This window comes from Sarcophilus harrisii, chromosome 1 (assembly GCF_902635505.1).
Source record: "Sarcophilus harrisii chromosome 1, mSarHar1.11, whole genome shotgun sequence".
Lineage (NCBI taxonomy): Eukaryota > Metazoa > Chordata > Mammalia > Dasyuromorphia > Dasyuridae > Sarcophilus > Sarcophilus harrisii.
Genome location: NC_045426.1, coordinates 31,227,718 through 31,299,806, shown reverse-complemented (window position 1 = coordinate 31,299,806; position 72,089 = coordinate 31,227,718). Strand labels below are relative to the sequence as shown.

General features: G+C 37.9%; 2 protein-coding genes across 5 annotated transcripts in view; both read left to right on the top strand.

Annotated features, from left to right (window-relative positions):
• FRMD4B (FERM domain containing 4B) overlaps nt 1-19,964 on the top strand; it is a 341,019-nt gene extending 321,055 nt beyond the window's left edge. For 3 of the 4 annotated variants that reach the window (XM_031953872.1, XM_031953849.1, XM_031953864.1), the window contains 7 exons: nt 617-845; nt 3,379-3,456; nt 4,817-4,967; nt 6,423-6,542; nt 7,798-8,603; nt 14,959-15,085; nt 18,168-19,964. In XM_031953872.1, coding sequence (XP_031809732.1) covers nt 617-845; nt 3,379-3,456; nt 4,817-4,967; nt 6,423-6,542; nt 7,798-8,603; nt 14,959-15,085; nt 18,168-18,288 — 1,632 coding nt within the window. In that variant the 3' untranslated portion in view covers nt 18,289-19,964. The remainder of the gene's footprint in view (nt 1-616; nt 846-3,378; nt 3,457-4,816; nt 4,968-6,422; nt 6,543-7,797; nt 8,604-14,958; nt 15,086-18,167) is intronic. The other variant, XM_031953859.1, reaches the window with a different exon arrangement.
• Nucleotides 19,965-64,837: 44,873 nt separating this feature from the next.
• LMOD3 (leiomodin 3) lies at nt 64,838-70,914 on the top strand. The gene is made up of 2 exons (XM_003762362.1): nt 64,838-65,131; nt 69,493-70,914. Exons 1-2 carry the CDS (start codon nt 64,838-64,840, stop codon nt 70,912-70,914), a joined length of 1,716 nt encoding a protein of 571 aa, XP_003762410.1.
• Nucleotides 70,915-72,089: the final 1,175 nt, after the last annotated feature.

Below are 72,089 nucleotides of genomic sequence, written 5' to 3'. Positions count from 1 at the left end.
TGAGACTCTCAGAATCTCTTGTTTCCTCATCTGTGAAAAGAATTAGAAACATCCCAAGAAAGATAGAATTGTACTTCTCTTAATTTGGCAAATTACAAAAAACAATAGCAGTTTACACTGATATAGTCCCTTTAACTTTGCCAATTGTTTTCATGTACATCGTGTCATTTAATCCTCACAAAACATCACATGTGAGGTTGGCAGGCAGACACTCACCCATATTACAGATGAGGAAACTAACTTAAAGGAGCTTCATGACTTATTCACGTAGCTGGTAAATGGTAGACCTGAGAGTTGAACCAAGGATTTCCATCTCCCCAAATTTAGCACTCTGTCCCTTTTCTCTCACTCATGAGCATTCCAATAAGGCAAAACCCACAGGGACTCCTTGTACTCCAATCTAGAATACACAAGGAGTTAAATCCATGTTCCTCTGCAAAGAACACAAGCTTTTTGAGGAAAAGGGACCCTTTATGTCTCATGCTTAGCTTAGTGTTGGTTTTGTGGCAGGACAGTAGGAATGATTTTGAATGGAATGGAATTATTATTGTGCAGTTCTTGAGTCTGTATTTGTCCATCTGGATCTTCATTAAAATACTCTCTCATAATCATACAGGATCCTGCCTTACAAGAGCTGGAGAGTAATTTTGTCATACAACAAAAACTGGTGGAAGCTGCCAAGAAACTTGCCAATGAGCCGGACCTCTGCAAAAACGTGAAAAGAAAGCGGAAGCAGGAATACGCGGATGCTGTGAAGAAGCTACAGGAGATTGAGAATTCGATCAATGAATACCGAATTACATGTGGCAAGAAACCAAGTCAGAAAGCAACCCTCATTTTACCAGGTAAGCACCAAGCAAGCCATAATTTCTTCATTTTAAGTCTTCTTTAAGGGACTTTCCAATGGGACCGCACAACAAGCCTTCCCAAGTGACTTTTTCACATAGCTGAAGGGTGGACGGAAAAATCGAGGCTGGAGAGGAAACTTTGACAGGCCAAGAGACAACCAATTCAGAAGCCTCCCAAGAATGTGGACTGCTTAATTCAAATAAACCTGATTTTCCAGGGCCTTGCTATGCCATAATTTTGTCATCATTGGGTGGAATTGGTTTGACTTCTCCGGACAAGCCTAGTTTTGTAGATGGATTTTTGGTTTGTCAGATTATTCCTGTCAGCCAAAAGTTTTAATTCATAGAAGAGAAGATGATCTGCATTGGAGTGCTGCTATAACTTGGGGAATTAAGTTGCAGATGCACAAAAGTTTTTCATGCCTGCATTTCCTTAGGAAAAGCTGGCTCAGAGACTTAGGTAGGGTGGGGCTTTGAACAAATTCCTTCTTTCTGTCATGACCAATTAATCAACCTTGAAGACAGAGGTACAATACCTCCAAGATTTCAGGTATATCTGAGTCTACCTAAGCATATGGTTCCTAAAGCAGTTATTTATTGCTTTCTGATGACAGGAAACGTGAAAGAAAGGAAGCTTGCCAGCCATACTCAGCCACAGCAGGAGAGTCTAAGGTGGCTTGGCTTTTAAATTGTACATGAAGCAAAGGAACTTGGTAAATTGGTTCACAGAGGAGTCACAATCTGGGTTTTTATTCCAATCTTTTGTCCATTTTTACCTCTGTTGTTTGAGGTAGTACTAGAAATACTGGTGATATGATAAGAGAAGAGAGAGAGAGATTGAGGGAACATAATGAAAGAAGAAATGGCATAATCACTTTTTGTGTGAGCAGATAAGATACTTAGAGAATGAATGAAAACATTAATCAAAACATTCCAATCCTAAAAATATGACCATGAGTTTGTTTCATAGGGTTCTAGATGATACAGACCATACATGCACACCTGAGCCAGGGAAGGCTCTGCCATTGTTGCAGATTTCAGATGGGCATGCTGACATTTGGCGCACCAGATGGCATAAGCATCTGAGCATCTATTGACGGGAGGAGGGGGTTGATGTTATTTTTTTTTTTTTTTTTTTTTTTTTAAGAAAGGAAACTGATTGTCAGACAGCTGACCAGCTTGTCATTATGCCTTTAGGCTTTAATGCCTGCTAATTAAGGAAAAGAAAAAAAAGACTGCATGGAAATAATAACCAAGATGAATATTTAAGATTCACAAGGTTCCCTTCTTGTGACTTTTTAAGTTGGGGAGGTACTCTTTGTCTCCCTACTTGTCAGTCAAACCACTCCTCTCAGGAAAGGCTTACTACTTCTTCTGGATCTTTTTCATCAACTAGAAATTTCACTGAAGGACTATCTATGAACTAGTCCACTGATTTTTCAGGCTTGGCTCCTTCCTTTTGTCATTGTCCTAGTGCGTCCCTCCATTTCGTCACCAGCAGAGTTTAAAAGAGACCTTACCTTGAAGAGAGAACTTTTATATTAAATGTATAATAAACTTTTTCAGTAACTACTGCTGCTACTAATATTAATAATATCTATTATATATTTCATGGTGATTTAAGATTTTAAAGGCAGAGTCATTTACCTCTGCTAGCTGATTTGATCCTCATTACCCCTGGGGCTGATGTTATTTGTAGATAAGGAAACTGAGGCTAAAAGGTTAACTACTAAAGACACACACCGATCATATGACCATAATATTATACCCTTAGCGATGGAAGAATATTTTTGAGATCACCTAGTCCAACCCTTTCATTATACAGATGAGAAAGCTTGGCTCCAGAGAAGTGACTTGTCCAAAGTTGCACAAGTGATGAATGGAGTGACAAAGTCAAAATCTGAACCCTGGCACTGCCAGATCCAAATATAAAGCTTTTGTGACTGAATCATACTGATTCCCCATAGCTTATGAAATCACAAGCTATGATTATGTGAACAGCAAGGTATGATGGAATGAAGTCTGAGTTTGGACTCAGGACTTTTTTACTTGGCGGCCCTGTCATTTCCTAGTAGCTAGTTATTTTGGGCAAGTAATTTAACTTCCCTTCTCTTAGATGAGATAACCTTCTAGGTTCCTTCTAGTTCCAAGTCTGTGATCTCATGAGCTACATTCATTAAACTTAACAAGAGCAGGAAGAGAGCTTGGAAGGACAGTGCTAAAGTGAAGATGATGGGAATTATATTGCTTCATTTTGCAGTCTCGATGTTAAGCTTGATAATGGCTTTTATTGGACCGGAGGGTGTCAGCTTGTATAAAGGATGGCAGTAAGGAGCCAAGATAGAAAATTGAGGAAACATTCATATATATAATTTACATTGCTTATCACTCACCCCACTCCCCCAAAAAGAAGTCTTGGATAGAAAAATTAAATCGATAATTGTTCTCAATGTGTTCATCTGAAAAAAGAAAAAGAAATGTTTTATTATACTTTACTAAATACATTCTATATTTAAAAATTCTTTTTAAGAGATTAAATTTTCCTTCACAGAAGATATAATCCCATCTGAAAGCAGTTCTTTATCGGATACAACAACCTATGATGATGGTGAGTTTTTCCCCCCCTTTTTTTACATGACTTTTCTTTTTAAACTTAAAAAACCAAAGTGTTTCATCTTTTCTCACTTTTAAATTCCGTGTATTACTGAGAATTAGAAAGTTCTGCCTCTTATATTTTCCCCTCCAATAGAATATAAGCTACACATTTGAAGATAATGAATATTCTGGTTAATTGAACATATGATATAAGATTATGGTTTTTCAGGAAATCAGAATGGAGCAGAAAAAAATAGAGCTAATTTCAATACTAAAAGTGAATATATTAACTATTTCTTGGATTTCCAAAGAACGGCAGCAGATCATATGGTATAGTATTTCTTGTTTTATAAAACATATCCCTCTTGATATCCCAGAAAAGAGATAAATATCCAAGTATCATTATTCCCCTTTTCTACATAAGGAAGCTGAGGCAAATGAGTTACCCCAGCATTATATAATCAATAACCATCTTCAGGATTTGAACCCTGGTCTTCTTTACTCCAGATAGCTCTTTAAAGGTTGAGAATTGGTAAAACTCTCCCAGAGTCAATTAGTAAGTAAGCATTTCGTAAGTGCCTACTGTGTACCATACATGGTGCTCTGAACACTGGGAATGTAAAGACAAAAAAAAAAAAAAATTCTGCTCTCAAGGAGATGATATATAAACACTATATACAAGACAAGTAGGAAATAAACTAGGATTGTGAGGAATTGGGAAAAAGGCAACGAATCGTTTGTTTTAAAAGTAGTGAAATAATAGTCTCAAGGCCATGTTGTTTCTCCGGCTTGCTTTATAGATAGATTTGATTTGAGAAACCCCAGGATATGCTCTTGTCCAATATGTCAAATTTGGTAGGTGACTAAAGTTCCTCCTTGTCAGAGTTACTTTTTTCGTTCCTTTATCTTGGGACTCCTCTTTCTCAATGAAGATAGTCCTGAGAGAGATGATATGATAAATCACAGACCATAGAAGGAGAGAAGTAAAGGTAGTTTCTGGGATGGTGACAGAAGGATACAGATAAAGGGGTGAAGAAACAGAGGTAAAAGGTAAGAAGAGGGTAAAGTTAGCAGAACTGAATCTGTTTTCAGGGCTTGATTTGCTGGAATGTAATTATATTTCCTCTCTTACACATTTTCACTATTCACCCATTCCAATGGAGTGAGTTCTTTTCTAGGAATTGACCCATTTAGTGATGCAAGAATGGTTTCAGACCCTGGGGGGGGGGAATACTTTAGGTATCTTTTCCACTAACAATTTCCCCCCACTTTCTGAAGGAGGATGCCTTTACATGGAAAGAATGTTTTCTTTGCTAGATGGTCAGATACATTCCTTTTTAGGTTTTGCTAAGAAATCTTCTCATTTTTCACAGCCAACGACTCCTCCTTCGCCCTCCCTTCCCAACGGTCCAGTTCAGTTCCGCATTCTCCGAGAATTCCTCCGCCCAAGTCTCTTGGTCTGGAAAGAATTCACTTCAGGAAGTCTTCCATGAATGAGCAGCTCATGGAAGGAAGGCAGTCCAGGTAAGATGTTGGATGCTAGTTTGTTTCTGTTATCAATTCAGCAAATTTTTATTAGGGCTTACCATGTGGTCAGCACTGCCAGGACCAGCATCACTTTGGGATTCTTTTCTCAAGAAGTTCAAAGCTTTTCCATCTTTGACCTTGTTTATCCTACCCGTTTCACAGATTGAGAAGCTAAGGCCCAATCATAAAGCTTTTATTTGTTGACAGCAAATAGAAGTGTTCTAAGGCACTTTTTTTAATGAAATTTTATTTTTCCCCACTTTATCAAGCAGTTATTTTTTTTTTTCTCCCTCCTGTGCCTTACATACACAAGAGTGGGGAGAATTGAGATGAGGAGGTGAAAAGAAAGCCCTTATAACGAATATGCATTGATAAGCAAAACAAATTCTTATATTGGACACAAGCAAAAATAAAAAAGTGTTATCTCTACATAGTGGTCCATTGCTTCTCTAAAAGACAATGGGTAAAGATATTTTTAAGTGGCATTTAACTATTTGTGTCTTTGTTAAATTCTTTTTCATTGCTGTGAAAAGAATGAAGAATTAAAAGGATTAAATAAAACATGAACAAAAGAATTTTTAAAAGAATAAAAAAAGAATTAACGAATAATAAATATAGTCTGAAATTACTGCCTATTTGTTTTTTCCTTGAGGGCAAAGTCTTTTTCAATTTTACCTGTGCTCCCAGCACTTAATATCATGCCTGGCACATAATAGCTGCTTAATACTAGAAATTCAAGAAATTTCTTGTTACAAAGTCCATTTTAGAAAGCCAAATTAAGAAATCTGGGGGATGCCAGATGTGCCATGTGTAGCTTAATCTCCTCCTCATCTCTAAAATCCTGACTACAGCACCACTGGATATATTCAACAAGACCTGGATTCAAAGCCCATCTCAGTTATTAACTCGTTCGTTCGACAAATATCTTTAGTTCATTTTTTTATTATTATTATATCTTCTATGACTCAAAAGAAATATGTCCCAGAAGTATTAGCTGCTTCTCTCTATGCAAATGTGAAATCTTTGTAAAGCATTTTGTAACTCTTTATGTATCTGTAAGTCAGGATCTGAGATTTCTTTTTCTTTTCACCAGCTCAGCTCACAACCCCATCCCTAACTTGATTGGAACTCTTAGAGTTATCTGAGACTAATGAATGTTATTTTATCAGGGGCACCTAGCTAGAGTTGGGATTTGAACCCAATTTTTTGAGAAGTCTAGTGTGTTCTTGGGTCTTCCTGTCTTGTAAATATAAAGAATATAATACATGCAAGCAATTTTTGCTATTCTTTAATATTCATTTGGTGGCCCATGCATAAAAACAAATGGGATTCCCTCTTTTTAGCATCCACCCAGTTTCCTTTGGACTCTTGCTAGGTTGAATGTTAACTGCTAGTTGCTTTATCAAGGGTATTTTGAAACCAACAACTAACTGAATCTCTTCTTTTTCCTAGAGAAATATTGTCAACACATAGCAGTCCCTACAGGACCCTGGATAGGCGTTCCCAGGGAGGCAGAAGCATGCCAACCACCCCTGTTCTCACCCGAAATGCCTACAGCAGTAGCCATTTAGAGTAAGAGTTAGATATTAATTTGGGTTTTATTTGGGGGGTGGGGGAGGTAAAGGGTGTTGGCTGTATTTAAATCAGGAGAAACATGAATCTTATTTTTTAAAAAAAATAAGGATTGACATTTTTCTATATCAGCTTATATTCGTGGGTTTACTTTTTTTTCCCTGAGGCAATCGGGGTTAAGTGACTTGCCCAAGGTCACACAGCTAGGAAGTGTTAAGTGTCTGAGACTAGATTTGAACTTGGGTCTTCCTGACTTCAGGGCTGGTGCTCCATCTACTGTGCCACCTAGTTGGCTTTTTTTTATATTTTCTTATACTCCTTTTGCTAAGAGAACGCTGTAGAATTTTTTCCAGTGGCACATGTGATTTTTTACTACCAGATAAACAGCATAACATTTCCCAGAAGAAACAGAGAACCAGATTACAATCAGATTGGAAGGTTATAGCCTCACTCCTTAATCTTCGGCCTAGAAAAAGTGGTTGGATGAGTTTTGTTTTTTTCACACTCGTGGTAAGGTTGCATGTCACTCGCTGAGCTTCCCCATCCTCAGAGAAAGAATTTGGATCATACATTTTCCTAGGTTGGCTTTTCTCTGCAATCCTGTGAGCATGTGGGATAATAGTGTGTGTATGTGTACATATATATATATATATATATATATAGAGAGAGAGAGAGAGAGAGAGAGAGAGAGAGAGAGAGAGAGCGAGCGCAAGGTAGAGATGACCTCACTCTCAGCCTTTGTTTTTTAGAGTTTTATGGGAAAGGGAGTTCAGTTTGGAATTGGGACATTGAAGTTCTAAAAGTGTCCCTTATTTGCTGTGTGACCTTTAGCAAGTTCCTCCTCCCTCTATAAAGTGAAGGATTTGGACTAGATGACTTCTAAATTAACTTCCAGCTCTACATCAGTAACGCTAACTTGTTTATTTTAGCTTTGATGCTACTTTTTAAAACACTACTAAAAGTTATTAGAACTGTAGATTTTATTAATAATCATTAATAGTTAGTGTTTGTTATATTATATATAAATTTATGACTCAATGACTATTAATATGTTAACAATAGTTATATATTAATTATTAATATGGTGGTATTTTAAATAAATGTACTTATTATAAATAATATAACATTATAAGACACTTAAATAAGAATATTATTTTTAAAATAAAGAAGTTGGATCTCCACGGTATGAAACCTTAAGAAGTTCTCCTCTTTCCTGGTAATTGTTTTTAATGAGTCTAATTTTCGCCTCTCCCAGGCCGGACTCTTCCCCCCAGCACTGCAGACAGCGGAGTGGAAGCCTGGAGTCTCAAACCCAGCTGCTCTCTGAACTCGATGACGACAAGCCATTCTTTTCCCTTTCCAAGTCCCAAAGAAGCAGCAGCACAGAAATCCTGGATGACGGCTCATCCTACACCAGCCAGTCGAGCGCTGAATATTATTGTGTGACCCCCAGTGCTGGCCCGTACTATACCACGCAGACTCTGGACACGCGCACGAGGGGCCGGAGGAGGTCCAAAAAGCACCACGTCTCCGCCTCCAATTCTGGGAGCATGCCCAACCTGGCCCCCAAGGATGTGAGGAACGGGGGCTACCCAAAGAGTCAAGAACAGCCTTCCTGCAGCTACTTTATTTCTGGGTACCCACCATACGCCGACTACGATCTTTATTACAGCGGAGGTTATGTTTATGAGAATGACACGGAGGGGCAGTACAGCGTCAACCCTTCCTACCGCTCCTCGGCCCACTATGGCTATGACCGTCACAAGGAGTACCGCTCCTACCACGAGGACGAGGGGGACCGCGTGCCCCCCAACCCGTATGCAACCCTGCGCCTGCCGAGGAAGGCGCCCGTGAAGTCGGAGCACATCACCAAAAACATTCACAAGGCCTTAGTAGCGGAGCACCTCCGGGGCTGGTACCAGCGAGCCTCCGGGCACAAAGACTTGGGTCACAGCTTGCCCGCCAGCTTCGACTCGGACCGGGGCTCCCAGAGGAACCTGGGCTTCGCTGCTGTGCCAGTGCCCTGCTCCCCAAGCAGCCGCACGCCCTCCTACACGTCAGGTAATGGGGGAGCTGCGGGTCGGGACCTCTTTTATTTAAGCCACAGAAAATGAATAGATTGGGAGCCAGCAATGGAAAGACTTCCTCATAGAATCACAGATTTAAATCACAGATTTTAAAAGTCACAGAAATGACTTTTGAAAGCATTTAGTCCCAATTAAAATCTCTTCTATGAGAAGCCTTTCCAGTCCCTCTGTTAATTATTTCCTATTTATACAGAGTTGTTTGCTTCTTGTCTCCCCATGTAGATTGTAAGCTTCCTGAGGGGAGGGACTGGTTTAGGTTTGGTTTGTTTGTTTTTGCATTTCTTTGCATCCCCAGGGCTCCTCTCTGTGCCTCCAATGTAGTAGGTGCTTAATAAATGTTTATTGCCTGATTTAGCATAACTCCTTAGGAAACTGAGGCCTCAAATGGTCAACTTACTTGCCAAAAGTTACCCTGAGAGTAAACAACTGAGTTGAGAACGGAGGGAAGGAGGAAGGGAGGGAGAGAGAAAAGAAGGAAGGAAAAAAGGAAAAGAGGGAGGAAGAAACAGAGAAAGAAATTTTCATTCTAATGGAGAATAAACAACATGTAAACAGATAAGTAAATGCAAATAACTGTGTTTAAAAAAAATTACAGACACTACACAGATGCAATTAAGTAAATTGAAGGAGAGCACCCTGTCCTGATGATGGATGGTTTTGCCTAGGAATGGTGCCTGAGATTAGCTGTGAGAGAAGTTGAGGCACTTTGAACTGGGATGGAATATTATGCTCCAGGAATAGAAAGTTAGCCGGTTCTCTTAGACCTTTGAAGGGAGCTAGGTGAAACGAGTCTGGAAAGGGAGATTATGAATGGCTTTGAATGACAGGCTGGGGAATTTATAATTTATCCTTGGGCAGGGTGAGTGGTGCCATAGTGTATAATGTGCTGAATCTGATGTCTGGAAGACTCTTCCTGAGTTCAAACCTGGTCTCATTCGCTCACTAGCTATGTGGCCTTGGTCAAGTCACTTAACCCTATTTGCCTCAGTTTCCCCATTTGTAAAATGAGCCAGAGGAGGGGATGACAAACCACTCCATTATCTTTGCCAAGAAAACCCCAGAAGGGGTCACAAAGAGTCAGATGTGACTGAAACAACTGACTTTGTTGTTAAAAGTTCTTTACTTTTTTATATCATGGATCTCTTGTGTAGTCTAATGAAGTCTATGGATCCTTCCTCAAAGTAACGTTTGTAAATGTATGATATAAAATACAAAGGATTAAAGAAAACTTATCATATGGAAATAGAGTCGTCAGAATATTTTTAAGACTATAGTCGATCACAGGTTAAGAACCCCTATTCTAGGAGCAGGAGGAAGGGTTTTGGACAGGGATGCAACACCATGCTTTCTGAAAATTGTTTGACAGCTGGTTGGAAGGTGCCTTGGAAGGGAGTGAAAGCAATTTGGAGGGATTATTGCAATGGCCCCAGGTTGGACATGATAGGACCCTGTACTAAGGCCAGACAAGGGGAGAAAAGGGCATGGCAGATGGGAGCAGTGTTGCAGAGGAAAAATTTGGCATTTGGCAGCTGGTTGGTTGGACATGTGGATGAAAGAGAAGGAAGAGTTAACTGAGATTGCAAAGCTGAGTGATCCTAAGGGTTCGGATGACCTTTCAGAGTAGCCAAGTCAAAGAAATGGATGCTTAAGGGCGCGCATTGATTTAGAAAGCCAGAAAGTAACATTTTTTGTGTCGTATTACATTTTTATTATTTTGTTCAATATTTCCCATCGGTGTATAATCTCTTAGTCCCATTGGAGAGTTTTGTGGTAACAAGTGATAGAGACCCCACGTTTGATATCTGCTTTAGAGAAGTAAGAAAGTTTAGAGAAGTGACTAGATTAGCAGGATAATGTTTTGGATAAGCCTGATTATAAGAAATCAGAAGATAGAAAGTTGCAAAATGAGACCTGATTTCAAGGGGACTAATTAAAGTTTAGCAGAGGATACAATATCAAAATACTTGATTTATGATATGGGTAACAGGAAGAATTCTGGGAAAAGAGGGTCACTTCTGGCAGAAAACTAAGGAAGAAAAGTCCTCATTGAAGGATTTAGAATCAGAAGAGGAGGAATTATTGATGGGGGGTGGGAAGGACCCATTTTCAGAATGGGGGACAAAACATACCAAAGACCAAAAGGAAAGAGCCCTTGGAGAAACTTCTTATCCTGTATGTTGGAACATAGAATCTAGGAAGATGTGAAATTGGCCTGGAAAGGCAGGTAGATTGGAGCCAGGTGGTATCGAATGAATGCCTTCATAAGCATTAAATAATCACCTACTGTGTGTTTTTCAAAAATGAAATAGACTCTTCCCAGGAGATTGTATTCTATTGGTAAACCACATGCAGAATTGATATAAAGTAACTTGGGAGGAGGAAAGCAGTAGTAACAGATGAAAGGGGAGAAAGGTGCTATATTTTACTTTTTGAAACAGTAGACTAAGGAGCTCTTGGTAATGAACTTCCCTCTATTAATACAAATTGATACCTATTCTGCCAATAATTGCCTCAAAGGGCAAAGGCTAGTCACCCAGAATGGCACATCCAGTAGGTAAGGAGAGAAAGGTTTCTTCTTAACTCCAAAGCCAGCTCTCTGCCCATGAGACTGGGCCAGCCCTTGAGGTCATGTTCTGTCCCAGTGATCAGACCGGTCTGTCCTTGTCCCTGCCTGCAGGCAGGACCTCGGGGACTTAGGAGGTGAAAATTTGCAAGAACCAAAAATAATAATATGAATTTTCTTTGCTCTGCTCAAGGAACTTGTAACTAGATCTCTCCAATTGTGTTCCATAACTGCATTTCAAAATTGTTAGCTGCAGCACTTTTTCAACATGCTGTGACATCCTTCTTCCCCAGCGCCTGGTTTTAAGGACTGAGGAACCTTCTTGTTTTATTTATTTCTCAGATTTCTATGAAGCCTGCCTTCTATAAAGTTCCTCTGTGAATCAGGAAGTGGGCAAAGGGAGAACATTTTCTAAACATTTTTCAAGAGTGTCATTAAATCCCAAATTGATGGCCAGGGATAGGGGATAGGGGTGATAGGGAGGGGGATGACAGTAGGGAGTCAAGGGATTAGACGGGAATGGGCAATGAATGGTGAGGCAAGGCCAGGATAGGAACAGAAACTCCCACAAGTTCAAGTAATTCTGGTTGAGGTTGTAGCAAAGTAGGACAAAGGTGAGTTGTCAAGTTTGATGACCTGAATAGGAATTAGGCTGCTTTGGATGTTACCTGTTTCTAAGTAGTTTGAATTACTCATTTTTTAAAAAAATCACTTCTTTCATTGTTAGTAGGACTTAAAAACCACATGGCTTCAAATCCTAGTAATCCTGAAAATTTCTTTTTTAAAGTCAATTGAATGTTTTGTGCTTGAGAGTAATCCATTGGGGACTTTTTTGTGTGTGTCTTTGTATTCTTTGGTCCTGGCAGAGTGCCTGACATATACCAAGGGTTTAATAAATGTTTATTAATTTAATTGAATGGAATGAAAAAATAAAGAAGTTGACATAATGTCAACCACTGACAATGGTTGAAAAATCATTTGCTATTAAATGAAAAATTAAAATCCTATTTCTTTTCCTTAAGACAGGAATTCTTGTTAGTTTGGGTTATTGATATATAGTCAGTTATGCTAATGGTTTTCCTAATATTGAACCAGCCCTGCATTTCTAGTATAAATCCTACTTGGTCATAGTGTGTTATCCTGGGGATGACTTTCTGTAATCTCTTTGCTAATACTTTATTTAAGATTTTTGCATCAATGTTCATTAGGGAAATTGGTCTATAATTTTCTTTCCCTGTTTTCATCCTACCTGCTTTAGGACCATATCTATGTCATAAAAGGAATTTAAGACATGAGGTCTAGCTAGGTCTGAGGCTCTAGATGGAGAAAAAAACATAATTATTATTTATTTACACCAACCTCCAACTCATATTTAGCGGTTCTTTAAATTATTTTAAAAGACGATTTGGAGACAGGGTCACAGGCTTCATCAAACTGCCCAAGGGGTCCACCAAAGGACCAAATACTTCAGAACCCTGATTTTTAAAGAATTGTTAAAGAAGGTGGGTAAAGAGTATCATTTTTCAAGTAAGATAACAAAGTATGGATCATTAGCTCCCGGGTATTTGGGTGTTTATTAGTCATGTGGTTTAATGGCTGGCCCAGACCTCTTGGCTGATCTTTATGAAACAGAACTCTGGGACCATCACTTTTGCTTCCATTGCCTTCCTTAAAGTTATTTGGTCTTTGTGCCCTGGAAACCAATCAATCAACCACAAAGCTTTTATTAGACACTTCCTAAGAATCCAGGCACAGAAATACAAGTCCCTGCCCTGGAGGATTTCCGATAAAGAGGACTGACCTCTTAAAAATATCTTATGCACAATGGAATAAATGAAGGAGTGAAAAAGCATTTACTAAGCACTTATGATGTGCCTTTGATATACATTGGTGTTAAGAAGACTAGCCTCTTAAAAGTATTTATGCATAATAGAAATGAATGAAAGAATGAAAAAGCATTTATTAAGCACTCACACTGTGTACTGTGGTATACATTGGTGACTAAAAATAAAAAAGCAAAATAATCAAGGAAGTCAGAATCTAATTGGGAATATCAGACTCTTCTGCTGATTTGTGTTTCTCCATTCTACCAGAACAGTTGTTATTAGAGACTCCCTAATCATCAGCACTCTTGTAAATGGCCATATTCATGTGAAGGTAGAAGAAAGATCCAGATCCAAAAGCCAGTAGAATGGGCATTCAGGGAGAAGTTGGCGTCCAATTGGAAAGAGGGAAGGTGGTATTGACAAAAAGGTTAGGCAGCCTATTGACTTTTAAACTTTGGATTTAAACTTTGAAGAACATCAAGGGTTCTAAGAGGCATCAGGGAAGGAGATATGCTGGGTCTGAAGTGGGGAAGCAAGTTGAGAAATTAAAAGTGTGTGTGAGGAATAGTAAACATTGTTAGCCTTTCGTTTTTCAGTCATATTTTTCTACAAATCTGATGCTTTAGGTCACAGGGGTCCTCAAACTACGGCCCGTGGGCCAAATGTGGCAGCTGAGGACGTTTATCCCCCCTCACCCAGAGCTATGAAGTTTCTTTATTTAAAGGCCCACAAAACAAAGTTTTTGTTTTCACTATAGTCTGGCCCTCCAACAGCCTGAGGGACAGTGAACTGGCCCCCTATTTTAAAAGTTTGAGGACCCCTGCTATAGGACTTTCTTTGGGGTTTTCTTGCAGAGACACTGGAGTGGTTTGCTATTTCCTTCTGTAGTTCATTTTACAGATGAGGAAACTGAGGCAAACAGGGATAAGTGATTTGTTTAGAGTCACACAGCTAGTGATTTGTCTGATCTGATGAAGATGAATCTTCCTGACTCCGGGCCTGGTATTATATCCACCATGGCGCCGCCTCACTGCCCTGTGATTATTCTTGTCCTTTCATTACCTACAGAAGAACATTCGTAATCACCTCATCTACCTTTTATTTTCCAGTTGAGGGAATAGGCTAGAGTCGTTATTAGGAACATAGAGTGCCAGAAACAGTCCCTGCCCTCAAGGGGCTTCCAGTCTAATGGGAAAGGCAACATGGAAACATTAGGAACACACAAGAAAAGACTGGTGTAGAGTAAAATGCCTGTGTGGTCCTGACTTGGATCAGCTTCTGACTCCTCCCTAAGTTGTAGGGTCAGCAGGTGTATCCCTGGCATGGAGGAAAACTGGTTCGGTAGAATGCCTCATAGCTATCCCTGAAGGCCAAGATGACGTCAGGCCTCCAGGTTGTTTCTCATTCCACTTTACACCCTCTGTTGAAATCAGGCTTCTTACCTCTGATCTCCTCCCTATTCAGTCACCTGGACTAGGTAGGAGGCAGGCTATAAAATTCAGAAAAGGTTAAATTTCTTCATCCAACTTATTAATGCTTTGGGTTACAAAATAATAGCTAATTGTTCCACTCACTTTGCATAGTGATTCTTTAAAGAGAAGTAAGTCAGAGGGCCTCTTCTGCATTTATCCTTCTCAGAACATCTGGATGAGGCAGAAAGCAAATGTCGTCATTCCTACTTTAAGGAAGATGTGGTACATCCTTCCACCATCCATTCTGGAGTGGGTGGCTTTTTCCACCATGTTAAGAACCTGCCTGTGATTTGAACTTTTGGAGGCACTTTTTTCTATGGTTTGGTCTCCTTTGCCTGTTCTCCACTCTGATAAGTTCAGGGAACTAGGAATTGGCTTAATGGTACCTTCAGCGGTTCTTGATATCTTTGCAGACTTTGCAGACTTTCAGGCAAGTAATTTTCCCATTTCTTTGTTGTTTCTTTCTAGTGTCTTCCACGACTGCATCCGGAAACTGGAGGACACAGATAACATTAGGGTTAGCGGATCCTCTCTCACATTCTTCTTACAGCAGCTGCTATGGCAATGTCTACAGTCCTTTGCCACCTCCAAGCAGGTGAGAATGAATAGTTAAATAGTTGTTCGAAGCTTCTCGGTGACCTTCCCCAAAGCTGAAGATCTTAGTTCATGGCTATATGATTTTCTTAATTTCTTTAGAAAAGCTTTCCAGGTTATGTTGATAGGAACCTACAGTATGCTGAATGTCTGTCTTCCTGTGTATCTAGAATAATTTTATCCATATTGAGTTACAGGATTTATTCTTTACTCTATCCCTGACCCACAATTGCTTACTTTCTATAGCATAATAATAAGTGATGTTCATATAGTGCCTTTCAGTTTGCAAAGCTCTTTACACACAGAATCTCCTGTGAGCTTCTTAACAACCCTCTGGGATATGTAGTGTGGGTGTTTTTGTGATCCACACCTCTGATTTCATCAGTAACTTTCCAATATCGAAACTTAATCTACCAGTGAAGATATGTAACTTGTTAGGAACTTATCTATAGCTTGAGATCTCAGAGGATTCAAGAAATTAAGTAACTTTCCCATATTCATGCAACCCAGTATGTCAGAGGTAGGACTCAAAAATTCAGGTTTGAGTTTTTTTTTTTTTTAGTTTTTAAATTTTCATTTTAAAATTCAGAACCCTAGAAGCAGCAAACTAAATAAGCATTTTTAAATGGAAAACAGAACAGAGGGATTAAATTACATTTTAAAATTAAATTACCTTTAAAAGCCTTGAAAGTGCTATGTAAACGCTAGCTATTGTTATTAATGAATTAAAAGTAAATGAAATTAAAGCAGTTTATTAAAAGTAGATTTCAAACATCTCAATTCCAAAGGAGCCCTTTCATTACCAAAATTCCTATTAGACAGTTGGCAAGCTTCATTTCAAGCAAATGGTAGTGTTTATTTCTGTCTTGAACCTGCTTCCTCTAAGAAGTGACAGAAGCAACCAGCTGTCAATCTACCTCAAAGCCAGGCTTTCATAAGAATTCAGAGAAACACACAGTCACAAAGACCTGGTTTGTTTGTTTATTATCCATTGGGGTCTGTGATTTTATTGGTACAGAGAGCAACTTTAAAGTCTTAAAATTGCTCTGTCTACATGATGTCTTTACTGGCAGAATGGAGGGTGAACTGATTGTATTCTATGGAATCGAGCCTAAAAGGATAGTTTTTCCAAAGCAGTGTCAACAATTCTCATTCACAAGTATGGGACTAGTTATCGAAATTACACAGAGTTTACTCAATTTAAAATTTTAATGAAAACGTCATCACCTGTCATCACCAGGAAGTCAAATAAGTTTAGACAACTACTAGTAATGCTTAGAACAGAGTAGAGGTATAAATCACCACCTTGAACTTAAGCCCAGAACTTAGACTTTTCTTTTTTCTCCCTAAGGGAAGGGTGTTCTAATCAGGTTGTATTGTAGTTTCACAAATAATTTTCATATTTATGGGATGTCTCACTTGCCTTTCAGGCTCAGTAAAGATATATGCAACATTTTTTTAAACTGGGTCCAAGAAACATTTGTGACTTCTCAGACACAAATCTTGTCAGAGCCAGGAAATATTTTTTCCCCCAAGAGAGCTTGTTCCTTTAAGATGGTCATTGTAATTCAACCTGTCCAAGATGCCCTGATAAAAGGGGTTGATCTTTTGAAAAGAAACATGATTAACTGGAAATTAGAAGCTATTTGCCAGGATCCTTATTGATTTGCTATAGCGATGTTCCTATATGAGTTACTAAGACCATCTGATTTGCCTTAACTCCTACTGAGAGGAAATACAGTATATAAAAATAACAAAGCAAGTGCTTGAGAAGACCACCTTCTGAAAGGTGGTAAACATGTAAAATTTTCCCAAACAGAGTCATCATTTAAAACTAAGAAAGGCAATATTTTCCCAGAAGAAAGATAGAACTTCACTGATAAAGTGCCCAACTGATTAAACTTTTTCATGATTTCACAAGCTAAAAGAAGTATTTGAAATTCTCACCACCAAATCTTTCCCTGTTTCAGTAACTTGAGTACATGAGCCTTAGGAAATTGGATTTGTGTTGTCATCTGCGGCTTGGTAGTCTACCAGTGTAGAGTTTGTCTCAATCGCACCTTTTGATCTTGGGACAGAAATGCAGAGAGGCCTTGGACAAATTTCTCCAAACTAGAAATGGCTAGGATAGCATAATGAGACATATAAAATAAAATTCTGGAAGACTGGTGCCTAGATGCAGAATACAATATTAATTTGGGATTTCTTTGGCACTACTTGGATGAACTTGAAGTTGGGTTCAGTTTTCTTCATCTGTAACACTGACTCTTAATGCTACAATCCAGGTCCTAGTCCTGTGGGCATAACTTGGTATGTTTTTCCTTCTTCAAGTGACTCTTCTTTTACTTCCTATTTTCCATTTCCCTTTTTCCCTATCCAACACCACCTATCACTAGGCAGAACAAAGAGCTTCTGTCCAGGCGAATGGTTGTATCTGCAGAAATGAGCTCATTTTTAAATTCTCTTATGCTCAATATAGCCAACGGTAGTAAGTACTGCCTTTTCCATTTGTGTGTATTGCTTCATGTGTGACAGATCTGTTTGCTCTTGTTAATAAATAGTGTGTGAAATTGGGGAAGAGTCGCCTTTGGGTTTTTTTTTTTTTTTAATGCCCAGGAAAACACTCAACAAGTTGATCAAAGTTGCCTATTTTCCCTTCAGTATTCTCCAAAAAATTTTTTTTCTCCCCTTCTCTTTAAGGCGTGGAAATAAAAAGTGAATCTTTGCTACTAATCCCTTAACCTTCTAATATTTTTGTGCCATTGTAAAGGTTTACCAATGCATCATGGTGGGATGGCCTTAGTTTGATAATTTCATCTGCCTGGAGCTTTCTAATTCTAATTTTGCTAGGTAATTCTGGTTAGAGAAATGCTAAAGGTTAAAAGGGAAGTGGGGAAGAACCTTTGTCTTGCCCCGATACAAGCCCGAAACTTTGGAACGCCCGCTGAATTTCAAAATGTTATTTCTCCTACTAACAACATTTGGTTTTTCTACTAATTTTCCTTCATGTTTTTGGGGAGTTGAAGAGTACATACAGAGATGGTCTCAGAGTATTAATTTTTTTTTCGCATTTCTTTTTATAGACCGTATGCCGAAGCCAGTCAACTGGACAGTACAGATGGGAGCCGGCTGGAAAACAACTTGGACAGTAACGAACAGAGGCTCTTTTGGCACGAAGATTCCAAGCCCGGAACATTAGTCTAAGCTGCCACCTTGACCACTTTTATTCAAGCTCTGCATTCTAACCCCAGTGTGCCTTGCCCAATGTGCTGTTTTTCTGAAAAGAAATCCTCTTCTGAGATTCCCCAGACTCCAAAAGCCGAAGACAACACCATTTTAAAAAATGTTTTGTTTTCACCACCACCACACCACCAAAACTCCCTAAACTTGTTCTTCAGACTCCAGCTGGTTGGCGTTAACTTGAGCAAGCTTTAGACCATGGTTGGGTGCGTCTTTCTGTTGCATTTTTTAAAAAATCCTCGACAAGTTCGAGCACTTGGTTGAAGTATTTATGTTGAAGAAGCACTTTTCAGGTGTTGTAGGCTAAACTGCAGATCAAAAGGGGGGAGACTCTTTTCAAGAGAAAGCAGGAACTTTCAGAGCACAATTCCGATGGATAAATTGAAGAAAAGCAACACTTGAAATTTTTTTTTTTTAGGCATATGAGGACTGGCAGATTTTAGACAGTATTGGAAAATTTACTTGAAGTAAGGATAGATTTTAATGGAGGTCTAAATAGGTTTTAATGTTTTTTAGGGCAATGTACAGAGAAATGTTTTTGTGAGCACTGTGAAGCGGATTCTGGGGGGGAGAACTGGGATGACAGGTGAGGGAGGGAGGGAAGTTCAAGAGAGGCTTGGGAATTGCTGTTGCAGCTTCAAATATGACTATTTTTTTTTTCACGGTAGCAGAATTGGGAGATGAAGCAATAGGTTCAAATTATTTACAAACGTGCTTTGTGCATTTCCAAAGGTACCATTTCACTGTGCCGATGAGCTCATTTTGTCACACCGAGCTGCATGGTGAGTGACTGTTCAATTGGTAATGATCCCGTTGGGCTACCATTTTTCACGGCCACTGGGCTAGGGATTGCTTCCATTGTCATAAAGTTCTAAAGAGGAAACACTGTGATGGCCAGTATTTTAAGGTGATGCAAAAAAAAAAAAAAAAGGAAAGAACCCAGCACCCAGAACAACTGTGCCTTACAATTGTGGGCATTAGGATAGAGCACCACTGTCTGAGCACTAGGTGCAATTCTAAGTCACCCGGTGACATCAGTAACAGTGTTCCTTTTAAAATAATAATAATAATAATAATAATGAGCTCCCACGATGCAATTGATTGAATTATGAGGCGAAAAGCTACCTCGTATTTTCTATGGAGGAACAAATAGAGTCAATGCAGGATTTTTCAGAAGCACTCAACTTTCTTTGTAAAAAGGATTCTTGTTTCTCATCTGCACTGTGCTTCAGAATTCCATCAAAGGTGCTCTGTTTTTTTTTTTTCCTTTTTATACAGATGATTAGTAACTCCTTGTATATATTGTGAATAGAAATGTTTCTGATAGACTTTTTCGAACATTTTTTACCTATATCCCAAAGCATGTAATATATACATAAAGATAGATTTGTTAAACTGGTCCTTAGTCATTTGTATCATTAGAACAAAAGTTTTGTTTTGTTTTTGTTTTGTTTGGGGGGGGGGGGTGAGAATTAAAACAGAATAATTAACTTAATTCTTTTTTTTTTTTTTTTTGGGCGTATTTGTATAACCCACTAGAAACAGAAATGCCCTTTTGCATATTTTTTTTTTTTCCTTTTCCAGCTTTGAAGACCTATTCCTTTCACATAGGTCAATAAACTGAAAATGTGCTACGGAAAATGTTGAAGTATTTGTCACTTTTTGATCAAGGATATGAAGGAGCCGCTGAAATTCTTGTTTTGAGTAAGCATATTAGGTCAGATTTTCCTAGGTTCAAATCTCACCCCAGACATGGGATCTTTGTGACCCCGGGCAAAATTTTTTATCTCTGCCTTAGATTCCTGCAAGATGAAGAAGTTGGACCAAAGTCCCTTCCAGTTCTAGACTGAAGAATGCTTTGTGTCCTCTGTGGGACCTAACAATTATAGTTAGTATGATCTTTGACAGAAATCTAATAGGATCTTTAACTTGGTGAGAGGTAGCGTTGCATAATGGTTAGAGCCACCCTTGGAACCACATTGTGTCTGTGTGATCCTAGACAGTTCTGCTGGCTCACAGTGTTTTAGGCAACTTCCTAAATTGCGGAGGAGAGGCTAATCGACAAAGGCAAACTCCTTCTAAAGAGATTTTCTTCCTCTGGAGAATTTTGTATAGGAAGAAAATACTGGGTTCAGTTCCTTTCCCAAAAAAGACTGGGAAAAGATGTTGAGGGGCGTGTGACCGGGATAGTCACAGGGATTTGGGCAGGATGCTGAAGTGCTCTTCCTTTTCCCACCACTCTCCCTCCATCCCCAACCTCTAAGAAATGAAGTGAGGGTCTGATTCTACAGCAAGCTGTGCACAATATGATTTCACCAACTATCCCTTGGGAAAGCCAGTGGGGAGAGGCAGCCCAAGCCACGGTCTGCATTTTATGCTCTTCTGCAGATCGCCGTCTTTCATGAAACGAGCATGTTTTGAATTTTAAACTCATAGCAATAAAGTTGCAAGGGGACTGGGGGATTATGCAGCCCAACTCTTGTTACACATGAGGAAACTGAGTCTCAGTGGTTATGGGACTTGCCCAGGTTCACACAGCTCATAAGCATCTGAAGCAAGATTTGCATCCGGGTCTTCTGTCTGCAAATCCAGCATTATTCTGCTATTCAATAAAATCATATCTTACCATGGCATTAGCACAAAGAATTTCTTCCCAGTTGGAACAACTATAGAAATGGGAACAAAGAAGACCTTGCTTGGGTAATATGGCTATCTTAGTGTCAAACACGTTTGTGTGTTTATTATAAAGCTAAAGTGCCAGAAGACAAAGATGGTATTGAAAGTCTCAGTTTTTTCACTTGTAAGTTGAGAGGATTGCTCTTGGCTGACCTCAAGATTAATTCATCTAATAGAGCTAGGATCCTTTTGTCTCGTTCTCTCACCAAGCTCTGTTGCCTGTCTGGGAAGAATCATCCCAGCAATACATAACATCATTGAATAACATTCACTAATGAAGACCATAAATCATATTTCTATTATAAGGATAACAAACAAAACATTTATTTACAAATGAAGACAGCAGAGGTAATTTGCTACATCCAGCCTATTATTTGTGAAGATAGGTATAATTTAAATATGGAGTGTGGGGGGAGATATAGGGAAAGGGATGAGAAAAGGAGGCAGGGATTAGTCTAAAGAGCATTGGACTTAGAGGCTTGGATACTTAAGTATATAATTGTATATTGATTGCAAAGCATAATGCCTGGCACATAGGAGATATTATATAAATGTTTGCTATTATGATCATTAAAGGACCAGTAATTTGATTGCTTTGGGTACCTCCCTCCAATCTTATACATCACTACTTCTCTGTAACTTCAGTTGCCCTTGGAGAGTTGCTGTGGCAATTCATTACCCTGAAAGCAAGGGGGAATTGGGACAAGAGATAGGTTACTATCCTTTCTGGACTGGCCAGAAGCTTGATTCCACTGATAAAGCCTTCAAGAAGCCATCCCTCTCCAATCAGTCTTTCACTCAACTCCCAAAGTAACCCTCCTAAAAATCATGACTACACCATTTCTCAGCTCAAAAACCTTTCCAGGTATATTTCCCATCATTTGCTTTCAAGAACTCTTTTAATTGTTCTGCTGGCTAACTCCCAAAGTCCTCCAGACCCTGTATCTTTGCACAGATGGACGCAGCATCTTGAATATGGTCCCTCCACCTTCACCACTTAAAATCCCAAACTTTGGCCAAAGCTTCTTTCCAATCCCCCTTCATGGCTTGCCTTTCCAAAGCCCTCCCTTTGGGGCTTTTTATTCTTGCATCCAGTCTGGTAATTCTTAACAGCCCCTTTTCAGAATATTTTAAAATACATAAAATACTTAGATTGAAAAATGTAACCAATTATCTTGAAATACATTTATCCAAATATACCTTTTTTAAAGTACACCAATCCCAGATCTAGATTATACAGTAGATGCCCTAGTGTATAATCATTTACAGATTGTACCCCTACACATACACTCCCAAGCAGAATGTTTCTTCACCACAAGTATTGTTTCATTGTTTCTTGCTATATACCCAGCACTTAGCATACTGCTTGTATACAGGAGACACTTAATAAATGCTTATTGGATTAAATTGTCAAAATGAGATACCAGAGATTTTTCTGGGGGAATCCATGAATAGAAAAAAATCAACAGGCAAAGAGCTAAAAAGATACAACAATAATCTCTTCCAGCCTTCTTTCCCTGCCTTTTTTATACAATGGGAAAACTAAGGACCAAAGTGAAGTGATTTGACCCAAAGCCCTAAGAAGCTGAGCCGGATTGGGATCCAGGGACTCATATGCCCTTCCCACGTCACTCCTACAGCACAAAATCTAGATCCGATAAGTCAACTGGCCTGCTCCCTACCAGGAAAGGAGGGAATAAGCACTTCTATAGTGTCTACTATGTGCTTAAGCACTTTACAAATATCTCATTTGATTTTCACAAGGACCCTGGGAGGTAAGTGCTATTATCCCATATTACAGATGGGGAAGCAGGTTAAGTGAGGGTCATCCATCTATTAAAGTGTCTTAAGGCTGGATTTGAATTCAAATCTTATTGGCTCCAGACCCAGTGTTCCATAGATGCACCATTGGGCTGTGTAGTCACCAACAAATTTTAAAAATTGAATAATTTTATAATCAATGTTGTTTTTTTCCACACCAGTAAATTGCCTTAAGCAATATCACTCCACTCCACAAAATATTGATCAGTAGCACTGAAATATTTCCATTTCTCAAGGAAAGAGAAATTGATATAACAGGGTTGTAGCTATAATATTCTAGGTACCACACTTAATTGGAACGCATCTGCATCTTGGGATGTGCTTCTGCAGGTTCACACATACCCCCTTTTTTTCTAAGCAGTCAGGTGGTTCAGTTGCTAGAGCTCTGTCCTTAGAGTTCTGAGTTCAAATTCAGTCACAGATGCTTAATACCTCAGTGATCTTGAGTCACTTAATCTCTGTCTGGTTCTATTTCCTCTACTATGAAATGTGTACCAGCCTCCCAGAGTCCATGGGGATAAACAAGTAATACTTAGTTTAGCACTGCGTCTGACACATAATAGGTGTTTAATAAATGCTTTTTTCCTCTTCCCCTTTAATGGAGTAGGTGCATGGTAATAGGCTGGGTGGAGTAGTGGATAGGAGTAGATAGTGTCTAGGATCTGCCCTGCTGTAGACTAGAATTCCAGTCATCTGGCCTCACACCTTTACAAGCTGCTCAATCACCAACAAGGCATTTTTTCCTCAAAGTCCAGGTTTCCTCATCTGTAAAATGGGTATTGCTTCATCTCAGGAATGTTAAGAAAATATTTTGCAAACTTTTAAAGCACCATATAACTGAGAATTATTGAAGGAAGCCTGCCCATTCTTTTCCAAAAAATAAAAGAGAATTAAGCCATGATCATAGTCTTTCAAGCAAATTATCTGTCATCTGAAAAAACAAAAATGACTTTGTATTTGTTTTTCTTATGGAAGTTCTTTCTATTCAAATGAGACAATATTTGTAAAACATTTGGCACAGTTCCCCACTTCCATCCTCTGTTCTCAGAGCACAACCTCCCTTCTTGGAGTTTTGCTTCTTTTGGTAGGGAAAAGGTTAAGAAGCAAATGCAAGTAGGAGATATGAGACCATCACAAGCTCTTTCCCTATTTGATCTTAATTGACTCTCCCTGTGAGGTGCTGATACCCATTTTACAGATGAAAAACTTGAGACTCATAGAGGTTTCATGACTTGTTCAGTCACATAAAAATTAAGTTTCTGAGCTGGGATTGGAAGCCAGATCCTCCTGACTTCAGGCCCAGTGTTCCTTTCCAAGCAAGATGCCTCATTCTACAAAGTTCAGAGGATTACAGACTTCAAGTTTGATTGGAACTCCGAGGCTATTTAGTACTATTCCATTTTACAGATAAGAAACATCAGGCCCAAAGGAAGATATTTATCCAGGATCTCACAAGATTTGAAATCTTCTGATTTCAAATTTCCATCAAAAAAGCTAACGTTTGGGGCAACTAGGTGGTGCAGTAGATAGAGCACCAGCCCTGAAGTCAGAAGGATCTGATGTGACCCTGGGCAAGTCACTTACTGCCTTAGCAAAAAAAAAGTAACTTTTGTCAAGGAAGTCGGTCCAATGGTGGTAATTGCCCATAATAACAATCCCAACAACTGAAGGAATTCTTAGTATTTCAAAAGAGACCTGTCATTCTTTTGTGTCTGGGGTGGGTCTGGGAGATATTTGTGATAAGCACTCACCCCCGAAAGGTCCAAGTGCCTCTTAGAAAGGGTGTAGTAAACAGGTATGGCATTTGAAAAATGTTTGGGCAAGGTGGATGGGTCTGGGACCCCACCTAGTCCAGCAAGCCTCCCTAAAAATAGCAAGACCCTGGGACCGAAGGGGCCTCCAGCCTTTCTGCACTGTGCAGCCAATGCAAGGAGGGCCACCGATTAGGAGAAGGTGGTGGGTGAAAAAGAAAGCTCCTCTGGGTTGGGAAATGACAGGACCAGTGTGAACCTGGGGAACCTCCAGGGTTAGTCTCAAAGCACAAAACAATCGGTGGCCAGCAAATTTCCCATCTACAGCAGCAATAAAAATGGAGAGGTGAATGAATGATTCAATGGTTAGATGGATGAATGAATGAATAAAAAAAAGTTAAGCATTTATTATATACTGTTTTCACTGAAGAATTCTATGTTGCTTGACCTGAAGGTTCAATACCAAATTCTGCTGTTAGGTGCCTTGAGAAAATGCTGAGAGCTCCCCTCTTGATTATATAGCTTTTCCCTGACCCAAACCTCCCATTCCATCCTTTATTCTAGCTCTTCTCTGGGAGGGTCAGGGAATTATTAACTGCATTTGATAATTAGGGAAATGGAGGCCTATAGGAATAGGTGAATCCTGTGACCACTCTACTACTCTCTAGACAAGTTACTTTATCTCTGTCTGCCTCAGTTTCTTTTATTGTAAAATGGAGACGAAAGCATGAAGTTCCCAATGATCAATGAGATAACACTTGTAAAGTGCTTGTTATAGTGCCGGACACATAACAGGCAGTTAAATGCTTGATCCCTTCTCCCTTCCTACAGTGAACAGAATTCAAATCTTGGAGGGTAGAACCTATGGATTCAAATCCCAACTTTACCACTAATTTATGATCTTGGTCAAATCACTTAATCAGTCTGAGATTTCATTTCCTCACACACAGACAGATTAATTAATTGACGTGTTCATTCTCTCCAAAGACACAGCTCATCCCTCCAAATACATTTACCAAAAAGCCAGTCGTATGCGATTCACAGGGTTGCTGTGGCAAAATAAAACACCGTGTGTGTGATTGAATCACTTGTTTTTATTATTCTCCCAAATGAGAGATTGATGGGGAAAATGGCAGACCATGGCACCCAAGGGACTAAACAATACATAAATGCTGATGCAGCTCAGCCTTGCCACTCGGCCCCCATGTGAGCAGTAAAGAGATCACACAAGATCAGTTTTCCTCTTTCATTTTTTTTATGTTTTGTTTTCACACTAGTCATTTCCCTTGATCTTTCCTCTTCCCCAATTTAACCCTAAAAGAACCCTGCTTCTAGAATGAGGGAATCAGGATTCTGACCTTTACTACCTGTGTGAACAAGGAAGTGAACAAGTGACTGTGAACAAGTCACCGGGCTTCCCTCATCTCTAAAAAAAGGAAGATGCACCAGACACCCTCTGAGTTACAGTCCGGCCTTGCTTCTGTAGCCCCTGGAGAATCCTTGTAACACTTAAGCAATCCAGACTTGGGAGAGCATCTAACCCAAACTATAATCCCGGACCTCTCTACTAAAGAAAGGGAGAGGTTCCTTGTAAAATCTCCAGACCAAGGCTATTCATCGCCTCTTAATGGTGTTATTGTTTATATTATAAGGTGTGTTTGTTGTTGTTCTGATTCTACCTTCTGTGTTCTCTATCACTTTATTTTTTTCCCTAATGATTATTTTTTATCAAAAAATCACGTGTCCTCTTTTCCTGCATCCAAAGCTATTTTTCTTGCTTATTTTTTTATTTTGAAAAAAATTTTCTTTACAACATTATCCCTCGCACTCACTTCTGTTCTATGTCGCTTTATACGAATCTTCCCATTTGTATCCGAAATGTTGAGATTCACCACTTTTTGAGGGGCACGACAAGCTCTCCAGAGCGGAAGGAGGCGGGACCCTCGGAAACCTCGCCCGGGAAAGAGGCCCCCGCCCAGCTAACCGGGCGCTCCGTCCCTTCCCACCGTTCTCCGGACCCAGCGCAAGCTCAGCCTCAGGGCGCGCTGGCTCGCGGCCGGGGAGCTCCAGCCGCAGCCGGGCAGGCCGCCTTTCCTGCCCCCCCCCCCCCGGAGGATTGCGGATCCCCCAATGAAAAGGGAATGATTCCATCCTCTTTATTGCTGTCATTGCCTTCGCGGCTGCTCCCGTTTAATGTCGGCGCCTCCGTTCTTTCTGGGAATCCCGGAGACCCGAGGAGATGGACTTTGTATGTAATAGAACCGGGTCCTCCCAGAGGGCGGGGCTCTCCCCTCCCCTACCCGCGCGCGCTGCTTGTTTTCCCCTAGAGAACCAGGGGGGAAATAGGTGCTGAGAACGGGGCTCCAGTCTCCGTGCGGTCAGATATACCCGGAGTTAGTTTCCCAGCAACTTGTCGGGTCGACGAGGACACCTAGAGGACGGTCCCTGAAATGGCAGCTAAACGCCTTTTGCCTTGAAATCGTGTCCCAGATGTCTTGGATTGCGCGTTACTCTACTCCCCGCACTCAGTGTTCCAAACTCCCCGCTCGTTCTGTCCCTCCTTCCTCCCGTCTGCCTCTAAGGCTTCCTTCAGAGGTCAGCTCACTCCACGCCCCCTCCTATTAGCCTGCTTCCCTCACCTCCAGTCTTCTGCATTATTTTGTGATGCAAATGCTGTAATATTACATATTGTTTCCTATTAAATACAAAGTATTTTATCCATTTCTTCTACAAAAATATTCTGTATTATTTATGAAAATATTTTTACTTTATAGTATGTCGTATATATTTATGATTTATCTATCACATCATTTATTTTATTATTTATGTATTATGTAGTATATTATAGTTATATATTTATTTTATACAAATGTTTTCTATGTAAAAGATAAAAATGTATAAAATATTTTGTATTTACTTCTCTGTCTACATATTGCTCCCTCACCAATAGAATGTAAGAGCTGGAGGTATTTTATCTTTGTCCAGCTCCTGACATAGTATTGAGTAGTACCTAGTAGGTGCTTAATAATTGTTGATACATGAGTGTTTTCCCTTCAGTGTTTTATCTTTGTCCTTGTAAGTCCAACTCCTGACATAGTATTGAGTAGTTCATAGTAGGTGCTTAATAATTGTTGATACATGAGTGGTTCCCTTCAATGTTTTATCTTTGTCCTCCAGCTCCTGACTAGTATTGAGTAGTACATAGTAGGTGCTTAATAATTGTTGATACATGAGTGTTTTCCCTTCAGTGTTTTATCTTTGTCCTTGTAAGTCCAACTCCTGACATAGTATTGAGTAGTTCATAGTAGGTGCTTAATAATTGTTGATACATGAGTGGTTCCCTTCAATGTTTTATCTTTGTCCTCCAGCTCCTGACTAGTATTGAGTAGTACATAGTAGGTGCTTAATAATTGTTGAATATATGAGTGGGTTCCCTTCAGTGTTTTATCTTTGTCCTTGTATCTCCAGCTCCTGACATAGTATTGAGTAGTACCTAGTAGGTGCTTAATAATTGTTGATACATGAGTGGTTCCCCTTCAGTGTTTTATCTTTGTCCTCCAGCTCCTGACATAGTATTGAGTAGTACCTAGTAGGTGCTTAATAATTGTTGATACATGAGTGGTTCCCCTTCAGTGTTTTATCTTTGTCCTCCAGCTCCTGACATAGTATTGAGTAGTACCTAGTAGGTGCTTAATAATTGTTGAATACATGAGTAGTTTCCCTTTAGCATACTTTTGCTCTTATTGCACTATTTGCTCCCAGGTCACTATTCTACAACTAGCATCTAGAATCTATTCTGAATCCGAGAGAAATTGTCTTATGGAATCATAATTCAATAATAATATATAATATTTTATGATAATTATTAACATTGTGTTTTTTCTATTTTCAAAGTACCTTACATTTTACAATTATGTGTGGAACGTTATAATGAGCTTGTGGGGCAGGTGCTGTGAGTATTATTATTATTCCTATTTTACAGATGAGGAGATTTGAAAATGAAAGAGCATAGAAAGAAGGCGCAATGGATGAAACATCGACTGACTGAAGTCAGGTGGACCTGAATTAAAATCCAGCCTGAGACATTTAACACTTACCAGTTATGTGACCCTGGGCAAAACAACTTAATGTCATTAACTCCCCCCCCCCAAAAAAATATATTAGCATATATATTTGATGTATATCATATATATATATATATATATATATATATATATATATATATATGTCAAAGACAGTTAAGTGGGACCTAGTAAATAAGTACTAGTTGACTTGTTGGCTTGGTGACGTGCAATACAATGGTTGAAGATTGAACCTGGATTTCAATGTCATTTCTACCACCTGGATAGACTTGGGCAAGTCTAAGGGTCTCAGCTTCCTTATCTGTAAAATAAGGGGATGGTTCTTGGGGACATCTAAGGTCTCTTTCAGCCGAGTCTTTGAAACCATCCATGATCACGACATCAGGTCGCCACTCTAAATATAGGGGAGGAAATCCAATCCAGAAGTTAGCGCTGCCATAGCTGCCATATGACGTTAGACTAATGACACTTCCTTTCTTACCTACAGAAGGAGAGAATGAATTAGATGATCATAGAATGATAGAAAGTTAGAGTTAGAGATAATTAAATCTAATTCATTTTACAAATGACAAATGATTTCTGGACTTGCCAAGCCCACATAGATAATAAGAACTGATATTTTTAAGAAACAGAATCACAGCAGATGAATGCAAAATGAATCCTCTTACCTAATTCTCTCTTTTATAAAATGATTTGTTCATCATCAAATAAGTATTGGTAAGGACACCTGAACCCAGGCCTTTGGCAGCACGGTATGAATTTTTGTTCAAATCTTGCCTCAGCCACTCACTAGGTATATCACCATGAGCAAGTCCTTAGACAATCTGTGCCTCGGTTTCCCCATCTGTAAAATAAGGGCGCTGGAGTCGGTTTCTGCATTCTTTTTTCAGCTCTAGATCTACCATTCTATGAGTTTTCTGGCTCCATGCTCAATATCCTGTAGACTTCCAATATCATTCTAATATTTAATGATTCAATGACACCCCAGTTTGTATCCAAATTCCAAATGACACAGGTTAGACAAAGTTAGGGTTTTTTCCTTAGGTAACTCAATTCAAGGGTCAGATTTCCAATGCTTTTTTTCTTCCCTGCCACCTTTCTCACCCCCTGCACCCTGTCCCCCAAGGTACCAGTTTTAATAACTAGATCTCAAGAATTTAAAGATGGAATGTATCTGCTAGATTATCCAGTTCACCCTCTTGCCAATGTCTACTGGAGAGAGAGTCCAGAAATTCCTTTCCTGAGCACATTTCAGAAATATTAAATTGATATGATACATTGCAGGGGCCAAAAGCTATCTGTAACTATTTTGGATAGTGGACTTAAAGGCAGAGGGCACGTCTAGTTTTACCACATGGCCTTCTGGGTAGTGATCTTCTGAGAAACTGCAAACACAAATTGAGATACCCCAGAGTTCATGGTTTTGCTGTGTGGGTTGCATAGCACACACACTAGTTGGAGAGGAAAAGCTTTGGACAAATCTTTCTTTTATTTCCTTTGCAAACGCACGCTGACTGTGGGATCCTGGGCAGGTCACTTAACTCCTGGTGATCTGGGCAACTCTCTGAATCCTGACTTGTAGAAAAGGCTCGGATTTGGACTGATAGGGGAGTTCCCTCATCCATGGATTCTTTGCATCAGTGACATCATCGATCTGGTCTCCATCCCTAGTGAAACAGAAATCTCTCCAAGGAGACCCTAGTTCTTAGGAGCATAGAAAGCTTACTCTGCCTGAGCCAATCACCCCCGTAGCTATATGGCAAACCTGGTTCTAGATGTTCTTGGGCACATAGAATAGAAAGGCACAGTTCTACACCTTTATAAGGGGGGGAGGTGCTAGTGCTGAGGCAAGCAGGGTTGAGTGACTTGCCCAGGTTTACACAGCTAGTAAATGTCCTGACTCCAGGGCTGGTGCTCTATGTACTAGAACATCTATGGTTCTCTACTTAGGAGCATGTGCAGGCATTCTGTAACTGCTTTGCTTCTTTTCCCTTCCATCGGCTCTTCATTGTTTTTTTCTGCATTAAAATGATGACTTGATGATCTTCTAGACTTTTCTCCTTCCTTCCTTCCTTCCTTCCTTCCTTCCTTCCTTCCTTCCTTCCTTCCTTCCTTCCTTCCTTCCTTCCTTCCTTCCTTTCCTTAGTCCCTCCCTCCTTCCTTCTCTCTCTCTCTCTCCTTTCCTCTTTCTTTCTCTCTCCATTCCTTTATTTGTTTACATAGTCGTTATTATTTTTATCTTGTCTTTGTAGTCCCAGCACTTAGCTCTGTTTGCTTGCCATATAGTAGAAATGCTTGTTGATTGATTGCTTGATTAATAGATAATAAGAATGTAGGTTAAGGGAACAGAAATAAATTAATGGAAAGAGAAAAATAAAAATACAATCACTGGGGATACAGAATCTTTAAAAGGATTCATTCACTTATTCATTTAAGAGGATAGATCCTAATCTAGTTAAATCACCTTTAACTCCCCTTTCCTTGTCCATTCTTATCACATACTATTCTCATCTGGGAATGGACTAAGGCGGGGAGAGGGAAGTGGGGGTTGTGTACCCATTAAAAGTGCCCTCCCTCATTTACAAGGTGGCAGTTAATGAGTTTATTCAGGTGTTTCCATGAAGTGAGCTTTTCCTGAATTCCTCCCCAGCTCTGGTTGAATTCTTTATCCCTACCTTACACTGGCTCTCTCTGTGGATTTCAGAGATTTAGAACTGAAAAGAAGCTTGTAGGCTTTCTAGTCCCACCCTTTCATTTTACAGATGAGGAAACTGAGACCTGGAAGAGTGAAATTTTCTGAAGATCCAGAAAATATAGTCTTTGTGCTAAAGTCTTGGCAAGTTCAAATGGTGTAACATCAGAAATGTGGTTTTGTCAAAGAAAATGATATAAAAAATGATATTTGACGATGTGCTTTGTTGCCACACCTAAGATCCACTAGTCCTTTTCATTTGACTAAATCTCTTATACAGATTGTCTCCCTTCCATATAGATTTAAAATGAAAATTTAAAAACACTCCAGCATGTCTGCCAAAAAAACAAAAAACAAATGAGGATCCCCAAGAATTGGATATGACTAAAACAACTGAATTAAACTAAATGATTTCAGGTTAAATGAAGTCTAAAATCCTTTGAACCTCCTATGACTGCAGAAAAGTTAAAAGAAGATGTCACACATTTAAAATTTCTTTTTCATTCATTCATTTTCTCTCTGTATCCATAGCTTTGCACACAACTGTTTCTTAATAAATATAGGATGTCCCTATACCTTTAGTGCCATTTTAAGATATTTGAACTTAAAACTGCAGGGAGACACCCTTGATATGTTGAATTATATGCACAGATTTATTCATAGCGGTGTTGGTTAAATCCTCCCTTAGATCTATGCTGAATAGAAATGGAAAATGTAAACCCATAATTATTGAAATGTAATTTTAACCTTGCTGTGTTGTTGTGTCCAGTCTTGTCCGATTCTTTATGACCCTCTGTACTATTCTGTCCACAGGGATTTCTTGGCAAAGATACTCCAGTAATTTGCCATTTCCTTCTTCAGTGGATTAAGATAAACAGAGATTAGATGAACTGCCTTGAGTCACACAGCTGGTCAGAATTCAAGACCAGAATGGAACTCAGGCCTTCCTGGTTGCAGCTCCTGCATTCTACCCATTGAGCCACCTAGCCGCCTCGTAGGCAAACAGAGGTTAAGTGTTGTACATCCTCCAACAGTACAGAGTTTAAAATCTAGATCATATGTCTTTTCAGTTGGTTAAATTTTCAAAATTCATGTGTCCAAATTATGCAAATTCCTAAAACTAATTAAAATGATCCCCTAAAAAAAGCAGGGAAATCTCACTTTCATACAATTAAAAACAAGTTACAAATGCTATTTGAATTCAACATCATAGGCCGAGAAGTTCTTCCCAACCCTAAATTTTTACTCTTTTGATCCTGCTATGGATTCAAAAGATCTGGATTCATACCCAGTTTCTAACGTTTATTATTTACATCAAATGAAATAATGTGTAAAGCTCTAACCGCAGCAAAGCTATATATGGCACCCAGTAGATGCTTTATAAATCCTATTGTTTTTACCTGTGTGACTCTGGATATCATTTTCTTTAGGAACAGCTACGTCAGGCCTGGAGTCAGGAAGACTCTTCTTCATGAGATCAGACATTTATTAGCTGTGTGACCCTGAGCAAGTTTGCCTCAGAAAATGGCAAGGCACTCCAGTATGTCTGCCAAAAAAAACAAAAAACAAATGAGGGTCACCAAGAATTGGATATGACTAAAACAACTGAATTACACTAAATAATTTCAGGTTAAATGAAGTCTAAAATCCTTTGAACCTCCTATGACTGAAGAAAAGTTAAAAGAAGATATCACACAAGTTTTGTCACTTTTATAATGTTAGCAAAGAAAAAAAATCAATCAAGTGCTTTAAAGAGCCATCTAAGTGACATTTACTGTGGATCTGGCCAAATTCCAGGAGAGCTGTCACTAATGGCTGGAGAATCAAGATAAATAAGGTTCAAAATGTACCTTCCTCACCACCCAAGACCTAAGGAAATAGAAATGCTGAGAGCACCATTTCCTTTGGTGAAGAGCACCTTGACAAAGGGGAAAGTGGGAAGAGGTTAGTTCTGTGAAAGGAGAGATCGTTCTGAAATCTCTACCTGAAGTCCTTGCCAAATACAGGGCAGCAACTGCTTGGTTTTTTTTGCCACAAAGGGGATTTCCCCCCCAAAACAGAAAAATACTCTCACTGGATCTACATTACCAACATTAAAAGCAGCCATGATTGCCATAGGCTGTTAAAGGTCATTCAGTTCAATAAGCATTTATTGAATCCTAAATTTATAATTTAATATTTAATAAACAAATAAATAATGAATGAGTTAAAGATCTCACATTCCCTTGGAAAAGAACAGCTATAATAAATTCAAAATATGTTCAAGGTAAATACAAAGCAATTTCAAAGGAGGAGAGACAGATCATTCACTGTCTTGGAGAATCCAGAAAGGCACTTCAGAGAAAAGTTGAACTGTGAGGTGGGGCTCGTGTCCATTTGCATCAGGATCGCCTCATTTTTTGACTGTGAATCTCATTCTCGATGGGAATAATCTAGTTTTTTGTTTTTCAAGTGAGGAAACTGAAGCCAAAAGAGTTCAAGGATTTTGTCCAAGGATTTGAACTTAAGATCTTTGGGATCACTTAGTCCAATCATCATTTTATGGATGAAGAGTTAGTTATGTGATGCAATAGAAATAGAACTGAATTTAAGGTCCTAGGATCTGAGTTGGAATCACAGCTCTGCCATAACTATCTGTGTGACCTTGGGTAAGTTATTTGGGGGGCAATAAGGGAACCTCAGGGGTTGTATCCTAGACTTGGAATCAGGAAAATTTGAGTTCAATCCTGCCTCATTCTCTTTCCTCTGTACTATAATGCCTTTTTGTCCTGGGTAACTTTGACTGTGTGTACACACACATTGAATATGTGCATATATTTTCCTTCAAGAAGAACTAAGAAGGCAAAGAGGGAGGGATTTTTTATTAAAGCTTTTTATTTTCAAAACATATGCACGATCTAAATTCCTAAAGAAGTTAAGAGAGCTGCAAGAAGAAATAGACAGCCAAACTATAATAGTGAGAAATCTCAAGCTTGCACTCTCAGAACTAGATAAATCAAACCACAAAATAAATAAGAAAAAAGTTAAAGAGGTAAATAGAATACTAGAAAAATTAGGTATAATAGATCTTTGGAGAAAACTGAATGGAAACAGAAAGGAGTATGCTTTCTTCTCAGCAGTTCATGGAACCTATACAAAAATTGACTATATATTAGGACATAAGGGCCTCAAAATCAAATGCAGAAAAGCAGAAATAGTAAATGCATTCTTTTCAGATCATGATGCAATAATAATTACATTCAATAAAAAGCCAGGGGAAAACAGATCAAAAAGTAATTGGAAACTAAATAATTTTATCCTAAAGAATGAAGGGGTGAAATGGTTAATCATAGACACAATCATTTCATCCAAGAGAATGACAATAATGAGACAACATACCAAAACATATGTACGGATAATTTTTCAACACTGACCCTTTGCATATCCTTGTGTTCCAAATTTTCCCCTCCTTCTCCCACTCCCTCCCCTAGATAGCAAACAATCCAATATATGTTATACATGTTAAAATGTACGTGAAATTCAATATATATATTCATATTTATACAATTTTCTTGCTGCACAAGAAAAATCAGATCAAAAAAGAAAGAAAATGAGTAAGAAAACAAAATGCAAGTGAAAAATAGCAAAAAGAGTGAGAATGCTATGTTGTGATCCATACTTAATTTCCACACTCCTCTCTCTGGATATAGATGACTCTCTCCATTACAAGATCATTGGAACTGCTTGAAGCATCTCATTGTTGACAAGAGCCATGTCCATCAGAATTGATCATTGTATAATCTTCCTGTTGTCATGTATAATGATCTCCTGGTTCTGCTCATTTCACTTAGCATCAGTTCAAGTAGGTCTCTCCAAGACTCTCTGAAATCATCCTGCTTATTGTTTTTTAATAGAACAATAATATTCCCTAACATTCATAAACCATAACTTATTCAGCTATTCTCCAACTGATGGGCATCCACTCAGTTTCTAGTTTCTTGCCACTACAAAAAGGGCTGCCATAAACATTTTTGCACATATGGGTCCTTTTCCCTCCTTTAGGATCTCATTGGGATTTAATCCCTGTAGAAACACTACAGAGTTTGATTACCTTTGAGCATAGTTCCAAATTGCTCTCCAGAACGGTTAGATGTATTCACAGTTCCACCAACAATGTATCAGTGTCTCAGTTTTCCCACATCCCCTCCAACATTCATCCTTGTTTTTTCCTATCTAGCCAATCTGAGAGGTATGTAGTGGTATCTCAGAGTTGTCTTAATTTGCATTTCTTTGATCAAAAGTGATTTAGAACACTTTTTCATATGATCAGAAATGGTTTGAATTTCTTCATCTGAAAATTGTCTGTTCACCTCCTTTGATCATTTGTCAATTGGAGAATGGCTTGATTTTTTATAAATTTGAGTCCATTCTCTATATATTTTAGAAATAAGGCCTTTATCAGACCCCTTAAATGTAAAATTGTTTTTTCCAATTTATTGTTTCCCTTCTAATCTTGTCTGCATTAGTTTTGTTTGTACAAAAACTTTTAAACTTAATATAATCAAAATTATCTATTTGGTGTTCAATTATGAGTTCCAGTTCTTCTTTGGTCACAAATTCCTTCCTTCCCCACAGATCTGAGAAGTATACTATCCTATGTTCTTCTAATTTGCTTATAACATCACTCTTTATGTCTAAATCATGAGCCCATTTTGATTTTATCTTGGTATATGGTGTTAGGTGTGGGTCAATGCCTCGTTTCTGCTATTCTAGTTTCCAGTTTTCCCAGCAGTTTTTGTCAAATAGTGAGTTTTTAATGGAAGTCATTTCTTTCTATTTGAACAGACTAAGTTGCAGAAGGATGCTTTTACACATGAGCTGCTAAAAGACCACAGTCTCCCACTGCATCCAGGGCCATTTCTGTCATCCCGATCTATAACTGGCCACTGGACCTGGATGGTTCTGGAGGGGAAGGTGAGGCAGGTGACCTTGCACAGCAATCCCTCACTTAAATCCAATTCACTTGTATGCTTGTATCACCTCCCTTATGTCATAATTGTCTTAAAGGCTGCAACCATGCTATGGGTCATGAGATTTCTATCATCTTCTGGGTGTGGCTGAAAGGGGGAGCGCCAAAATTGGAGCCTTATCTTATATTGTATATAATCACTCATAGCAATGTCAAAAGAAACTGATGAATTTGCAAAGCAAATAAGTGAAAAATCACAGGGTCAACAAAAACACATTCACTTGGAGACAGAGGACCTGATTTCTGTCTCCCACACTTGCTAGTTCCAGGACAGAAACCTCCCTCTCCTCTCCCAAATCATTTTCCTGTAAGAACAGCTTCCTCATCTAAAGAACAGGATAATTAATAGTGGTTGCTCTATCACCCTTACAGGATTGCTTAGAGTAAGTTGTTCTGTGAACTGTATGTGAAGGTGACTTATTTCAAAATAATTCTAATTTCCACTTGGTTTTGCCATGACAATTTTTTCGTTCCAAACTGACTTTGCATATTTTGTTTTGGGTAAAATATAAACTATTTCCCTGTCTCTAAATCCATTTGTTTTAAATAAGCCCAAGATTCAAAGTACTTTTAGAACTAGCTTCCGAGAGACCCCCAAGAGCCAACTGTTCAATTTGCAGTGTGAGCATTTATACTTCAGAAATCACACATGCTACTGATGACAACCTTATGAGGAAGACAGGAGCAGAATTTATAAATTACTTTACAGAAATTATAAACTTTTGTAAAAGTAGGGGTTTTCCACAGCACTCCATTCTCATGCAGCTTCCAAAGTGTAGACTATTTCAGGATCGAGATAGTATAATAGTGTTGGGTCTGGAATCAAGAGGACCCCATGATCTCAGACTTTTATTAGCTTTGTGATCCTGAGCAAGTAACTTCACTCTATTTTCCTCAGTTTCCTCATCTTTAAAATGAATTGGAGAAAGAAAAAATAAACTGCTTTAGTATCTAAGAAAACTCCAAATGGGATCACAAAGAATCAGAATATATCCTTGTTTACTGAGACTTTCACCCAGTCCTGTATTAGTGATTCCAAGACTACATGGAATTGTACCCATGGAAGGTCTTATACTCCTAATTTATTCAGAAGACCAGGAGGATCACTTCCAAATTGACTAAGAATACATTTAAATCAAAACAAGTGCATACTATGGACAGGAATTCTGAAAAAAGCAGCAGGACTTTGTATTCAAACATGCAAGAATCATAAATTTGATGTCAGTGTAGGGATTTACAGCAATAATAGCTGGTGTTTATATATGGTGCTTAAATATTTACAAAGTACTTAAATTATGTTTTCTTGTTTGAACCTCATATCCTCTTAATGAAGGAGCTACTGTGGATATTACACCCATTTCCCAGGTAATTCAAGTGCCTCTGAGATTTGGAGAAACCTATGGAACCCCTTGGATAGCTTGTGGGAACGAGCACCATATTTTAGATTTGAAGAAAGGCAAGCTTATTCACAGAATATGGCAAACTTCTGACTGACTCAAGGGGAGGTTGAGACACTCCCGGTGGGGACTAGTGACTCAGATTTGAGGTAATGAATTGGATTCAATTGCCTCAGTCTCTTAATCCCTAAAAGGAGAGTGTGGTCTCATGCTAAGATCAGAGAAAGGACAATAAAGGTTCAAACTTTTCCTCTGCCTAGCTGAGCGGATACTTATGTATTTTCCTTATTTCACGGATGGTCCTCTGCACATGGAATGTTATTTCTCTCACCTTTGCCTCTTACTTTCCCAGGTTTCTTTCAAATCCAAACTAAAATGTTACTTTCTACAAAAAGTCTTTTCTGATCCCTTTTAATGCTAAAGTCTTCTCCCCTGCTGATCATCTCTCATTTATTGTGTTTATCTGGTTTGTACATAGTTTGCATGTTACCTTCCTTATTAGATTGTGATAGAACAGGGACTGGTTTTTTTTGTTTGTTTGTTTTTGTTTATTTTTATTTATTTATTTATTATTATTATTTTGCCTTTCTCTATTTTTCCAAAACTTAGCACAGTGCCTGGCTCTGAGTAGGAGCTGTCTGTGGTACATAGAACATAAATAGGACAGAGGTTTTAAGCTTGGTCTAAAACAACTATGGGTTTTTATTGTTAATGCAGTTGGAATTTTGTTTTGTTTTGTTTTTGGTGATCTAATGTCAAGTGTCTGAGTCTGGATTTGAACTCAGTTTTTCCTCACTTCAGGGTGAATACTCTATTCCCTGTGCCATCTAGCTGCCCCCTTTATCTTATTGTTGAGGGCTCTGTGTTATAATTGTGAGAGAATCATCTTATTTTTTTATTAATTTTTCTAATATCTCTATTAAATTTTATTTCTAATATTTAGTAATTATCTATTTTTATTAATATTTCTAATAAAGTTTATCCTTCTTTGGCTCTTTTCTAGATTATTCAAAGGCTTCAAGAACTCTCCAAAAGTAAGGGACCAATAGAGGTCTAGGCCAAAGGAAGATCATAGGCCAAAGGAAGGAAGTCCATTGTTCACGGATAGTGGGGAAATAGAGGAGGTAATGGTCTCAAAGTATCCAGCCTTGCCAGATAGTGCCATCTATTGCCTAATAAATGCAGATGGGGAAACTAAAGCTAAAACGCTACCCATGGTCACATAAATGAAAAATATCAGAGGCAGGATTCAAATCTTTTATTATATATATATATATATATGTATATATTTATATAATCATTAATATATATTTTATGAAAAACGAGAATGCCATCCTTATTTGATTTTTAGTAATAGAAAATACCCAGAATGGGAAAAAAAAGCATGCTAATGAAAGCAATGGAAGATCTTGTAGGAAAACCATTTAGTAAAAACTGCCCTATGGTGAACAGATGGATTTTCCTTAAGGTTCCACCTAAGGTTGGGGATGAAAGAAAGCCAAGTCTGCCTTGGGAGAAGATTCATTGGTTTCACAGGCTCCTCCCTTTGGGGGCTCCAATTACTTGGTGTTTGTTATTGTAAAGACACCAAGTGACCCTTGATAATCCCCCTATTGCATTACAGTGGGCTGCAGTTGGAAACAGTCTCCAGATAAATATTTTTCCATTTTTGTCTCCTCCATCATACATGGAAGAATGTTTAAAGGGATTCTAAGTTAATGTTACATGGAAATATTTGCTGAGCAACATGAAGGGAGGGGATTTGACCCCAAAAGATAATGAAAAGTGGTTAAAAATAATGTTTATCTGGAGAAAGTATAGAAGCCAATGGTGCAAAATATGTTGGGAAGCATTTAGAGTCAACATATGTCCCATTAATTATCCTAAAAATAGAATCCACTCAACATGTCAGGTGCTTAAAGAATGGTTTTTAACCACAAGGTCACAGAACCCAGGAAGCGAACTCCAAAAGAAGGAGCTCCATACCCTTTCTATTTTTCTGAAAATTGAGTTCAAGGGCTGGACTCTTGAATGTAAACTCTAAGGTTCAGGGGATCGGGTTTATCCCTAAGTCTTGAAGAGACTAAGAGTTTTCATAAAACGATAGTTGAATTATTGAGTCAAATAGGAAGTAAGGGTGGGGAGGAGAGGAAGCGCACTGGAAATTAAAATAGCTGATTTCCAGTGCCTACTTTGCCCCTTCTTCTTAGAGCTCATTACTTTGGTCAAATTATTTTGGGCTCCTTAACTTCTGTTTCTTCACTTATAAAATGAGGAGGTTTAGTGTGCTGATTAATTGAAAAAACCATAACGATCTTAGAGAAGAGAGAATTTCCCCCTTTTTAAACTGAAATATACCTTAGTCTTCTGAAACAAGAGGTGGGGGATTATCTGGACATAATAGTGCATACACTGTCACATTTGGCACATTGATTTTGCTTGGCTATTTTTGTTTGTCTGTAGTTTGTGAAGAATCCATTGGAGTGGGAAAAAGAAATATTTCCAGAAATGATCTATATGAAAACCAAAGGCATCATTGCAACATGCACTGAGGTCCTGCTTGGATTTGCCCATTCTAATGGTTTGTACAGAGCATATTCAGATATTCTCTGCCAGCTTCTAACTTACTCTAATCTTCAGCAAGGAAGGAAGAGGTGGGATTGGGGGAAAGAATGGGAATCCTACTTCCAGAAATGCATAGATAATAATGAATTGTGTGATGAAGTTACCTAATTGTCTGCTGAACCAGAAATCTGCTCTTCCTTTCGCTTAATGAGTCAATATATAGAGAATGGAGAACCTACTTAGAGAGAGCAATGATCCTGGTTCATGACTGTGGCTAGATGCAGGACACGAAAGGACCAATGTAGTCCCTGCATCAGCTGCTATATTATACAGACATATTTTACACACATTTATGTGTAACACATGAATATATATAACATATATACACATGTGTAAATACATGTGCACATAAACACGTGTATATGTACATACATGTTTATACTTTTTAAAAAATGAAGCTAAGATCTTCCAGCAGCTCCAAAAGTCTGCTAAAAATATTATATTCACACTGAAAAAAAGGGCTCAGTTTACATTTGATGTGCTTAGAAACGGAAAATTTTACCTCAAACTTGGAGGCTTTTTTGTTTGTTTGCTTTGCCTGCAATTCTTATGAAATCATCCCTGCTGTTTGTGCAAAAAGAGTGGAAAGGAATGAGTGAGCAAAAACGAGTTCGTTGGGAGTGCTGGGACCTGCTCGTTGTTAATGGGCAAGCTCACCCAAAAATGGCTAGGGTGGGCTCCCTCTAGCCGGTGGCTGCAGCAGGAAGCCCCTGGTGCCACACTAGCTGGTACAATGCTGTTATTTTCAGTTCAGCCTACTCAAAAGAAGCCAGGCAACCTCTGACGCCCTCGCTGCTGTGTAAGGGGACACCCTGGGTGCTCTCCAGCCTGCATACAATCCCAAAGCGATAAGAACTGGGTCCTGCTGGGGGGAAGGGGGCAGAGAAAGGAACTGGCACAGCCCTCAGTGCCAGCTAGTTTGCCCCAGGAGAAATTGTGTTGCTAAACCAGAAAACCAAATTAATGGGCCAGGACAAATGAATTTGCAACAGCACTGTTTGTTTTGTCTGTCTTGGTTAATTATTCATGCTCTACAAAGCACCCTATGCCCTGGCTGGCTGGCTACAAGCCCTTCCATTCCCTTTCTCTGTAGGAACCTCGGCCAAATCTACAGAAGACTAGGGCTTTAATTTAAATAGTGGATTAAAAATAGAAAATGTACACTTCCTGGGCTTTCTTAAAAGGGATCCAGATTTCCTGTTGCCTTCAAAGGCATAGAAAGTAATCCACCCTCGTGAATATCCTAAGTAACTGTACTTTATAATCATTTTTGTACATTATATTTAATTTTTAGATTTTTTTTCTTTAAGCGACTATGGGAAAACCTTTACGGTTTTGATTAACAGGCTAAGGAAGGCAGACAAGACTGGACTGATAGAAGATGAATGTTGTAGTGACATTTAGAAACCATTCTGTTCCCCTCCAATGGCGGCAGCAAAAGCTTGAGGGAGAGTTTCCAAGTGATTATGTGGAAGTGGTACCTGGACAAAAGGAAGATGGATAACCAGAGGTGGAGACTCTTCCCAGCCTAGCTTGTAAGCTGATGCCTGGAGCCGCCAGGAGGAGAATTGGATGAGTCTTCTGAGCCCCCCCCCCCAAAAAAAGGAAGGAGGGGGGATGTCTTACATTAGCTGAGCCACCTGGCTAGATTCTGGATAAGCCACTGGTATAAAAAATTCACCAGCTGTAACTGAAAAAGATGAAAAATTTCCATTTGGAACTTGATTTTAAACATCTCTGCTGGGAGAGGAACTATACAAGTAGGACTGCCACAAATGGTTTTAAATGTTAGGATTAGCCATTTTATTTCACTAAACATGGTCCAATTCCATAATTTAATTCAGAAAAAAAAGATGAATATGAGGAGTTCAGAGAAACATAGAAAAATGGATAGAATGAAGGAGAAGAAATTCAATTTTGTTCTTTTTAACAGAAAGGGGACTGGCTCTGGAGTGGAGGACCTGGATTTTTTTATCTCTCCTTTAATGTTTACTTACCCATGCTTTCCTGTGCCTCAGTTTTGATTCTATGACTAGATGACCATGATGTCCTTTCCTAACTTATGAACAAAAATCAATTAAACATCTTCTTCATTCCAGGTATTCAAGACAGAAATGCAAACAAGTCCTGCCTTCCTTCAGAGAGTTTGTCTGCTAGGAACAATGTGCCCACATATGTAAATACAAAAAAATATATATAAAGTAAATATCTAGTGACAGCAGGAGGACAGGAAGCACTAACCATTGGGGAAAGGCCCATAAAACTAGGAGAACACTATGTATATGGAATGCCATGACTAAAAGCTCCACTCTGAATACTTACCGGAACCAACAAGTCTTAGAAAGTAAATAATGAAATAATGAATTTCCCTTTTCTTTGCAGCATTACATGTGCAAAATGTTGTAGTCATTTAAGATATAGTTATTATTACTTCCTTTACTATTTCTATTTGTTATAAGACAAGGTCTGTTAATAGGGGCTATAGGATGCTGTATCTAGAAATGACTTTGATGTAAAAAAAAAAAGCATCAATAAAATTTACTTCAAAAAGTTTTGTATCTACGCTTATTTTGTGCAAGGCATTGTATTAGAGGCTAGGGCCAAAAAAAAAAAAAAAAAAAAAAAAAAAAAAAAAAAAAAAAAAAAAAAAAAAAGAAAGAAAGAAAAAGAAAAACAGTCCTGTCCTCAAAAAGCTTACATTCTGCCTATTACTACTACTACTACTACTACTACTTTACTATTACTACTACTACTGCTGCTGTTACTACTACTACTATTACTATTACTACTACACTACTACTTCTACTACTTCTACTACTACTACTATACCACTACTACTACTATTACTACTACTGTTATTACTATTACCACTACTATTACTATTACTACTACTACTGCTGCTGCTGCTGCTGCTGCTGCTATTACCACTACTATTACTATTACTACTACTACTACTATTGCTATTAACACTACTATTACTATTCCTACTACTACTACTACTACTATTACCACTCCTACTACTATTACCACTACTACTACTATTACTACTACTACAACAACTACTACTACTTAGTAGTAGTTTTTTTTTTTTGCAACTTTTAAATGATGCCATTTGACCCTAGAAGGATACAACATATACTCAAATTCGAATAATCAATGCAGTATTAGAATAGCTCTGTGTTCCAGAGTTGATTGTTAAATTTTGAATGTGAACATTTACACCTTGGAAATCAGCAAACACAATTAATTAGGACTTGATTTATTGTTCTGTTGATTGTCTAGACTTTGGAAATGAGGAAAATGTTAATGATGCAAATTAAACTTAAATATATCTTGCCTATATTCCCTTCTCATCACCACCACCACCACCCCAAGCTGGTTGTTAAACATTTACCAGCTTATCATTGAATAATACTGGGGAGACTATGTGCAGGGAAATCTCAGAGAAACTCTAGACAAACTGCTTTTTAAAATGTTTGATGAGCATAAATTTAAAACTGGAAGGAGTCTTAGAGGCAGTCTCATCTAACCTACTCATTTTGCAAATGAAAAAAAAAAAAGTCCCTGTGAGATCATGATTTCCCCAAGATCCAACAGATTAGAAGTAGTTGGGGGAAGATTTAAAGCAGCTCCTCAAGACTTGATTTGAATCCCTATACCAGTCACCTTTAGAATCCACCCCCATTACATTCACTCAGTTTTCTCACCTTGGTGCAAGGATATGATTTGGAAGAAAGAGCACAATGGCCATGAGCCAAGTTGGGTAAATACTCTTCCATGCATAATGCTCATTTGATGTGTCAATGGGCAGGGAGTAGAAGGGAAGCATGGAGACCACAGCAGACAAAGAATTTTCTGTGCTGGAATGCAGAAGGGAGGATGGCAATCAACAACCTAACTGTACTTTTAGCAGGTTTTAAACAATTGAATGTTGACACTCTGGCAATGAGAATTTACAGCTTTCAAGATGACTCCAGTGAGTCCAAGGATGAAAGCCTTTAATCTTGGCTCTGACATTTTGAAGATTTGTTTGCAAGGAAGGGAAGGAATCCACAAAATGCATTAGGTTTTGACAAGCCTCAGCAGAGCTGGTGGAAGATCTTCACATTCATTTCCAGATTAAAGACCAGGATTCTTCCCATCCTTGAATTTTCTTTACCCTATAGAACAGTTACATCACCTAATCATAGAGATGGTGCTGGTTTTCAAGTGACTTGGATTCTACCTGGGGTTTCATCCCTAAATAACTAACCACATGTCCTGGGATGAATGCATGACAAAGCTTTCACATCATAACTTTAGTTCTGCAGATTCACCTCTAGAAGCAAATTATTCCCTTCTCAGAAAAGTTGCTCCTGCAATTTAAGTATACTGCAATCTGAGAGAATGAGGGCTCTAGATAGGACATTGATTCAAATTAATGGGGAAGAGACTCTTGGGAATTGGGAGATAATTGAAGGTTGATATTCCAACTCACTAGTCTGGGGCTGTCACTGCTCCTCTCATCCTGACAGAGTGACTTAGAGGCCTTGAGCTTTCCCAGAGCTTCTTCATTTAGCAGAATGGGGAGGCTACTAGGATTATTACAGTCCCATACACATCTTCATGGAAGAACTGTTGGCCCTATTCTCTCTTCTTTTGAACAAACTTATAGTTTTCTTGGTTTTGGATTTATTTTCCTTACTGACCCCCAGGCAACTGGGGAAACCTTACTCTTCTTCTCCACTAAGAGGGCTCTCTCACTGAACCCACAAATGTATTCAGAGTAATCAGTCTTCAGAGAGATTGGCCACTTAGAAGACAGACTGATTTCTTTTCCCCAACTTTTTGACCCATTAACTCTCAACTCTGCTCATGGGAAAATTACTCCATGTCTAAAGTGTCCCCAAAGGGAGGAGGCCAAAGTAAACAATTTACAATATTAATCAAGTTGACACAGTTGTGTTTTTTAAATTTTCCTGTACATAAAAGAAATGCTTACGAGACTCACAGCTGAGCACTGACAAAAAAAGACTCAAACTAAACAAACACCTGTATAATTTCTTGTCTGCAGGGATGTTGATACTTAAACCTTCTCAAACATGAAGCAATTTGTAGACTGCTGATTAGACATTTTACATTTATCTGTCTCCATCAAAATTATGTCTTCTGACAAGATCAGTGATCGGGCTCACCCTTTAGCCAGAAGTCATCCTCTCCAAGAGTGTGGACAGTTACTGATGACTATTTCCAAAGGGCCCAAGTCTTTTACTAACACATATGGTCAGTCAAAATCAGGAAGGAGAGCTTTGAAATATGCTGTTGAAACCCTGATTATATTTTTTAAATTTTACGGCAGTAGACAATGTGCATAATGTTTTTTATGGTATCACAGAATCTCAAAATTGGAAGACACCTTTAATGACCACGTAGGTACCTGTACCTGGAAAAGGTACCTTCTATAACACACCTGACAAAGGAGTCATTTAACTTTTGAGGGAAGATTTCCCGTGAATGAGAACCTACTTACCTAAGGTAACCAAGGAAGCTCTCCCTTTTTCTCTTTCCTACCTTCCCACAGGATAAAAAAGGCTCAGTCTTCTCCATTGCATCCAGGGTCATCTCCAGTTGTCCCAATCTATATCTGACCACTGGAACCAGATGGCTCTGGAGGCTCTGGAGGGGAAACTGAGGTAGATGATTTTGCTCAGCCCTCCCTTACTTCAATCAAATTCACTTAAAAGTCATGTCATCCCCTCCCTGATGTCATGGTACTCTTCAAGGACAACCCCCCAAAATTCCCCACTTTACTTCATCCACTTTTTAGCTATCTTTTGTATGTTATGTTCACTCATTAAGGTAAATCCTTTAATGGCAGGCCTGTTTTTCTTTTTGCTTATATTTATATTCTTAGTGCTTAAAGGCTCAGTGTCTGACATGTAATGAGAATTTAATAAATGCTTGTTGAGATCACAACATAGCATTTTCAATATTTTTGTTGTTTGCTTGCATTTTACTTTTTTCTAATTTTTTTCCTTTTTGATCTGATTTTTCTTGTACAGCAAGATAGTTGTATAAATATCTATGCATATATTGGATTTAACACATATTTTTACGATGTTTAATATATATTGGATTACTTGCCATCCAGAGGAAGGGATTGGGAGGAAGGAGGGGAAAAATGGAATGCAAAGTTTTGCAAGGGTCAGTGTTGAAAAATTATCCAGGCATTTGTTTTGAAAATAAAAAGCTTTAATAAAAAAATAAATAAATGCTTGTTGACTTGACTTGACTTGTACAAAGCCTAAATTTGTCTCTGTACAACTACCATCATTGCACTGAGTTCTCTAAGACCAAGTGGGATAAATCTACTCTCTCTTCTATCTAATAGCTCTTTAGACACTCAAAGTCACTTATCAATCAAGTCACCCATGAGCAGTCCCTTCTTTATGGTATCATCAACTGGAAGTCCTTTGCCATTTCAATGGTTCCTGTGGATACTACCTAGATGACTAATGGCCTTTTTCAAGTCCTACTGATGTTATTTTCTATGAGTATTTCCATATTTCAAGGTACTAATTATTTATAGCATCATAATATTCTATTATATAATATAATTTTAAATTATTAAACCATTTTCTGTTTGTAGCACATATATATTATTTCCAGGTATTTATTCAAATATAAATAAGACAGCCTTATATGAAAGTGTAATATAGGAAAGTGCTTTCTTTTCACTTCCTCTTATATGAAATCTTTAAGATAAAGTCCCAACATTATATTCACTGTGTCAAATGATTACTATATCTTCTCCAAAAAGTTTTCCACAGTGAAGTCTCGTCAACAGTGTAATAAAGTACAATTTTTCTCAGTTGGAGTGAATGTAATGAGGGTGCAGTCTAAAGGTGACTGGAACAGTGGAAAGGGTTCAAATCAAGTCTTGAGGAGCTGCTTTAAACCTTGGCTCTACTACTTCTAATCCATTGGATCTTGGGAAAATCATGATCTCACAGGGACTGGTTTTTTTTTTTTCATTAACAAAATGAATGGGTTAGATAAGACTGTCTCTAAGACTCCTTCCAGTTTTAAATTTACACTCATCAAACATTTTTAAAAACAGTTTGTCTAGAATTCCCCTGAGATCTTCCCACACACACCCTCCCCTGTATTTTATTTTGTAGCATCCTGGTAAGTGTCTAACAATCTGCTTGCCAGGATGACTGTGGTGATAAAACAACCTGCCTATAAAATAGCCCTGTCTATACTGAATTGTATTATTTTTTTCCTATTTTTGGCCTCTAGGATTTAGTGCATTCACTTGAGGTGGTATCTTAAGGTTGTTTGGACTTGCATTTCCCTCTTAGGAAATCTGAGAATTTTTTCATGCAGTTATTATTTATGCCCTTTAACTATAATTCCATTAGGGAATGTGTATTATTTTAAAAGATAGTTATCAGTTCATTTGATCTGCAAATAGTTTTCCCAATCTGTTTATTTACTTCTCATTCCAAAGATACTGGTTTCTGTTTGTTACACAAGATCTTTTCATCTTAGTATAATCAAACACATTGATTTTTGTCTTCAACAATTTCTTCTTTTTCATTGACTAATAAAAGTATTCCTCCTTTCCATTGTTGATCTGTCTGTATATATTACTTTTTCTTCCAATTCATGTTTTATTATAGTTAATTGTAGAATATGATGTGTTATGAATACAAATCAACTTTTTTTTTATCATACATCTATCTGATTTCCCAGTTTCATTAAGTAGAAATTATATTTCCAGTGTTTTTATAGCCTTAATTTGTGAAATGCAAACCTCTTGTGTGCATTAAGTTTAATTTCTAGATTTCCTGGTTCTACTTCTTCAAGTTAGTTTCAACATTTTTCCTAGTATGAGATTTTAAAATAATTTATATAAATTTCAAATTGTTTTGATAAATTCTAATCTATTTATTTTCATATGTTCATGTTTAATATACATTTATTTTATGTTATTATGAAACATTAATAAAATTTCCCAACATAAAAGTTTTCATATATTTTTTATTTATAAGACATTTTGAAATCTTGTATGGGAAATCCTCATTTTCTCCTTCTCTTTTTCCTGAGCTTGTCTGTCTACTTTTCCCATTCAATTTAGTTCAAACCAACAAACATTATTAGTCACCTATAAGATGCCAGGTAAACAGCAATTGACAATTGATTAAACATCAACTATGTGCCAGGCATTATGCCAGGTACTAGGGACATGAGAACAAAGAAAGAAACTATCCTAACTTTTCAGGGAACTAAAATTCAACAGAAACAAATCATCCATCACCTCAAAGTGTATAGCATTCAGACTTCATTAGATCTGTTATCTCATCCCTCCAATAATACAAATTGTTCCCTGTCCTCACTTGATCCTGTGTAACTCTTGTTGATATCCTCTAATAATCCATCCAGTGCTGAAGGTCTTCCTGCAGATTTTTTGACAGTAGATGAGGGCTATTGGATCAGAGATCAAAGAACCCATCTTTCTACTTTCTACTATCCTTCATTCTTATTATTTCCTTTTCTAATCATTCATTGCTTTGATTGCAATTTTTATGTTGATTTTTGTATACATTTTGTGGTAATATAATACAGGCTATTCATGCCCACCATTCATTTCTCCATCACCTGTGGTGAAAAGAATAATGGGATTTTTTTTTAAATGAAATTTTGTTTCAGAGAAGAAGAATCATTAAAAGTACTTTTCCAAATATGCTCCAATCTATTCTCTTTCATTTTTGGGTATAGCACATTAAAAATGCAGACATATACATGCATGCATATATATATATATATATATATATATATATATATACCTCATACATTATATGTGTGTATATGTATAGCTATGTATGTTTTAGGAAGGTATATATTCAGATGGAGCAGCTCTCTTGGGGGTCCATTCTGCTATATGATATTATCTAGACATACAGTTTCTAAACTATATTCTGGTGAATACTACAATGAACTCCTAAGGGCACCGAAGGATATTTTAAATTTCTGAAGCAAACATAGAGGTTGAATATCTGATACTTAGTTCTAATGCTAAATGAATCCAAATTCCATTTTGATACTATATTTTTACAAAACTGTAATAAAAAGCAAATACTTTTCGAACATTAATATGAAACAGAAAAGGATGGTGGCAAACTGATTCTAGGACCTGAAAAGTTGTTCAATGCCCCAAAAGTACACATATTACATTAGTAAATAATTGTGGTAAAAAATGAAATAAAGCTTATTTTTCTTTCAGATTATGTGTGTATTTTAAAAATGGATACTAATTTATTAAGAAAAATTTTATAATTTATATTATATTATGCATACATATAAATTATACATTTATAATTTATAAGCTATTTGGACCTATTGACTTAATAAATACAATTGTAAGATATTTCTTTTGGCCTAGTGTAGAGGGCTGAAATTCTTGAGTCGTTGCACTGAGGTTGGTTCAAGAACTTAAGGCTAATTACCTATTGGAAATGCTCTATAAGCATATGCTTGCAAAATGGTCCTTCCCACTATCCTGTGGTGGCTCAATGATTGGTGTATACAGAGAATTGTAGGAGGGACTAGGGGGTGGAGTAAGACAAGGAAGGAGGTGGTTATGGAGATTCTCCTTCCATCCTGTTCACTTCTACCCCTAAAGACTAAGAATAAAGACTAAGGACTTTTGCTTATTCTGACTCTGGCTGATTCTGGGGTGTCCTGGGTCACCACAGACGAGGGAGGATGGAGAACTGGGAGGAGAAAGACAATGTTAAAAGATTACTGAAATTCTAAGGACGCTGTGAACTGAAAAGGTTTAGGAACCTCGGATCTAAAAAAATATTCATCCTTCTTTTATTTTGTTTTTCCTGTAAGGAGAGTTTGGTGAAATTCTTCAGAGTGGTTACAACTGGGAAGCTCTTCAGTGTCCCAGGGCATAATAAAACTTTTCAATGACATTCTCAAAGCAGAGCACTAGAGGACCTCACTATAACTAGAATAATCCCTTTTCCATTTAGACTCTTCATTGGATGCCCATCATGACAAGATCAAATGTCTTTTTTTTAATGCCATATATTCTTTTCCCATATAATATATCACGAACTGAAAATAATATTATTAATGGACACATTAGGATCCAAATGTGGTAGCTCTACTGTTATTGATTAAAAGATATACATAAGTACAAGATAATTTGAGAAAGGAGACATAATTGACAGCTAGCGGAATCAGAAAAAACTTCATGTAGGAGGTAGCACCTGAAATGAGTCTCGACAGAGCAAAACATAAAGTTTTAACAAGTGGCAGTAAGAAGGGAGTGCATTTCAGGCATGGGGAATATCTAAAAATGGAAGACCACATGCAAGTCTAATCAATTTACCAGCCCTAGAACATAAAGCACATGAAAAGGAATAATATGAAAAAAATCTAGAAAGATAATTTGGAGTTGGATTAAGTCTTGGTCTGGGTACTTGAGTCTTTTCAAATTGTCCTGGCTCCCTTTAGCAAATTGCAAAGGTGTTGGGGGTAAGGAGAGTCCTTTCAATCACTTGTGTTCCCCATTACATTTTGAGAAAATGAATAAAAAGAGGTAGTTGGTAGCAGAGAAGGTCCTACATCCCACCAACAATCCAATAACTATATTGGTTTGAATTGCCCTTGAACCGCTCACCCTCTTTTCTGATCCTCCAACATTCACTTTGTCAGGTCTTGCTCCCTGTTGCATTTAAGCACTTTCTAAGGGAAAGCTTCAAGGATCACTAGGAAAAAAGTAAAAAAGTGCAGAAAATGGGAGAGGGAAAGAAAGGGAGTAGAAAAGATAGAGGAGGAAGAGAGTCAGAGAGAAAGAGACAGAGAGACAGAGAGAGACAGACAAAGAGAGAGGAGAGAAAGAGAGAGAGAGAGAGAAAAAGAGAGACAGAGAGGGAGAGAGACAGAGACACATACAGAGAAGAGAGAGAGAGAGAGAGAGAGAGAGAGAGAGAGAGAGAGAGAGAGAGAGAGAGAGAAAAGAGAGACACAAAGAACAAAAAGGATGGAGAGAGACAGAGACAGACAGAAGCATGGCAAAGATGTCGATATGGTTCAGATTCACATCACACCCATATCTTGCCTCTCTGCCAGGTTCTCTTTTTCCTCTTGCCTTTTCTCCAAGGTCTAAGCCAAACTGCATCTTGAGTAACACTATTAGAAGATCTCAATGTCTCCTGGTATTTCAATCGACTAAAGTGTTCTTTCCTTGTGCCTTTCACTGTTTTGTACCACTGAGGTGTGCTATTAACTGTCCTTTTTTTCCATCTGTGGGAGAGCTGAATTTTAATGAGGTAAAATGAGACCCAGAAAGGCGTTCTTTGCATCATAACCCACAAACTTTTAAGTGTAGAAAGTTTAAGGCATCTTCAGAGTGAAAATAACCAGTCCTTTAATCCAAAATAACCCCCAAACAAAAAATATTATCATACAAAATAATTTCCTTCTGATTGCTACAGGTGAAAGAATAATTAATACATCTATATCTACAAAAGTGTAGTTTTGTCCTTTTGCATTAGCCAGAGTCCCCAAACTTCAGATTTAGAAGGTCTCTCTCTTCACTGCCATCTGTTCTAATCAATATCGGAACAAATCCCCTCTACAACATATTTGGCAAATGTTCATCCTTTGATTAGAAACCTTGAGTGATGAGGAACGAATCATCTCTAGAAGCAACCCCATTCCACTTGGGGATAACTAATTAAGAAATGTTTTCTTATATATCAGGATCTTAGATTTTGGGCAAGCAGGGACCAAAAAAGGCAATCTAGTCTAATGCCTTCATTTTGCAGATAAGGAACTAAGGCCAAGAAAAATTAACTAACTTGCCAGGACCATGCAGTTGATAAGTGGGGGAGAGGGGGATTTGAATACAGGTCTTCCTGATTTCAAGTTCAGTACTTTATCTACTCTATAGCCTCAATGTCTGTCTCATTCCAATCATTGATCCTAATTCTGCCTTTTGTGGCCACATAAAAATAAGTCCAAATTGTCTTTAAATTGACAGTCTTTGAAAATTGAAAATATTTAGAACAGCTAGGAAATCACCAATTCTCCATCCAATAGGTCTGTGATGCAGTGATGTGAGCAGTCTCTCCCAAGACACAGTCTGTAATCTAAGCTCTATTTGTCCACTCTGTGCTGCTCTCATCCACATCTTCCTAAGGGATTATCCCCATGGATTCCACCCTATGCTGAAGATATTCTTTGTGCTCTTTACTTCTCAAGAATAGTAGTGACATACATAGTTAATCTATTGGTTCTTCTCTCCTTCTTATTTGTATATAATTATTATACATAATGACATGGCCCTCATTGTCAGCCATAAATTTCCATGGCATCCATCAATCCACACATTCTCAATCTATTGTATGAACCCATTTTATGAGAAACTAGTTTGCACAGTGGATAGAGTGCCAGGAAAACGGGAGATCAATTCTAGCCTCAGTCACTGACCAATAAATGTTCTCATTGCTTATTCCTCTTTCCCTTTTGGCAGTCTGGGAAAGCCTTCTCAGAATAATGTGTTTGAATGCATAAAATATAATACCCAGTATTACAAAGGAAACCTATTATATTACGAAAAGGTGGGTTTTTCTCATCAATTTCATAGATCCCCTAAAATCTATTGAGACTCCAGGTTAAGAACTCCCATTTTAAATAGTTTCTCTTTTGTAAGGTGACATATAAAAAGTTTGAGAGACATAATTTCTAGGTAATTAATCATTTTATTAATAAAAGAGGTTGGTGACATTCTTAAATATCAAAGTTTCCTCATAGAACCCATTCAATGCTTATGTGCCCTTGAAAAAGTGGGCATTCCTGAGGGTGGTAATGGACTTGGATTGGTTAACATGTAATGAGAGAGAATATTATGAGAGCTGGAACTATCCTAATGAGGGTCTGGGGGGACAGATCTTGGTCATATCCTTTACTTCCAAAATTCACCCAGCCTTGGGCAATCTAATCCAAGAAGTTTCCTCAACCCAAATGTGAGGAGAACAATTGGGCTTTGTTACCTGGTTGGGGTCTGAATAAAACAGGAGAAAATTAACCCAATCTCAGTATCAGCAAAGTCTTTCAGTTGCTGGCCTAGCCTAGTAAAGAATAAGGTTTCAGAAAGGGATAAATCCCGTGTCCTCCACTATTAACAATTGGTCATTTAATAATCATTTCTCTCAGGACTTCCTTGTGCCATGAGGACCACGAGTCTCTCTGTGGCCCTTTGAGTGATCTTCAACTTTATTTCCTCCAAGACTGTGGAACTCCATGTCTCTTAGAATATACAAACACAACAGGAAGAAATCATGGTCTTCACTTTAACCATGCCCTAATTTATATTTTCTCTATATCTTTTCTTAGCCAAAGGATTTCACTACTTGAGACCACAAATGCAGCAAATGAAAGGTAATTACTTAGTTAAAGTTTTATCTGATTGCTAGAGGCTAACTCCTAACAATATAATAATATAATGATATAATATAATAATAAAAGTACTTTACATTTGGATTGTGTCCTTCTAACCTCCCTCCCCCCATACATTGCTTATGTCAACATTTCCAAAACTGCTGACTTCATCATTTTCAGGGACTTCCTCTGCAAACACAGATTACAACTCCATCTCTGGGGCATGGTCCCATGGGGGGTTCACCAGTTGCTGGCCAGCTTTCTAGGTTTCCATCTCTCTGAATTTAGCAAGGTTGGCCCTTGAAAGAAAGCCAATCTACGCTTGCTGTCTTGGTGAGGGGAGAGGAGAGAAAAGAAGGAGCACAAGGTTTTGCAAAGGTGAATATTTGCATGTATTTTGAAAAATAAAATACTATTTAAAAAATAAAGATGGGGCAGGTAGGTGGCACAGTGGATAGAGCACCAGCCCTGAAGTCAGGAAAACCTTACTACTTTCTAGCTGTGTGACCCTGGGCAAGTCACTTAACCCCCCAATTGCCTCAGCAAAAAAATAAATAAATAATGAAATAAAAAATAAAGATAGACAATCTCTTTGACAGGGGCTTATATTTTAAGTCTTTGTGGACCACAAACAACCCCTTGCACCTCCTCACATCTCCCAAAAAACACCTTAGAATTCCCTCCATATCAAGATGAAGCATGAAATTAGGACAGGTGTGAAATTGCATTTATGAACTGTCTCATTTATGTGCCTGAACTTTAATGCCCATAATTGGCTAATGAGCATTTTTTGTGACGTCAGCTCTGAAATCTTACTTGTCTTGGAAGGAAACATTCTATTGACATAATTGCCTCTTCCTTTTCTGATGATATCTAGATTTGACTATAAATTTTTTGTCCAAAGCAGGTCTGTTTACTTTTAAGGAGTCCAACTAAACCTAAAGCTAAACTGGAAACCGGTCAGAACCAAATACTTACTCTTAAAAATTATAAAATTACAATTTTATAATTTCATTTATAAATTTATAAACTTATGATTTAGTAATCTTTATGGAATCTGCCTGAAATCAGACAGGATAATACATTGATTTAAATATAGGAATACTCCTAAAATAAAATAAAAAAAGATTGATTTTATTCTACAAGGCTGGAAAGGACTTCAGTGGTCATTTAGTTTAACATTTCATTTTAAAGATAGAGAGACTAAAGCCTACAGAGTTTTAATCATTTATCTAAGGTCACATAGGGAGAGGAAAAAGGAAGGGGATTTATTTAATTGAAAAGGATTTTTTCTGACCATCTTATAAAGACCATTTTATATATAGGATGGCCACATCAAGTGCTTATTACCGGATCACAGCCATCATAAATTTAGAGGTGAAAAGGATCTTAGTACTTATCTTGTTCAATACCCTTATTTTACAGATGAGGAAACACTTATAACAGTTCAGAGTCTGTTCTTATGCATGGTCTTAGGAAAGCCACTTTTCAATTTTCTCCTCTGTAAAGAAAAGGTCAGATCAGATAAGTACTAAGTACCCAAGCAGAGTTGGTGAGAGACTATAACTAACAATTCTGCTTTGGATTGAAGAAAGCTTTGAAAATCAATTTCATACGCCTTTCCTCTGAGAGGATTTTCAATTTACACTATATTTATAGTTTGTATGTATGTGTATGTCACTATACTGTGAGCTCCTTCAGAGCAGGGATTATTTTTGTTTAGTTGTATTCCTAATGCTTAGCACATGTTTGATACATAAAAAGTGCTTAATAAATGCTTGTTAACTTATTGATCTATCTATATGAAAAAAATACTTTTCTGGTTCTGGGGTCTCTTATCTAAGAGAACTAAAAGAACTTTTTTCACAAATTCAATTTGATAAACATTTATCAATCATCTATTTGTTAGATATAGTGTGAAGTGCTAGGGAGGACAAGATTTAACATTAAAAAGTCTTTGCCCTCAAGGAGTTTACATTCTACTATCATGATTGTGGCAGTCAACTTTTGTTTTATTTATTTATTTATTCGAGAGGCAAGGGGTCAAGTGATTTGCCTAGGATCACACAGCTAGGAAGTGTCAAGTATCTGAGGCTGGATTCGAATTCAGATCCTCTTGACATCAGGACTGGTGGTTCTATTCATTGTGTCATCTAGCTGCCCCGAATTTTATTTTATTTATTTATTTATTGTCAGTCAGCTTTGGGAGTGACATTCTTGAGTGCAAAAATATGTGCATTTTTCAGTTAGAAGGGTCAATGAAGAATAACTGAAAGATCTGATTGTATCCTTGAATCTCAGAAAGTCACTAAATATAAGAACTAGAAACAAATTCAGGCCTTCTGACTACAAACTCAATGTCTTTGCATTGAAAGGTACCGTTCTTATATGAATACACACTCACACATTAGGAATATATGTACCTTTTTTTCCCTTTTTAAAATTCTCTTACTGGTGTGCTTTTCTCAAAGAAAATGCCAAACACTTGTATCATATAAATAGTCAAACAAAACATATTTCTACATGACGATTTTTAAAAAGTATAACCAAGGATTCAATGAGGTATATTCAAAATTGCTATTCCAGATTCTGGCTAACCATATGTGCTAGCTCAGCACCTGGGCCCTTTGAAAATATCACTTTGGCAGCTGTTATGAAAGATGAGGGAACCATTAGATTGTGAACTCATTGGGGACAAGAATTGTTTTCTATTTCTTTTTATATCCCAATGCTAAGTACAGTGGTTAGCATATTGTTGTGTTTAGTCATGCAGTCATGTCCGATTGTGGACCATACCAAATCAATGAGTGATATCATAGGTATTCTTGGAAAAGATCATGGACTATTTGAGGCTATATTTGAACTCAAATCTTTCTGACTCCAGGCCCAGTGATCTATTTGTTGGACTGCCTAGCTGCTTCTAAGCTGGCACATAGTAGATGCTTAAAAATGTTTATTAACTGCATGGAGACAGAGAGATCAGTTAAGAGACTACTGCAGTGTGGGATAAATGATAAAGGTTTTGTGAGGAGAGAAAAAGTAATAGATATGAGATATTTTGTGGAGGTAAAAAATAAAACAGAACAAGACAAGTAATTGGATATGGGAGGTGAAGGAGAAGAAAGAATTTGTCAAAGTTGCAGATTTACCTGGAAGGATGATACTGCCCTCAGGAGAAATAGGAAAGTTAGGAAAAGGAGAAAACTGTGATTTTTATTTTGGATTTGTTGAGTTTGGATGATATGTTTGTAAAGTGCTTAGCAGAATAGCAGAAGCTTCATACCTACATTGTTCCCTTCCTCCCCATTTTCACATTCCATTGCAAACAGAAGATCAGGCTGATGCAGATGGTGCAAAATTAAATGAGCATTTATATTTTTATATATAAGAGTCATGTGTTTAGAGATAATAAATGAACCCATGGGAAGTGACGAGGGGGCTGAAAGAAAAAGTACAGTAGAAAGAAAAGAGATGAGAACCCAGAAGAGAGCTTTGGAATACACCCTCACATGGAAAACAAATGGTAATTCAGGCTATTGATACAGAGGACATAATGTTGGGCCTGGAGTCAGGAAGATCTGAGTTCAAATCCAGACTTGAACCTTTACTCCTTGGGAAAATCAGTTAACTTCTATTTGCCTCAGTTTCTTTATCTATAAAATGGGGATGATAATAGCACCTTCTTCTCAGGTTATGAGGATAAAATGAGATAATAATTGTAAACAGTTCTTAAGACAGTGTTTGCCACATAGAAAGCACAATATAAATTCTAGCTATTATTATTGTTACTATAGAAAACAGAAGAAGTGATTAGACAATTAGAAAGAGCATAGAGTCAGGAAAACTCAGGAAGAAAAGAATATGTAGAAAAAGGGAATGGTTAATACCAAAAGCTACCAAAAAAAAACAAGAGGGATGAGGGCTGAGAAAAGATCTTTGGATTCAGCAGATAGGAGATTGTTGATAACCTTGGAGAGAACAATTTGTACAAGTTTCTTAGCCTCCTCCTAAAACCATCTCCTCTTCTATAATAACCTGTATGTGTATGTGTGCATGAGTATTTGTGTGTGTTTCAGTGTATGTATACCTGTGAGCATATATATGTATATTTATGTGGTTCAGTGTGTGTGATATCAATATTTCATAAATGTGAATGAGTGTTGCATCAGAAAAACTGAGATCTGGGAAGGATTTTAATTTAGAAAGGTCAAGGTCACCCAATGCTTCCAGGATCAATGCTGGTTATCTACATTTTTTTCTCTTGTCATTGGACTTTGACAACTGGAGGAGAGTGAAGATGACGTTGTGCAGCTTTGCTTCACTTAAATCCAACTCATTTGTAAGTCAAGATATCTTGTAATGTCATTGATCTTCTTGAAAAATGAAGGAAGAACAGCAATAAATGTGAATTACTATCATTTTGCTTATTTCGTTACTGTAGGAAACTCCCACTTAGGAGACAGCCCCTTAAACAATGCTGGAGGTTCCCTGCTCTGCAACTTAAAGATTTGTTCAGAGTGGGCTTATATCCCAAAGAGATACTAAAGAAGGGAAAGGGACCTGTATATGCAAAAATGTTTGTGGCAGCCCTTTTTCTAGTGGCTAGAAATTGGAAACTGAATGGATGCCCATCAATTGGAGAAATTGTGGTATATGGATGTTATGGAATATTATTGTTCTGTAAGAAATGACCAGCAGGATGAATACAGAGAAGCTTGGAAAGACTTACATGAACTGATGCTGAGTAAAATGAGCAGAACCAGGAGATCATTATATACTTCAACAACAATACTGTATGAGGATGCATTCTGATGGAAGTGGATTTCTTCGACAAAGAGAAGATCTAACTCAGTTTCAATTGATCAATGATGGACAGAAGCAGCTACACCCAAAGAAAGAACACTGGGAAATGAATGTAAACTGTTTGCATTTTTGTTTTTCTCCCCGGGTTATTTTTACCTTCTGAATCCAATTCTCCTTGTGCAACAAGAGAACTGTTAGGTTCTGCACACATATATTGTACCTAGGATATATTGTGACATATTTAACATGTATAGGACTGCTTGCCATCTGGGGGAGGGAGTGGAGAGAGGGAGGGGAAAAATCGGAAAAGAAGTGAGTGCAAGGGATAATGTTGTAAAAAATTACCCAGGCATGGGTTCTGTCAATAAAAAGTTATAAGTATGAAAAAAAAGATTTGTTCAGAACATTAAGACATTACATGACTTGTTCAGAGTCACAAAGTTAGTCTGTGGCAGAGTACGTATTTAACCCAGATTTTTTTCTCACTTTATACCCAACTTGTGGCCATTCCTTAGATTATTGTTGTTTTTGTTAACATGGTGCCTATACACTTCAGACTTAGCTACAGCTAGTCCTTTTCTCTGGATAAAGCATCTAAATTCTGATTTGCTTTTCACATGCCCAATTTAAGACTTGCACATGTAAGATGATCCCAAGAGGAAGCACAGAGAAATCATCTGTATGCTAAACTAGAATAATTAAGCCAGACAAAGTAATCATCGTCAGAATCCAGATAAAGACTACAATGGAGGCAGCTGGTATAGATTTCCCAATTTCCTTTACTCATTTATTCTGAGGCAAGTTAGTTTAAAGAAGCAGCCAGTGTTGAATCATGGACTCAGCTTTATCATCAGCAGCATATTGGGTTAAGCATAAATGGAATGGAGTTCATCAGAACAGAATTTGAATCTGAAAGCTACTAAATCCCAATTCAGATCATTTTCCATATGACAGCACTCATATTTATATGCAAATAGGGATTTCTTTGATTCTCTTTACAAAGACCCCTCCAAAAAGTTGCTCAGTTGCTTTCTATTGGAGGCGAGAATGGGGGGAGGGAGGGTAAGGAGGAGGATGGAACATTTTCTTGCTCATTACCACCTTAAAAGGAATGTTTTCTGTCTCCGTAGCATCCCACGGAACTGATTGAATTTGATAACTGGATTGATTTTGTTTTATGAAGTGTCTATGGATACCATTGAGGAAATAGGGAAATTGGTGAGAATTGGAAATGTTTTAGAGATTATGGCTAAATTTAGTGAAACCATAAACAGTCCCTTGCAGGTTCTAACCAAGGATCCATGTGTGATACCATTGATTGTCTGTGATTGATTGATGGTGACACCAAGAGACATGTAGGTATAGAAAATCAATAAGTTGATTTTCAAGTGCCTCTAACTTTTCCTTGTAATCCAGTTATTCAGGAAATTGTCCAAATCCTTTTAAAACCTACTTATATTTTCAATTTTGTACAAAGTGGAGTTTGGCAGAATATTAGAATGACAACCATTATTTTAGATTCCATCTTGTATCTTTTTTTTTTTTTTTTGCTCTTCAGTACACTAGAAAACTATACACATCTATAGCACATTAAAATCATATCACATCATACAACATCCATAGTACTATATAGACCCTAAGATTGGTTTCCACCCTATCAGAAAGAAGAGAAGTTCATGACTAGGGCAGAACTTTGTATCAGCCTAAAGTTTATTTCACAGCTTCTTGGCCTGATTTCTCTGTTTAAGGTAGCTCAATCCTTGTGTTGCATGATTGATGAGGTAAGTTGGAACTCCTGTCGTGTCTTGCAAGTTGGCAAATATGCTAATCTTCTATCATACATTTTCCCTTAAGGATTTGGGGACTTTAGATGTACTCTTTCCTTCCTCTACCCCTACCAAAATATACTCTCTCTCTCATTAGGAGTTGGAAAGAGATGACATCAGCAGCTAAGGGGTTGTTAGGATGAACTACAGGGCTTTGAGGTGAAGGCATCTTGGCCGCAATAAACTCTTTTCCACTAGACATGGATTTAGTGTGCATACGAGAAATGGCATTTCTGAACAAATGTATGACAAACAGGACTTTACTTTTACCTTAGACTTCCGAGCATTGCTTATTTCTGCTGGTAGAACTCAAAGCAGATGTGCTTACAATGAATCTAGGAAATTGGTTTTATAGGAAAATTGATAGTTTTTTTTCCTTTTCTTCCTCTTTCTCATCCTCCTTGTTTCCCTCTTTTCTTTCTCTATCTCTTTTTTGCCTTCCTCTAGTATCCCTTCAATCCTTTTCCCTTCCCTCCTTTGCTCCTTCCTTTCTTCTTTCTCCTTACCTCTCCTTCTTTCCTTTCTTCTTTACTTCCTATCTTCCTTCCTCCATTTCTCCTTTCCATTATCTTCTTTTTATTCTTTCTCTCCTTTCCTTCTTCCTTTACTTCCTTTCTTTCCTCCTTTGTTCCTTTCCTCTTTGTTTCTTTCCTTCCTTCCTTTCCTCTTTCTTCCCTTCCTCTCTCCCTCCCTCCCTCCCTCCCTCCCTTCCTTCCTTCCTTCCTTCCTTCCTTCCTTCCTTCCTTCCTTCCTTCCTTCCTTCTTTGCTTCCCTTTTCCCTCCTATCTTCTCTCTCATCAACATCTCTTAATTAACCTTATTTGTCACTAAGGTTCTTAAATTTTCACCTCCCCCAAACACACCATTCCTCTTTCAACACCTTGTGATTAAATATGACAAATTATGTCCAGACTAGGGTCATGCTGTACCTGTTATAGAAGATTCATTTGCGCTCATACAATCTAACAGAACTGCCAGTTCCATGGTGTATGTAGTTTTAAGATTCCCATGGAAGAGTGGAGTCAAATAACTCAAGGATATTTGTCTTCCACCTCTCCCCCAACTTCCTGCCAAAAAACAAACAAACAAACAAACTCAGCATATAACAACTCTGAACAGGGGCTCCTAAGAATAGAGTAAACACCTCAGGAAAATCTTTCACGTAACCTTTTCTCCAATCACCTTACTGCATGGATCAGAAATCATTGAGAATTTTCACCATTAGAAATGATCATGCTGGGTCCTTCAATTATGATCCTCATTTTACAAATGAGGAAACTGATGTGTGGGACAGTGACCCTTACCCAAATTAAAATAAAAAACTCTCAAGATAAAAAAAGCACACACACACAAAAAAGAATTTATTACTATTTTACGAGAAAGGGCTACTCCCAACAGACAAAGTGAAGTGCAAATCACAAACTGCAAAATGCAAGATTATATAGAAACCTCCTCCACCTCCTGATCTTTTCTCCCATTGTCTTACACTCTAAATACATAAATCTATCGCAAAAACAAAAGGATATTAGTAAATAACAAATCTTAATTCAAATTTTCCTAGAGAACTGCTATATAAGCAGATATTCTTGGATGAGAGAATTCTGTTACTCAAATTCCCAAAGCCATCATTGTCTTTAAAAGAAGTTCTTATATCTTATTAAGATGTGGGGGAAAACAGGAGGAGAAATGTTTATCCAAGACAAGCAAACACCTGCAATTTTTTAGCTATAGCTCACTTATTATTGTAAAGTCTCAAGTCACAATTAGGGCATAGTTCAAGGCCCCATTCCATGAGACATCTTTACTCAGTTTATCCCATTCACTGAGGTACTAAGACATCAAGTGATTTGTCCATGATCACACAGCTACTATGTGTCTGAAGCAGGATTTGACTCAAGTATTTCTGACTTAATGTCCAGCCTTTTATATGTACTATGTCACATGTCTATCTTGTGTTTAAAGTTCAAGATAGGACTTGGATTGGTGTATATTATTGATATAGGGAACATTCAGATGAGGAAATTCTCTCTATCAACGCCAGTTGGATTTTGTTCTGCAACTTAGTCTTGAAGAGATGATTGAGAACATTAAGAGATTAGGTGACTTTCCCAGGATGTCATAGTCAATATGTATCAGAGGCAGATTTTCTGAATCTGAAGCCAGCTCTCTGTCTCTTATACTACCTCTGATTTAAAAAAAAATTTAACCTTTATAAAGAATATTACCTTCATTATCCCATTTGAGTCTACTGACTCAAGGAATGAGGTATTTCATCCTTCTTTTTACAAAGAAACAGACATTCAGAGACAAGGTGAGGAAGTATCTAAGATGAACTTTCCTGACTCCAAGGTTCAATGCCTTATCCACTACATTATTCTGCCTTTCACGGATTAATGAACGAGAGACTTTTGTTCAGAGTCCAAAATTCAAACCTAAGCAGCAAGAATTCAACACCAAATTTATTGACTTAGAGAACCACACTTTCCAGAGTGAATAATCCAGATCTGTTCCCTTTTCAGAACAGTAAGAATGCTCTGCTTTTGAATGTTCATTGACCTAGAAAATCACAGTAGCAGAACTCACTACTAAACACGAGTAACATCAAATGCTTTTTCTATGAGACTTACTGATATTCATCCAAAGCTAGGATTGGAAAACTAGGACTTTTTTCAAGGTTGATGAATTTAGAGGGTTCTATTTTAACAAATAGAACTTAGCCCCTAGTTAATAAGGATAATTAAAATAGAGAGCTACCAAATGGTTGGCTTGGGGGAAGATTTTTTGCCTGCCCTATTCAAGCCTTGTCCTCTTGTGCTAAATTCTGAGGGTTTCTATCTTGCCCATCCCCTCCTTCAACCTTCACTTCATTTCATATCACTTGTCCCTAGCACGTTTGAGACATTTTTCCTTTGTCTCCAAATTCCTAGTTATATCTCTGTCCATGCTGAATGTCTAGGATCCCAAGGAACCTAGTCTCCTGATTCAGACACAAGATGGAGCAAAGATGAGCACAAGATGGCATGTTTTATTCATGAACCATGTTTGAAGTTTGAATGGACAAGGAAAAGTAATCCTTACTTTCTATAAAATGTCAGCCCAACTGCTTTTCTGATTCTCCCACCTACTCACGTCTCCCTCTACAAATAGTACTTTGTGTATAATTTGCATAGACTTAATACACACATGCTGTCTCAATGGATAGAACATCATTTCTTTGAGGGCAAGAACACTTTTATTTCTGCTGTTGTATCCCCAGAGCCTAAGGCAGTGTCTAATTCATTTTAACTCCTTAATAAATATGTGTTGACTGACCAATTGCTCTGCATCAGTCTAAATGAAGCCAATGAGATTTAGACAAAATGAACTGACCATTTTCATCCCAAGGCATAAGGCATTCTGTTGGTATAGTCTGGTACTCAGAGACTTTATTTCCTTTCCCTCACCATTAAGTAACAACTTGATGCTCGGGGATGGAAGGATGGAATTAATGCTACCAGGAAATAACTAGGCAACAAGGAGAATAGAGTCCAAGATCCAGTTGCCAAAGACCAATTGGCCATTCCATTTTGACAATCCTCATTCAAGGATTGACTCTGACTCTGCAGTTACCCAGTGTGTTACTGATTATGGGGTGTAGATGTCAATAAGCACGTTGTAAGGTCTCAGCTTACTCAGCTAGTAAATTATAGAACAGAGCTCCTACTCCAATAGGAGAGGGTTGCATCTGGGTTGCTGTTGCCCTCCTGAATTATATTTTGAGCTGATTTAAAGACTTCAAGATTAAAGGGGAAAAAATCATCTTCGGGCTTTTTTCCTCTGCTCCAAAATTCATTTTGTGGTTTGGATAGCTCCTGGAAGAGAAGGGGAAACAAAATGTAAGTTTGTTTCAACACTGACTTTAAATTAAAAATGAATCTACTCTCAGTCACCCTTGAAAGATGAGTTAGTTGGTAACTGTGCAAGTGTGGGGAGGGGAATTGGAGGAAGGGAGGGGGGTATGTCTATGTCTTTTGGATCTTCAAAAGGTAAAGATATAAACTCAGTTTTGTTCCTCTCCACTGTATTACTCAATGGTGTGCATAAGCAGCTGTACTAAAATGTCAGAAGGGTTTGCACAGCTGACTCTAGTCGTTGAAAAGAGAGGAGAGTAATAGTCCCATAAATCCCCTCTTTCCAGCCAAGCCCTGCTTAATATAGAACTAGCATGAGTCCAGAATTGGACGAACTCTCATGCTCTCTTTGACTAGTGTTCTGGGGGAGGGGGGAGCGGGGGAAGAAAGAAATACTTAAAAGTTGGTGTGGAAGGAGACCATCATATTGCCTGAGAACCTTCTAAAGGCATCAGCTTCATCTGTCAATTTCTCATTTTCCTTTCCATCATCTAGAAAGATGTCTGAACACAGCAAAAATTCTGATCAAGATGAATCTCTCGGGGAGGATATTGATGAAGATGAAATCCTGGCTAACCTGTCCCCCGAGGAACTCCGAGAACTTCAGTCAGAGATGGAAGTCATGGCTCCGGACCCCCGACTCCCGGTGGGAATGATTCAGAAAGATCAGACGGAGAAGCCCCCCACTGGCAACTTTGATCATCGATCTCTTGTCGATTATATGTATTGGCAGAAGGCATCCAGGCGCATGCTGGAGGATGAGAGAGTCCCCATCACCTTTGAATCATCTAAGGTAATAAGCAAAAGCTCCAAGTGCATCTTCTTAGATGTTTTGAGCACAGAATTTGTGTTGCCAATAATTTCTTGTTTCTTTAGGACACATTATAGATGAATGTATAACAATGGATTCCACCCTGAGCCTGAGCTCCACTATATATATATATATATATACATATATATATATATATAATAAATTTAAGTCTAATTTACAAAAAAGGATGAAGATTTCTTTTGAGTTTTTCTTTTCTTTAAAACTTTAAAACTTGATATTAAGTTTACAGTATAAAATTACACTGTAGAAACTGAATGAGTATATAGATACTCAACAGATAGATAGATACATCATACAAAGCTGATAATTGATATTTACATAGAACTTCAAAATCTGCAAAGTGCTTTATATACATTATCTTATTTGAAACTCAACAACTCTGTGAAATAGTGGATAGAGTGCTGGGTCTGGAGTCAAGGAAGAGCTGGCTTCAAATTTTACTTCAGACACTTATTAGCTAAGTGACTTTGAGCAACTAAATCTTGTTTGCCTCAGTTTCCTCATCTGTAGGGATAGAGATAATAAAAGCACAAACCTCTCAAGGTTATTGTGAGGAAAAAATGGGATAATGATTTTAAAGTACTTAACATAGTGTCTGGCACATAGGAAGTGCTATATATAAATGTACTAATTAGGTACTTACAATACCATGACACTGTAGGTATTATTGTTCCCATTCTGTTGGCAGAGAGGTGGAATGACTTGCCCATACTCATAGAGCTAGTATATGTAAAAGGTAAGAAATAAATCCAGGTTTTCCTGACCCAAGTTTAACACTTTATCCATTATTCTGTCCTGCAAGGAAATAAGACAATCCCAACAAATATTTAAAGAATCTTACAAAGATAATTTGTAAAATACACACCAACACTTAACACGTTAAAACACAAACTCTTGCAAATAAACCAATGTTATATGTTTTTGACTTATTTATTAAAGTTTTAACTAAAAGAAAAAAAGAAGACAATGAAATGAATTCTTACAACTCATCTAGTACCTATTGTGGCTTATCCTATAAAGGACATCATTGGGTGATGTGACTATTATTGTTATTGAGTTGTTTTAGTCATGTCCAACCCGTTATAATCCCATTTGGGGTTTTCTTGGCAAAGATACTGGAGGAGTTTGCCATTTCCTTCTCTAGCCCATTTTACAGATGAGGAAACTGAGACAAACAGGGTGAAGTGACTTGGAAGCCAAGGGTCACACAACCTCTGAGGTTGGATTTGAACTCGGGAATATGAGTCTTCCTGACTCCAAGTTCAACACACTGAACCACCTAGCTAGTTATCAACACCAAGAAGAAATTGATACTAATTCTCTCTGTCAAGTTCTTGTCCTTAGAAGTATCCTTTATAAACTTAAATTCACCTTTTTAAAAATTAAGAATCGAACTGGTATATGGCTCATCAGTGTAAAGATAAAAGGGTAAAAATAATAATAACTAGCATTTATTAGCAAATAGCACTCACTACGTCTCAGACTGTGCGCTAAGCACTTTGTATAAATATTATCTCATTTGCTTATCATCACAACCCCAAGAGGCAAAGGCTATTAATTATCTCCCTTCTCCACCATCAACATTTTATAGTTGAGGAAACTGAGGCAGAAGTTGTCAAGATCCAAAGCTGTCAGAGATGTTTTGAGTCCAGGCCTTCTGACTCAGGAACTAATGCTTTTCCTACCATACTATATAACAAGTGCCAATAAAATGATTTTATTCGATAAATTGAATGCGAATTAATTTACTTGCTGAGTCCAAAGATTTGTTTCCTAGGTGACATATTGATTGACTGAATTAATGAAAAGATCCTCAGCTAAAGTAACTTAGACTTTCACTAGCAGACACAGATACACCTTGTGACCCTGTGATCAGGCCGCTTGTAACTCAAGATGATTGTAAATGGTTTCCTAGTGAGTGGAGTACACACTTTATATTCAATGAGTTCCACAGCGTGACTTTTCCAAGACAAACATGGCCCCAGGTCGCATTACATGCTGTAACAGGACTTTGTATACACTTTGACCATTCGTGGTCCAGGAGCTAGCGGCCAATTTTGTCCCCAAACCCTCACAAATGCTCTTCTGGATTTAAAAAAATAAATAAAAGTTTCTCATCACAATTTAAACAACTTGACTAACAGCACCCCCTGCTGGAGCCAATAAAATGTGACCAAATGTCATTTCAAACTCTCACCTAGATGAGGTCAGGATCATGGATTATCTTTTATTTAAAAATTGTGAATATTTGATATATTGCACAGGAAAGGGATTCTTAGTTCATTGTTCAAAAATATCAACCCTATTAACGTCATGTTTAATATTTCAAAGGTTTTAGATCTGGAAAATCCGGGAGGACCTTTAGTTTAACCCCTTCACTGTGGAACCTGAAACCCAGGGCTATTATATATCTTGCTCAAGATAATATAAGCTGTAGGTAGCAAAGTCAAGGTTCAAACCTATGTTTGAACTCAAACTTTTGCTCTTTATGATATATTACACTGCTATAAAGAAGGAAACCGGTCCTCTCTCATCCTAATCAATTATTTACAAATACTATTATTATCTGGTGCTATTTCTATTTCTTTTATGGCTTTGATCTGCCTCTCCCTAACTCCTTCCATTGAACCTTCATTGAGGAATTGAACTGGAGATAGTCAGCAAGGAAGAATCAAGTCGATTTTCATAAATCTGGATGGCCAGGAATTGATTGCATTCAGAAATTGACACATATGTTATACTATTTAAAAAACAACAGTGTAGTGTCTAAAAATTTAATTTAAATGTAGAGATAGAAATTAAGATGTTTCTGAAGAATCATAGTTTTAGCTTTGGTGGAAGACTGCAGCACAATAGAAAGAATATTGATTTTTAAAGTATTGGGGTTCACAGGAGATTATTGTACACAGAAACAACAAGATTATACAATGATCAATTTTGACAGACTCTTCAGCAATGAGATGATTCATATCAGTTCCAAGTGTGGATCACAACATAGCATTTTCACTCTTTTTGTTGTTGTTTGCTTGCATTTAATTTTCTTTCTCATTTTTCCCCCTTTTTGATCTGATTTTTCTTGGGCAGAAAGATAATTGTATAAATTATATAAAGATAATTGTATAAATATGTATACATTTCTTGGATTTAACATATATTTTTAACATGTTTAACATATATTGGATTACTTGCCATGTGGGGAATGGGTGGAGGGAAAGGGGAGAAAATTTGGAAGACAACGTTTTGCAAGGGTTAATGGTGAAAAAATATCCATGCATAAAAAATATCCATTCACAAAAAATAAAATAAAATATTGGGGCTCAAGCCCTACCTCTCATATTACTCATGAGACTTTTCATATGGTTGGAATTTCCTCAGCCTTAAAATGAGGATCTCTAAAAGTTACTTCTGGGTTTAAATCTATGAATAACATAATATTTTATCCATCTAGACAGATGGTGGTCTTTGTCTTCGAAGACCAAAATGACATCACTATGTTAGAATCAAGTTACTGTGTCTGACTTTGGGTGATCGGATAATACAAACTCAGAATGCTCTGCCACAGGTCAGACACAAATAGTTCATATGAACATTTGGGGTAGCTTCTCTAATTTTGCATATTTTGCATTTTCTTTGGGCTAATTCAATTCTGCTTTGAGCTATCTGGACAGACCACAAAACATAAAAGAGAAAAGGCAAGATAGCAATTTGTTTTTATTTATTTCTATTTCTATTTATTTCTATCTGAATTCCGTTGGAAAAAAATGAGAATAATAACTGACACTTAAGAGAATATAGCACTTTAACATTTGCAAGTCATTTTAAGAGTACATTTTTATATGATTATTATGAAGAACCGACATTTTATTTTGTTTGTTTTTGTTTTTGTTTTTGTTTTTGTTGAGGCAATCCCAGTTAAGTGACTTTGCTCAGGGTCACACTTCCAGCTAGGAAGTGTTAAGTGTCTGAGATCAGATTTGAACTCAGATTCTCCTGACTCCAGGGCTGGTGCTCTATCCACTGTACCACCTTGCTGCCCTACAGACATGTTTTTAAATACAGGAACACCTACGGAAAGACTTCCATTTTGCTACTATGCAGATTTATAATTCTGTTTTTAAAACAGAAGACTCCAATTGTTTTGGTGATTTAGAGTGAATGCAATGTTATTTTTGAAAGAACCTAGGAAGAATAAAGTCATTAAATTAACAAATGTTTATTATGTTCCTATTGCGTGACAGACATTGTGCTAGGCATTGAGATAGAATAAATTTCTTGTATTATACAAGAAATTATATTTTAGTGTTTAATCATTTCTCTTACAGGAAAACACCGCAGATGTTCATGAAGAAACAGACAAGGACAATACACATGCGCCCGGGGCTTTAATGACAAAACTCAGTAAAGAAAATGAGAAGAAGGAACCCAAGTCAAATAACACCAAAAAGATTCAAGAAAAAAAAGATGATGATGGAAGTGAAGAGGAAGATGAAGGTGAGGAGGAGGAGGATGAAAGCGGTGATGAAGATGATGAAAATGAAGATGCAGAGGATGCGGGAGAAGAGGAGGACAGAAAAATGAAAGAGGAGGAGGAAAAGAACGCCAGAGAAAAACAGAGAGAAGAAAATAAAAACAGTTTAAAGTTACTGACAAAACTCTTCGCAGAGGCAAAAGAGAGCCCCATATCCCTAGAAAAAAGCGAAAACAAAATCTCAAAATTGGATCCCAAGAAATTGGCTCTGGATACCAGTTTTATGAAAGTGAGCGCCAGACCTTCGGGAAACCAGACGAATCTTGATGAAAGTTTGAGGCGAGTGCGCAAAAATGATCCGGAAATGAAAGAACTCAATCTGAATAACATTGAAAACATCCCCAAAGAGATGCTATTGGACTTTGTTAATGCCATGAAGAAAAATAAGCACATCAAAACATTTAGTTTAGCCAACGTGGGTGCGGATGAGAGCGTCGCCTTCGCCTTGGCCAACATGCTACGGGAAAATAGAAGCATCACTACTCTCAATATCGAGTCCAATTTTATTACGGGCAAAGGCATTGTGGCCATCATGAGGTGTCTCCAGTTTAACGAAACATTAACGGAGCTCCGCTTCCATAACCAAAGGCACATGCTGGGCCACCACGCAGAAATGGAGATATCGAGGCTCCTGAAGGCCAACAGCACTCTCCTTAAGATGGGCTACCATTTTGAGCTTCCTGGTCCTAGGATGGTGGTCACCAACTTGCTAACCAGAAATCAAGATAAACAAAGACAGAAAAGGCAAGAGGAACAAAAGCAACAGCAACTTCAAGAGCAGAAGAAGTTAATAGCCATGTTAGAGAATGGCCTGGGGTTGCCTCCTGGGATGTGGGAGATGCTAGGAGGTCCAATGCCAGATCCCAGAATGCATGAGTTATTGCAGGCTCCTCAAATGCCCGGTTCCCAAATGCCTCCGTTTGGCCTTAATCGGAGAAATGAAATCAGCAAGAAGCCAGGTCCACCCAAACCATACAGAACTGACCCAGACTCCTTCAAAGTGGTCAAACTGAAGAGAATCCAGCGTAAATCTCGAATGCCGCCTGAAGCCCAAGAGCCGGCTGAAAAAACCAACCTCAAGGATGTCATCAAAACCCTCAAGCCTGTGCCTAGGATTAGACCTCCACCTCTGGTGGAGATCACGCCGCGAGACCAGCTTCTGAATGACATCCGACATAGTAACGTGGCCTATCTCAAACCTGTGAGTATGATCTGAGGGTCAGAAATGGATTTCTACTTACTATATTGGGTTTTGAGTGGAGAAAAAAACTTCTCATTCAGCTTAAATGGGGGAAAGGATCATTTGAATGAGCGAGAAGTTTTCATTTTCAATTACGTTCATCTTTTCAATCTTTTAGGTCAAAGGAACATAGATTTAGAATTCTGGGGCCATATAGCCCAGCCCCTTCAGATGAGCAAACTGAAGGCTAGGAAGACTTGACCAGAATCACAGGTGTCAGAAATGGGATCTGAGATCAAAATATTTAAAAAAATGAATGTTAAATTGTTTTTACACGCAATTAGGGAAAAACAAAAATTGAAATAAATATAAATTTGAAATAATATAAATATAAAAATTAAATGAAGTTTTCCTCTACTATGCAAAAATACCTCTTTATATCTATAGAAGCAAAGTTTGATTATCAATATTTAGTAAGGGGCAGCTAGTTGGTGTAGTGGATAGATTACCAGCCCCGAAGTCAGGAGGACCTGAATTCAAATCGGACCTCACACTTAACACTTCCTGGCTGTGTTTCTCTGGGCAAGTCATCTAACCCCCATTGCCTCAGAGGGGGAAAGATTTAGTAAGTGGAAATTGTTATGGATCTAGTTGAAGAGAAATGGTCTGTAAGTAGTGTGTTACTAGCTCAAATGTTAAATGAATATGCCCAAAGTGCTTAAAAAATATATGGGAAGGAATCCTGGAAAGTGGAACTAAAACTCTTACTGGAGCTAGAGGAGCTGGGCTCTACTCTTCAATCTCCTGATCCAAGCTCTGATGAACTTGGGCAGAACTCTTACCCTCAGTTTCCTCTGCTGTAAAATGGAGGTAAAATAATGTCTACTTCCCAGAGTTGTTGTGGAGGTCAAATAAAATAATATTTGTAACATGCTTAATACATAGAGCAGGAACTATACAAATGTTAGACCTTTCCTTCCCTCCCACTAGGGATAACATGATAGCTCTTTTCTAGTATTTGAAGGATTATAAAGAATTGTACAGAAGGGATTAGACCTTGCTTCATTTGAGCCCAAAGAGCAGAACCAAGAGCAATAACCTAGAAGACTCAAAGAAAAAAATTTGGGCTCAGTGTCAGGAAAATATCTCTAAGAGTTAAAGAGGCCCTAAAGAGGAATGGGCTACCTAAGGAGATGGTGGGCTCCTCTTTC

Bases quoted from the DNA above. Each gene is read 5' to 3' on its own strand.
- LMOD3 (XM_003762362.1), top strand. From the start codon at position 64,838: ATGTCTGAACACAGCAAAAATTCTGATCAAGATGAATCTCTCGGGGAG. The intron at 65,132-69,492 runs GTAATAAGCAAA...TTTCTCTTACAG, and splicing joins TCACCTTTGAATCATCTAAG to GAAAACACCGCAGATGTTCA.